The following is a 72089-nucleotide window of genomic DNA, read 5'->3' on the forward strand; positions in this document are numbered from 1 at the left end:
GCCAGATCTGTTGTGGCTCACGCCCCTGAAATAGATGACATTTTAAAGTCTGATAACCTAGACTTCCTAGCGGTCACAGAAACCTGGCTGCACGAGGCAGCAGGACAAGCCCTCACACTAGCCATACCGGAGGATTATCACCTACTCAGAATGGACAGACCTAATGCCAGAGGAGGTGGCTTAGCTATTATTGCTAAAGCCAATCTCAACCTAAGACTAACTACTCTACCCCTACTAAAATCTTGTGAACTACTTACGGCCAAATTGCCCATATCACCATATCGCACCTTAACTATCCACACAATATATAGGCCTCCAGGGCCCATCGGCTCATTTGAAGAGGACCTTTCCAGCCTTTTAGCAAATAATACCAAAAACTCCTCTCAAATACTTATTCTGGGTGACTTTAACCGAGGATTTAATAATCCAGAGGACAAACAAGCCCAAACAATAGCAACCATGCTTGCTGAACACAGCCTAAAACAAAAAGTTATCTCTCCAACCCATGAGAAAGGTAGGACCCTAGACTGGCTAGCCATCTTGAACTGTCCTACCGTCATTACTAAAATTAGACCTCAACCATTGACTGACCACTATTTAATTTCTGCCTGACTTTAGACAAAGAAATATCTAAAGATACATTTATGGCAGTTCCTCTCTTCACTAGATCAAAGAAAAATATTACTCCCCACAAACTTCTTCCTCTTCTCCTCCCTACTATTAATGCTCTCCCAAGCAAATCTGATCCTAACACTTAGGTGGATCTCTACAACAATACCATGATTGAGGCCCTTGACACCATTGCGCCTTTCAAGCCATGTAAGAGTAAACAGCAGGCTCACCTCAATGCCTGGTTTACCTCCCACCTTAAAGAACTAAGATCGCAAAAGAGAAAACTAGAAACTCTATGGCGACACACCCTGATGGACGAAAAAAAATTGCAGCTAAAACTCTTGGCCAATAACTACAAGAAAGAAATCATCCACACGAAAAAAGACCTATTCAACTAAAGAATCTCAAATGCTAGCTCCAACACCAAGGAACTGTTTGTGATCCTGCGTGAACTAGAATCACCTATACCTACTCCTGGCAACTTACCCAAAGACAAAAAATGGTGCACCAGCATCCAGAATGCCTTAGCTAACAAAATAACAACTCTGCAAACCAAAATTGCCTTTAAAAAAGCTTCCCTGCCCTCTACTGAGACGTTAACTACCTCCTCTACTACTAATGACAATCTCAGCCCAGCACCATTTAAATTTACTAAAGTATCCATACAGGAAACTGAAAAAATGATGGCATCCTGAAGCCGTCCAACTGCAAAGGTGATGATTGCCCTGCCTAAAAAATCAAGGATTCTGCAAGAGATATAGCCCCCTTCATCTTGAAACTAATAAATGCTTCCTTTTCATCCAACACCATCCCAAGTAAAATAAAAGAGTCATGGCTTTTACCACTTCTCAAGAAAAAAACGCTAGACCCCTCCATCCCGACTAATTATAGGCCCCTTTCCTTCTCAAGATAATAGAGTAGCCTATCTTCAAATTCAGAATTATCTTGAGACTAACCAGCACCTGGGCTCCCGTCAATCTGGATTTAGACCACAACATGGCACTGAGACAAACTTAATTGATCTCAAGGCACAAATTGATGATCTCAACTATAAAGGAAACACTGCCATGCTGCTCCTCCTTGATCTGTCGGCGGCCTTTGATCTGGTGGACCATACAGTTTTATGCAAGCACCTAGAATCGGCTGCCCACTTCTCAAGCGAAGCCATAGCTTGGGTCCAGTCATTCCTGGACAACAGAACTATGCAAGTCTTCTCCATCTCGGCATCAGCAGACCCTATTCAAACTACATGTGGCATCACAGAGGGCTCTTGCGTCTCGCCAACTATATAATATATTTTTACCAAGCCCCTATTTGACAAATTGGGCAGACTGAGTGTCACTTACACGAACTACGCAGACGACACCCAGATCCTCATTCCCCTTTCGGGCAATTTTGTCTCTGATACAGCCTTGGTAAATGAAATATACATCCTCATTCAGGCATGGATGGCAACTCATGGCCTCTGCCTGAATGATGATAAAACTGAAATCCTGATTCTTGGCTTAGCCTCCAATCTAAAATAACTTGACACGAAGTAATCCGCTTCAACATCAATGGCAACATAATTACAGTAGCCAAAGATGTGAAGACACTAGGCTTCTACCTTGACTCTACCCTTACCCTAAAAAAACAGGTAAATTCCCTGGCCTCATCGACCGACTACACCTGTAAACTTATTAGATCATGCAGGTCATTCCTCACACAAGCTAGCTGCATTATCTTATTATCTTAGCCAATGCCTTAATATTATACAAACTTGATTACTGTAATGCCCTATATTTGGGAACCAACAAATACATTGTATTGTATTGTATAGTATTTATTTGTATAGCGCTCCGAGCCCTGAGGCAGCTGGGCACATTTCTTAGTAAAGGAGTTACAGTATTTACAGTTAGAGGCATATATAAATTTAAATTTACAGGCATATTCATATACATCGTTTGTACACTTTGCAGGAAGTATGGTTATCAAATGTCATATAGTCACCATATATACATTATGAAATATTTACACAGTAGTGCAGAATGTTGTGAGAGAATTCACAAGAAGGAAGCTGAGTGGCAATGTTGGCGGGATTAGTTTTCATTCAGTATGAGCCATGATTTAACTTCCTTCCGGAAGTTGTTGAATGAGGGTTCTAGTCTAATGTTTAGTGTATTCCAGGTTTTGGCTGCGAGAACTGGGAAGCTTTCTGCAGTTTAAACTTTGGAATGATCAGGTGATTGGAAAAGGATGATCTGGTTAGTCTGGCTGAATTGTTCAGGTTGAATTTGTTGCAGAGGTAAGTCAGTGCTTGGTCGTGTATACATTTATGTGTGAGTGTGAGGGTTTTGAGCTTAATTCTTTGGTTTATTGAGAGCCAGTTAACATTACGTCTCAATTCCGAGATGTGTAGTTTTCTTGGGAAGTTTGTGGCTGCTCTGAGTGTGTCGTTTTGGTTGGTTTGAAGTTTGCGCAGGTTATATTGACTTGTGCCTTAGTATAGCGCATTGCTGTAATCAAGTTTGGCTAGTACCAGTGCTCCGGCCAAGGTGATACAATTGGCAGGTGTCAGGAAGGGTCTGCAAGCATTGATGAGTTTACATGTATAGGCAGTGGTGGATGCTGTGGCATTAATTTGTCTTCCTAGTGAGAAAGTGGAGTCGATGTACATACCTAATATTTTGATTTCTTTTGAGACTTTGATGTTATTGCCGTCGATGTTGAAGGTGTTAAATTTGTTGTCCAGTTTGTTGACTTTAGCTTGGATGCCTACTTGGAGAAGCTCGGTCTTGTCGTCATTGAGACAGAGGCCATGTTGTGCCATCTATCTATTTAACTAATACCATCATGGACCTGGTTTCTTTCTTCTGGCTCTATATATCCCGTCTGGATGTCTCTTTATTTGTTTCTGTATTTTGTCTTAAATAGCCTTAGGGTTAGTGGTTTTGCGCTATGCAAATCCTAAATAAATGAAAACAAATCAAATCCAAGCTTGGATGATGAGATAAATGTCATTAAGTCATTAAGTCATTGTGTGTCATTGTGTGTCTATATCGTGGTTTTCTGTGATGTGTATGAGGATGTGTGTGTCGTCCGCATAGTTGCTTTATGAAATACCTAGTTGGTGAAGTATGTCGAATAGTGGTTTTGTGAATATGTTGTTAAGTGTTGGGGAGACACAAGAGCCTTGTGGTACTCCGCAAGTGACTGTCGATGTAGAGGCAGTGGCTGTTGGTGCAAATACTCTAGTCGTTGTATTGCTCAGGAATGATTGAATCCAGGCAATGGCATTATTAGAAAAGTGTGCTGCTGAGGGAAGGTGTTTGCAGAGGGTGTTATGGTCAACGAGGTTGAATGCTGCTGATAAGACATCCTGGACATAATCAAAAAAATAAAAAAATCAAGAGCACCGGGCCCGGACGTCATCACCAATTTCGAATTTAAGACTCATCCAAATGAGTGGGCAGACTTTTTGAGTGTCATCTTTCGGTGCTGCGCTGAAACAAGATACATATCAACATCATGGACAAAAGCCACCATTATACCAATTTACAAAAAAGGCGACCTTACGGATCCCTCAAACTTACGTCCGATAGCCCTACTGGATGTCATGGGCAAGGTATACACCACACTAATCTTGAAAAAATTCCAATCATGGGCAGCAACTGCAAAATGTAATGACGAGCTTCAAGCAGGCTTCACAAAAAATGCAGGCACCACGTGTAACATCTTGGTCCATAGCATACTAAAGAGCAAAGCCCTACAACGCAATCAACACCTGTTTGCAGTGTTTATAGACTTCACACAGGCATCGACCGTATCGAAAGATCTCTCTTCTGGGAAAACTAAAAGCCTGGAACTGTCTGGAAGACATCCTATTTCCAATCCAAACCCTTCATCGTAACACTACGATGAGGGTGCACCTGAGTCGCGAAGGTGAAATGTCAGAAGAAATTCCCAGTACACGGTGAGTAAAGCAGGGGTGTCCGCTAGCTTCAGCCCTTTTTCTTGCTTATATCGAAGATCTCCAAGAAATCGAGAAGATGACAAGACCATTTCCCCCTAAAATCGGAAACACAGCAATCGGATGGCTCCTTTACGTGGACAACCTCACGTTGTTTGATCAGACACGAATAGGGCTGCAACACCAACTAAACGGCCTTCAACAGTATGCAAACAACAATCATCTTGAAATCAATAAAGACAAAACCAAAATCATGATTATACAAAAACACGAAAGAAAAATCAGCAACATCAACTGGCATCTGGGTCAAACAAAAATTGAGATCGTCAAAACATTCAAATATCTAGGTGTCTATCTAGACAGCTCGCGGCACGAAACTACCATGCAAGCAGAGCTGCACGCAAAAAACGACAAGTTAGTGGCCCAAGCAAAGGCCATAGACAGCAAATTTGAGAAATATTCCCTCATTCCAACCATTAACTTCTATAAAATGATGGTCGTGCCTGCTGTCACATATGGCACCGATGCAATGCCCACCATCCCTAAGTCATTTTGGTCCAAACTCAAAGCCTCGTTCTGGCGACAGGTAATGAAGTTACCCAACTCAACATCAGGAGTGGCTATAAGATGCAAATTGAGCCTCCAGTCCCTAGAATGTACGGTGACCTGCCATCATGCTGTTCAGGAAATGTAGAATGGACGACAGCAATTAAATATTTAGGACGATCAAACTGGAGATGGACACATGCAAATCCGACATGCTGATAAATTGGCAAAGAGAAAATTAAGCCTTACTCCACCAAATTGCATCCGATGAAGAAGAACTCGTCCATAACCCATGCAGAGTCTTACGTAAAATCAAAGATGCCGATTGGGCAAAGACACTAGACACTGCAGCCAAACTACAGCTCACCTCACATCTGCCAAGCAACACCCTGAAACGAAACGAACTGCAACACCTAATAAAGCAATTTCCCAACAGACAGACTCGATACCTAATTGTACGCGCTCGTCTAAACCTATTAAAAACAAATTAAATACTCCATATCAGAGGTTTTGCACAATCGGCTAGCTGTCGATTTTGTCATGAAATCGCACCACCGTCAAAGGAAACAGTACGACATCTACTGATGGTCTGTCCAGCAACCGAGGCAATCAGACATCGATATCTTCCACTTATGGCGGGCTTCGACATCTTACAAGAGGAAGAAACATGGTGGTGTAGGCTCATTGGCCGCGATAGAACAGCTTGGCAAATTGCCACAGCAAAAATCCAAGAATACACCGTAAACAATTTACTCAATGTAAAGGACTTGCTGATGACAAGATGCACAACATAAGAAGATTGAGAAAAAAAAAATCCGAACGATCAAACATTATTGTAAAAATATTATTCTTTGATTAAACAATAAAAAAAAAAAAAAAAAGTCAAGTAAGAGGAGGAGGGCAAGGTTGCCTGAGTCTTTGATCTGTTCAATCTGGGTTACTAGATCTTTCTGGGCAGTCTCAGTGCCATGCGTTGGGCGGAATACGGATTGTCGTAGTCCTAACAGGTTGTTGTTTTCTAGGTGGTGCTGGATTTGCAGGTAGGCTGCTCTGTCAGTGATCTTCAGGAGGAAGGGTACCATTGTGATTGGTCTGTAGTTTAACGGGTTATTGGGGCCCAATGTATGTTTCTTGAGGAGAGGTATGACCCATGTATCCTAATGATTAGCGGGAATGGTATTGGATTTGAAGGTAGCATTGATTATCAAAGTAATGAAGGGGGCGATCTCCTTTGCTGTTTCTTTTATGATAGGTGCAAGGCAAATGTCACCCATAAATCTGGAGGGTTTAAGGCTAAGGATGATATCTTCTACTTCTTTGACACTGAGTGGGGTGAATTTGAATAGTTTGCAGTGCTCAATCAGCGGTGTGGGTGCTATGAGTGAAGGAAGATTGTTCACCTTTTTGGACTCCATTTTTCTTTGTAGGAGTTCAATTTTATCTGATAATGCTTTCTGGATGTTATGACACCATGTGACGTCCTTAGTACAGATAAGAGGTGGTGTTGGTAATTCAAGCTCTCTAAGTATGGTAAACAGTTCTCTAGTGTTGGATTTTGCATTCTGAATATGGTCATTGTAGTATCCAGACTTGGCTAGGAAGATGGCAGATTTGTATGTCGCTGCTGCTGAAAGGAAGTTTTCTTTGTTAAGGGATGAGGGGAGGTTTTTCCAGATTGTTTCGGTTGCTCTTTTGATTTTTCTAAGTGATCTCAAATGTGGGGTGTACCAAGTATTTAGGTGGGCAATGGGTTTAGTTTTGCAAAGTTTTATAGGTGCTATTTTTTCAATAGAATTGAGGATGGTGCTGTTGTAGAGGTTAACCAATTGCGTGGGGACTTCAGTAAAATTGGTGTCTGTGACCACCTGTGACCACCTGTAGGATTGGTTTCAATAGTGGGAGTATCTTGGCGGTTGTAATATCTCTAGTATTTCTGGCTGATCTAGGTGGGGCTATAGATTTGTCTTGTGAGGAGGTGTTTCTGGGAATGGAGAAGAGGATGGTGTGATGGTCGTTCCATGCGAGCGATTGGTTGGCGGTAATGGTGGTGTTACAGTTGCAGTCAGCTTGCGTGGGTTGCATGAGTCTTTGGGTGAAGCTTAGATCTGAGAGGCTATTACTGATTACTTGTGCATTTTTGTCATTAGAGTCATGGAGGCCCAAGTTAAAGTCTCAGAGAAGGAGGGTTTGTGAGCTTGGTTTAGTGTTGTTTGTGAGCAATAGTGTGATGTCTTCTTCGAAGGAGGCGAGAGGGCCAGGGGGTCTATAGATCAGATGGGCTGTAATGGTTTGTGAGTGTGATAGGGGCCGTTTGAATGATAGGTGCTCTGTGGAAGAGAGTGTTGGGCTGGGGACTTGTCTGAGGCCTAAGGTGGCTTTGGCAATAATGGTGACTCCTACACCTTTGGAGGATGTTCTGTCTTGTCTGAGGATAATGTATTGGTCTGGTATGGCTAGCGAGAGGATCGACAAAATCCAGACATTGCAAAACAATGCCCTTAGGACAGCCTTGAACTTCCCAACTAGAAAACACATATCCAATACAGGGAGAGACCATCAGTGGCTTAAAATTAGCGATAGGATCCTCCTCAAAACAGTGCTGTTAACCTTCAAATGTCTAAACAACGCAGCCCCACCTTATCTCATGGAAAGAATAATCAGAATAACTTCCACCCTCCCTTCTAGAGCAGTTAACTCCAACTGTCTACAAATACCTAGATTCAGGCTAAAAAAAACTAGTGGATACAGCTTCCCAGTAAAAGCTGGCCAGTATTGGAATGCACTCCCACTCAAACTTAGAACAGATCAGTCCCACTACAGCTTCAGACGCAATACCCTTAGCTGGCTACGATCCAATGACCACTATGACTAACTGTCATGTACTAGCCTGGAATTACTCTGCTTTTTATATATGTATTGACTCTGTTTTAATGTATGTATGCCTTATCTGTCCTCACTTTATAACTAAGCTATAAGTATCCTTTGTATTCTGTTGCGCCCAGTTACCTAAGGGTTTGGTGCGCCCATCTAATTAATAAACAAACAAACAAACAAACAATATATTCCTATGCAATACTGTCTGATTTTACCATGTGGTCATTTTCGGTGCATTCCATAGGAATCCATTGCATTAAGACCAGCATGAAACTCCAAGTTGGCATTAATGCACCTGTATTTGCATGGTGGGGAGAGGGTAATAATGGTGAGCACATTATGTCTACCTCCCTCCAGAAAACCACCAAAATAAACGGGGCAAAATGGGGTGGATCACAAAAAAAAGGAGTAAATGCATTCACTGATACGTTTGTGATTCGTTTCACCTGGAAAATGACCTCCTCTGTTTTTAAGAATTGAGGGCAAAGCATATTCCTTTTTAAAGCACCTGTCCTGCGAAGACATCTAATGTGTATGTGCCCACCATTAGGAAGGGGACACGCTCTTCCCGCACCCCCAGACGCTTTAGGATAAGATAAAGACTGCCGCAGCCAATATATGAGACCAGGGGGTGCCCTTAATGTTTCATACGATTACATTGTTACATGCTTTATAGGCACAACACATATGCAAGAATAGCAGCAATCTTAGATATTAGTAGCCATATTGTGGCACAAACCTTAAACGTTGTGCGACATGCAGCACACTAGGCCTAGGCCGGGAACATGAGCAAGGGAATGGGTTGTATCCCACACACACTGATCAGAAAGGCCAGAACCACACAGCCCCATAAAACCCTCCATTGTCCTAAAATGTTGCCAACCATCGTGCCATGGGAAGAATGTGCCCTCCAAGGCCACGGGAGTAGGACTGAGTGTCTGTGAATAGTGCAATTCCATGAGAAGGAGGGTGCAGGCCTCCAACCACCACCAGTCCCAATCCTGAGTTATAGCACCCCAATGCTCTGGCTTTAGGATCCCTGAATTCCAACGTACCAGATAACCCCAGACCACTGACCATAAATCTGATGGAACCTCCAATCGATCAAAAAGATCAGAAATCAGAGCTTTCCTTTCTTCATTCTAGGTACGTGATTTGTATTGCGAGCTGCAGGGAGGGATGAATTTATAGCCCAAAACTAGTGTGGGAGACCTTGGAGAAATGCGCGCCGGCAAGGAGCAAGTGAATTGTGTGAGTTAGTGAGACCTCAGCTGTCCCCCTGGGCTGCTCAAACCGGGTGCTTAGTTACATAGGTCTGGGGAGGATAGCTTAGGGGCAACGTGCTCGCCTTGGAAGCTAGACGACACAGAGCAACACAGGTTCGATCCCCGCGTCCGCGCTTAGAAACATCTGGGTATTAAGTAGATTATAAATAACCAATCATATCATATCTTTGCCATAGATAAAGATGCATTGTTTAGTTTGCAAATATTTGCCAATTACTCATCCTTGCACCGATGATGGATGAACATCGCCCACGTAAAGGAAGATGGACGGATGGAGCTAGGGCCAATCACCTGGCATCCCCCATGAAGCAGGCTGCCCATGCATAAGGTCGCGGCAAACAGCCTCACAGGTTTTTACTGTATGTGATGATGTCACTGATGATGGTTTGTACCCTCACAAGGTTCTGCTTGTGCAGATTTTGGCAGAATGTTCAGCTGCAGCAGAATTCTTTGTTGAGGAAACCTGGTTTGGCACGCAGAGTAAAACACGAGAAAGACATTTTCAAAAAGAAATGGCGAATAAACCCAGCCCGAACTGTATAAAAACGTATATGGTCTAGCGGGTTTAAGTTCGAGGCTACCAAGATAGCCTAAAACAATACCAATGTTATTTAAGATAACCGCGGTAGGAAAAATAGGGTAGTTACCACTGCCACCAGCCAAGTCTTGATGAAATGGGACGAAACAAGGCTCCAAGAGAAACAGACAAAAAGGGATAAGTATTAACCCTTTTCAGTACTCTATGTAAGATAGGGTGTACTGGGTCTGTGGATTTTTAAAGACTAATAAAGTTAATGGCAACTTTACATGTTCTGGGAGACAGTAGTCAGTCCCAGAAAATGGAGTCTGAGTTGGGAAGTCTAAAAGACAAGCCTGTGTCACTGCACTGAAGGTGCTGTGTAACACACAATAAAAAGATGATGCCTATGGAGTAGGTGAGGCTCCACAGTCTATGAACACAAGAAAATGTTAAACACACACAGCAAAACACATGTAAGAGTGGGAAAAAAAGTCTCACACTCTTATCAGGTGAAAAAAATAAATCTTAGAAATCCAGCAAAGCTGCTGAGGGACTCAGTAGGTAAGGGAAACTAGCCATTCTTGAGAATTCTCCTAACACAGATCTACAGTCTATTATGCAGTTCACTATGGAGGATGATGAAGACCGCACGCATTACATTATTAAGGTTCAGGTGATGTGGTGGGCGGAGACGGGGGATCAGTGGGACAGATCTGTTCCTCTTTTTTATTTCATTATTAAAAGGGGTTTAACAAAGGTGCTCAACAAAATAGTGGGCATTGAAGCAAAGGGGTGGGCTGAGATTCAAATGATAATATTGCACCATTGTCAGAGAATAAAAGAGCATGAGAAGGAACTGGCCCAAAGGCTGCAGGCTGAGAAAGTGAAACTCGTACAGAGGAAGTTGGGAAAAATAGCTGTAGCGGGGGCAGCACCATCACATATGCACACAGTGGTGGCGGAGCAAACTCCAGCACCTCAGGAAGTGGGAATTTTGGCCAGGAGGAGAACAGGGACAGTGAGGAGGTGCACCTCTGTATCCCTACCCAGAGTGGCAGCAAGGAGGTTGCAGTGCAGAGGTGTGGCTCCAGAGGAGGAGCGGGGGGATTTGGCAGCATGGGACCTTGGGTAGCAGGCATGGGTCCTTCCCAATGTTGGAGTTGTGGAAAGTGGGGATATTTTGCAAGAGTGCAGAAGCAGACCGGGGCAGGATATGGCTCCTCTAGCAATTATCTTCCACCATCTCAGCCCCAACTACAGGTACCAACACTGAGGGCGACCTCCATTCCCTATGAAATACATCAGGATTATACCCAAGTGCCAACTCGACCACCAGGTGTACAAGGGCATAATCCACAGATGCTGCAGCCACCAATGCCCCAAGAGAATGCCATGTACGGGAGCAAATTGCCAACAGCCATCACAGTGCCGAATGGCACTGTCGCACCTTATGGAGGAGTGAGCGTGATGGGGGCCAACCCTTTCCTGTTGCCAGGCACTAACATGTACTCTGACTAGGATAGCCCACAGAGAACTCTCAAATGCCCAGACCTGTCCATGACATTTCACCCTGATGAGGAACCCTTTGCATGCGCTGAGATAGGTAGCAAGCAATTCATCTTCATAGTTGACACAGGTGCCACTAAATCATGCACCAGTGAGGACGGACTCCCACCATCAGGTGAAACTCTTGACACACAAGGCTTCCCTGGGGCTGTTTCCATGGTTGTTCCCTATACAAAAGAACTTGACATTAAAATCAGAGGAAAACTGGTGCATGAACCGTTGTTGTATTCTGTGAGTTCCCCCATAAATCGGCTTGGCCGGGACCTGCTAAGCAAGTTGAACATCACTATTTCCTTTACAGACAGTGGGGTAGTGTGTGCCACCCCAGGCATGTGTCTCATCAGAGCTATTATTATCATTCACGCATGGGGGGTGTAGTTTGTGTTATTCCCGTGGACAAGGACATGTTTGTATTTGGCATAAATGTACTTCTTGAGACTGTGCCATAAATTGGTAAGGCTTGCTGGCGAGTGCCATCAGACTTCATTTTCCGGCCTGTGGTAACCCCTGAATTAGTGGCAGGAACAACACTGTCACTGGATCTGCAGGGCCTTGTAGTGTTGGCAAAGAGAATTGTTGAGATAGGGACTGATTCAGAAGGGTGTGTGTGGTGCACAGTGTTATGCATTGATCCAACAGTGCCTCTTAGGAAGTTACTGATGCAGATTTGTCTGAGGACAGACCAAAAGATAGCGAGATTGTGCTAAAAATGTCCATGCCTTGTGAGATTATAGTGCAATATCGAAAGGTACAATGCCCTTGATTGCCCTTGTGGCACCATGCCCTTTCACTGACACAGATTTAGAGCAGGTCCCTGAAAGAATATGCACGACAAATGCACATGACGTATGTAATGACTGGAGGTGGGTATCTGTACTTCTGCACTCTATATGGCAGAGCAGAGTCACTGAGCACCCCAGCCAAGATTCCGTATTGTGGTAGCAATGGACGAGAAACCAAGGCTTAAGCTTTTAGGAGGTGATGCAGGCTGCTTCTTAAGTACAGTGTAGTCCCCAAGCTCCCACAAAGGAATGTCCATGCACTATGTTATGTGCTAACAATGTTCTTTATATAAAAATAGGGTTCCAGGTATATACAGCAATTCATAACACACTTTGTACTTTGGCATATCTAATATGACAAATATATACAATGTCTATGTGGTACAACACTTAGCTATTGATTCCTTTAGAATGCATCAACTGCTGACAGTCATAATGGCATACAAATCATACATCAATGTGTAACAGTATAGATCATAGGAAGGAAGGAAAGTTGGGTTAAACAATGGCAGAATGCTTCTTTTGCTACTAAGACCCAATTCTGAGTGATTACCTCCCCACCCCCACCTGAGCAACCTGTAATATAGTCTATTAACAATCCCAGTCCATTCATATTTAAATAGTCTTGTTTCCTGGTTAAAAATGTTCAACCACCCCAATGTACCTGAGAATGTTAATGTTAATGTTAAAGGACATTTGTACCGCGCACTATCACCACCAGAGTGGTCCCCGGCACTCTGGCGGCTCTGAAAGAGGAGGGGAGGTTGAGTTAGTGGGAGGAGGCAGGAAAAGTGCAAGAGAGCAGTGATGTGCTGTTGGCGGCCTCAGCCCGGTGGGTCCGTTGGCTGCTCCTGGGGTGTTTGCGGCCGGTAGTCGTCATGTAATGTTGTGCAAGACTATGCGTGTTTTTGTTTTGTTGTTGCAATGTAGTGAAGTTTGTGTGGTTTGTTGTGCTGTAGATTTTGGTTGTGTTTGGTTTGGAGTTTGAGAGGTGTATGCAGAAAGGGAAATTGTTAGTAGGGTTGGTTAGTTTGCGTCTCTATGCTGAATTCAGGCGCTCGGCTTGCGCAGTCTCCCCTGGTGCGGCTCTGTAATGATCTGGGTCCGACTGGCATACAAGATTCCTTACTCCTCTGGCCCCCACCTCTAACATGCTCTCTCATAGCTCCCCTTATCCTCCCTTCATACTCCTGCGGCCAGTGCATCTGCCAATGTCAACCTCTGAGGTAGAGTGGTGATTGCCAATATCTCGACAATTCCACACCACTGTGGTACCTGGCGGTAACTAAGGGACGGGCGAAAGTGTTGGTGTGATTGTCTGGGGGAGTTGGCTCAGTCTTCGTGCGTGCCGCCTGTGTTCCAGTCTATCCGGTGTCACCCGTCCAGGTGCCGTGGGAGCTACCCTCTCGGGTCGGGGATGTCCATGTCCTTTCCGGATTAGTCATCTTTTTTCCAGTTTCGGTTTCCAGATTTAGTCTGTGGTGTTGAAGAGCCAGATTTTTAGTGATTTCCTGAATTTTAGATGATCTTCGGTGTTTCTTATTTCTTTTGGGATGTTGTTTCAGGTTTTTGCGGCTAAGTGGTAGAAGGAGGTGCCTCCAAGTTTTTTCTTAAGGTATGGTTTGAGTTCCAGGTGGATTTCTTTGCTTGATCGGAGGGGTCTCGCTGGTTTGTAGACTGTTATTTTCTTTTGTAGGAATTCTGCTCCTTGTCCGCTGATTGCCCTGTGCGTTATGCACATTGTTTTGATGGTGATGCAAAGTTTTACTGGGAGCCAGTGTAGTGTTTTTAGGGCTGGAGTGATGTGGTCTCTTCTGGATAGTTTGAGAAGTAGAAGGAATGGAATGTTTAAAGGTAACACATAAATGCGTTTTAAAGGGTTGGGTTGAAAGGAAAGAAATTGATGATAGAGACACTTATTTTTCAAAGGAAACTCATTCAGTTTTATATTACAGGCGGGGAGAAAGAGAACCCTATATATACCCGGAGAATTGGCGGCACTCGAACCTATGAGCAGAGAGAAGGGTCAAGGGACCTAACCAGATGCCCATACACAAATGTGTCTGCTGTGCAGTTTTGACAGTGGACAAACTCCTGTGAAAACTCCCATATTGTTGAATGGACTAAGTGGCCTATACAGTGAAAGTCCCCGGAACTTTCTGCAAAGCATGCCTAAAAAGAGGACAAATACGACCGGACAGACAATCTATGGAGTCCAAACCAAGATGATTCGGTGGAAGAAATACACAATGAATAAAGGAGAGAGGGAAAATCAAAGTGTAAAAATACAAATGGGGAACCAGGAAATGTTATGGGATGGGAGCGATGGAACAAATGTGGAGTATAAGCCACACGTGAATAAAGTGTGACAAATGGGCTGGTGGGTTACCTCAAAGCGTGATCTTCTTTCAAATTCTCATAGTGGCTGTAAAATTATCTGAGGCATATAGTTAGTTTAAAGTTAACTGGGTAATAGTGGTGGGATTTAGATAAAAGTAAACAAAGGTATTCTTTAGGGACACATGCATGTTTAGACTAGGAGAATATAATGTGTTAGTACTGACATTGTAGAAATGTTGTAGGATACCTCCCATATTAAAATAAATTATATCACAGAAAAGGGTGATTTGGTGATTATATTTTTATAATATAAAAAAGATAAAAAAACAAAACATAACATTTGTACATTCAATTACAAATTACAAATGCATATGTCATCCATCATAAAAGTAAGAAAAATGACACCTAAAAACAAAATACAGTGATTCCAATGCATTTGTTTGATATCTGAACACCATGATTACAAGCTATTTCCTTAAACTGTATAAAGTATAAGACAGAGCACATCATTTCCCACCCGCAGCAGATCATGCCATTTTCCCAATTTCAAAATTTCTAACAAAACATACTGATAGTTGTTTGGATCAATGCCACTGGAAGCCCATGATTTCGACTTAGTGGATCTTGCACATGTAAAGGGAAAATGCAAATTATATCTACTTCAGTTCTAGTTCATTGGTGTTCTCCAAGGCCAGAGCCATCAAGAAGTTTGCAGTTGCAATTCTAATGCTGATGGAAGGTGAGGCACGCCTCAAGTGGAGGAAGCCTGAATGGTGTTGTCTTTTCCAAGACACAATTAAATTGGGTGTTGCATGAATCGAGAGTCTATGGGTCACTTTGTAGGAAAGATGGGCATTTCAGGAAATCACTTGATCTCCCAATATTTTTTCTTTGTATGATACAAAGCAAAGCAAGGCTGTAGGCAGAGGGCTGGCTTTGAAGGGCATTGGGGACAGTACACCCGAGTATCCCTCCTCCTTCCTTATTTTGTACACACCTTACATCTTCTGTATGGTTGTGTCTTCCTGGGGTGGCAGGCACATAATCAGCAAAGTGTCGTTCTTGCAATCTGGCTACATCCTCTACTTCTGCAAAGTTGGAAGTTGATACGTGCACAACGGTCAGCAAAGTTAAAACTGCTAATTCAAACTTCAAAAATGTCAGTTTGTTTTCTAGAGCATCTGCACGATATACAACATATGCATTGTATGTAGCTAGATACATAAGGTCAACTGCCAGCTTCTTGTACCACGTGCAAGTCTTACGCTCTACATGGTATAACTCAAGTAATTGGTCTATTTTGTCTACTCCTCCCATGTACCTGTTGTAGTCCAGAATACACTTGGGTTTTAGCACTTGCTGAGTCTGCCCGCGTACAGTGACAAGGGAAGTACTTTCATCATGAATAGTGCTCAGCATGTGCACATCCCTTCGGTGGCAGAATTTTAGTGCCAACGGTTCATCATGCCGCAATGCCATACATGCTCCCATGTCCAGCTTCTTACACACAAGTTGTCTGGGGAAGCCTTTGCCGTTACTGCGGATTCTACCGCATGCCAGTATGCCCACGTTGTACAATTCCTTGAACAGTGGTATTCCGGTGTAGAAATTGTCCACATACAATGGGTGACCCTTGTGGAACAATGATGTGGCAAGATCCCACACAATCCTCTCACTGGTCCCTAAATGGGCTGGGCAGCCGGGAGGGTTTATGCTCGAGTCTTTTCCAGTGTAGACTTTCATGTTGTAGGCATACCCAGTGGTACTTTCACACAACATATAAACCTTGATTCCATATTGTGCTGTCTTGCTTGACATATACTGCTTGAACAGTAGCTGGTTTTTGAACAATACCAAAGGTTTATCAATGAACATGTTCTGGCTAGGAACATACACCTCAGAAAATCGCTGTGCAAAGTGTTTCAGTAATGGCTGAATTTTGAATAACCTATCACAATTTGGGTCAGTTCTTGGCAATGCTGCAGAGTTGTCATTGAAATGCAGCATACGTTCTAGTGCTAGGAAGCAATCTTTACTCATTGTTGCTGGAAAAAAAGGGCTTGCAAATACAGGTTCAGTAGACCAGTACAGAGAAATAGACGGCATCCTTGTTTGTCCCAAGAGCAGAGTGAGACCCCAAAATGTTCTCATCTCAACACTCGTAGTTGGAACCCAAAGGTGTGCTCGGGAATGGGGTTTCAGATTGGCACCTCGTTCCCTCAAGAACTGTTCAGCATACAGATTGCTTTCCTTAACCATATCTGAAATGAACCTATCATCCACAAAAAGGTTGAAAAAATCAATAGGCTTAAAACCATCTGTATTTTCTGTGCATCCTGATACTCCAGTGAAAGGTGGCACAACAGGCTGAGCCATTGCTGGAGGCACCCAGTCAGACTCATCAGCCATGTGATGAACTGGTATATTCCTTGCATGTCCCCTCAACCTTGCATGTGAACTTTGTGTGGGAAGTGCCACACAAGGTGCATGTACCCCTCCGTTCCCTTCCTCATCAGATGAGGAGGTTGAACTAGCCTCAACAGAAAACTCACTTCCCGAATCTACTTCATGCTCACTCTCAGAAGAAGATTCTGTTTCAGATTCTGCTTCTGGTTCTGTGCCTTGTTCGGTGTCAGACTGCATCAGTAAGTCGAGAGCCTCCTCACCAGACGTCTGACGTGACGCCATGACAAAATGTTTACTGCCCAAAGAACAGATATAGACTGAAACACCAAACCAATGAACTTTGCTTTTCAAAGTAAGGGAACATGTGTAGTAATTGGTCTTGAGTTTCTTTAATGGTTTATTGACAGATCCCTCAAGAGTGCACTCCCTTTAAAGCAGGAGCCATTGGGCGTCGAGATTCCTTAAAGAAAGGTGAACACTTGCGTCGAGACTGCGGCTTCTGCCTTCCTAGTGCTCTTCGATGATTGATCGTGGAAGTCCTGTGAAGATGAGGCGTGCGGTCCACCTCGATGCAAAGAGTTTAGTGCCACAGAGAAGACTCAGTGATGGATGTAGGCCCAGCAGTGGGCGTCGGGTGTCGGGAGATGCTTTGGCGGTCCTCTGGCCTGTCAGTACTGCAGACACAGCACATACCTTGGGATAGCTTCAGCAATCAGGTCTCGACCACAGGCTGGACTTCGGATTTTCACTTCATCATGGTTCTCGGGACATCTGGTGGCGGGAAACCCACCAGCGGACTTTACTTGGTAGCCAGCGACCTTGACTTTCTCCGGCCAGACAAATCAGTTGATGGTTGGCAAGGGAGCCCTACGTTCAAAAGGTGGAGCATTGTGGCTCTGGTCGTAGCGCAGCATAGTGTCAAGCTGTCCCAGCTTCTGGGCAACACACTTGACAAGCTCCCGGTGGTTACGGAAATCCCCCGGTTGATGGCAATGGACTTAAATGACCTTGAGGTCCTGATGCTTTACCTCAAGCTACCCAGTGGACCCCTTCTCCGGTTGACAGCCTTTCGGGACTGGCTTCCAGGGTACCTCGATGAAGATTAGCTTTTGCACGTTGTTCCCTCATAGCTGGGGGAGAGGTCTCCTATCCAGGTCCTCTCTCAGATCAGTCCTCGACAGACTCAACAGCTTTTAGTCTGAAAGGAAAGCAACAGCAATTCTTCTTCTAGCTGGACTTCAAAGATAAGCAGCTTCAAGTTTCAACTTCAGCTACTGAACAAATTGGGAAGTGAGAAGTCCCCAGATATTCACATCTGTCACTCATTTACTCTGGCTGAGCCAGGCTCAGTCAGCCAATCACACAGAAGGGCATTCAGGAAGGCAGGCAGACAGGCAGCCAATCAGGCTCACAGGCATTCAGGCTAATCACTTCCACACAGACACCCAAAACAAGGAATATGGATTGGGGCATGCACCCAGCTTTTCAGCATACCACACTGCATTCATGTTCGTTTCAGGCAGAGCTGTCTCAATCATTGTGCCACACACACACTTTGGGAAAACAAGGTAACAGGCAATAGGAACCAAGATGCCACAGGGGCCATCTTGCCTTCTATCAGGAATCTACTGATTCCTATGGCAGGACCCGGGTATCCCAAAATGGAGCATACTCAGAGCACCTGTCACATTCAGCATGGAGCTGCCACCAGCCCATATCCTGCTCTGTGGGCAACACACAGGTGGCCAAAAACATACACTAGGTGTAAAGGGTTGTAGCCCAGCCATGGTTGCCATAACGGTATCCCAAAAGTCTCTGTTGATCATGACCAAATAGAGGAAGAGCTGCACTGCCAGGAGTCCCACTGGACTCCTGTGCAGAAAATAACACAGAACACACATAAGGACGTACAAGACAAGGACATGGAGGCCCTGTCCCTCCAATACATTTCTAGCATGACAACGTAGGACTCCTGCAAGGAGTGAACCCAGTACAAATAACACTGAAGCCAGGCACCACGCTGCCCGGAGTAAAACAATACCCTTTTTCAAGAGAGGCTGAGGAAGGCATACAAGACACTACTGTTGCCCTGTTAAACCATGGAATAACTGCACCCTCCACCTCCCCATGCGACACAGCAATCTATTCTATAAAGAAAGCCAAAGGGGGGAGTTGGAGGATGATCCAGGATTTGGGCCCCCTAAATGACATTGTAGAGGCAGAATTTCCAGTAGTTTCAAACCCTGTGACGATACTTTGCAACATCCCTAAAGAGGCGACCCATTTTACAGTAGAGGATCTCAAAAATGGCCTCTTTATTGTTTCCTTGCATCCTAACTCACAATATCTCACCGTGTTTACACATGGGGATGCACTTTGAACACACGAGACTGCTGCAAGGGTACTGCGAGATCCACAGTATTTTCAAAAGGATCCTACACAGTGACTTTGGGAACATTCAGGTTCCTATTACAATTATGCAGTACATCAATGATTTACTAGTGTGCAGCATCAGTGTCATGGGTACTAGCATGGGAACACAAACACGTGGGCTAACTCCTGAGACACGAGCAGGGGCTAGATGGGTGAAGGCCTGGCAGGCAAAGCATGCACTGAGAAACTGTTAATATGAACACCTTCTTATGGACTTGTTTTTCCGATCCACTTCCTGTGCTCTCAACATGGATGCCTGGGGACATCCATGAAATGTGAGAAACTGTAAACCACGCTCTAGTGTTAGGGTGTGGCTGCCTTTATAAGCCACACCCATGATTTGGTCCTTGCTTCGTGTGCCTTCTGTGCCTTCTGTTGCTTTGTGCACACGTTCACCGCCGCCTGGATTCCGGTCTGCTTCAGCCGCTCATCACTTTGGAGCGAACTTACCTGCTTTCTCGCTCCATTGCTCGGATATCCTGGAATCACCGTCAGCTGATTTTCTTCGCGAGCAGGTGACCCACCTCTTATCCACGCTTCTGTACCCGATCTGCAGTTCTCCTGCTCTCCGGACCCGGTCTCCAGTTCTCCACCGCTCCGGACCGGCTCTGCAGTTCTTCTGTGCTCCGAACGTGGTCTACGGAAGATAGAAGAGAACTAGTCAGAACAAGTAAGCGCGCTCATTCAAAATAAAACCCTGATCTCCCGCGTGAACACAGAACTTACCTTTCGAGGCGAGGCTAGTTGAACTCTTCTCTGTAACGCCCGCAACCGGCTGGCAGCCCGCTTTGAAACCTGTAAAGCCAATAAACATTATTACAGCGCTCAGTTTTGCCCAATCAACTGCCCGCCTTTGAAAAGCCACACACAATCCAGTGACGTAACTGGTTGGGCTTGCCACTCAAAGTTGGATTTACCTGCGGTCTCTTCATTTGCCTGAACTCACGGACATACACAGTGCAGTAACTGGGCAAACTCCAGAAAGGGCACCTTCACACGCATCACCGCCTGAACTATTAGCTCCAAATCCCAGACTTCAGTGCCCCTGCAGATGCAGGATGGAGAGCGTGCCATTCTAATTCAAAAGGTGAGCCACACCCCAATTAGGGAAGACACACCACATGGATACAGGGAGAGCGGAGGGAGGTTTAGAAAGCCAATTCACAAAATTCCTCTAAACACCAAATCCCTCTTGGCAGGTCTGCTTCCCAATCCCCGGGGTACGAGAGGAGGGATCCGGAGGACTCCATTGCTCCTGCAGAGACCAAGGTGAGCGTGACAGCACACGAAGCCTACCGTAAACCACTCTGCCTGAGCAATGGAAACCTCGGAAGTGGATCCGTTTTCCCAGTTCCTGGGGGAGTTGCGAGCTGAAGTGCATGCAGCCCGCGCTGAGACAAACGCCTTGAGGCGCGAGTTGATAATCGACAGAGACAAAACTAATGAGATAGCCCGGTAACTGCTCCAAACCCAGGCAGGGCGGTCGCCATTACCCGGTGGAGCTGCTGCTTCCTCAATCCCACAGACTCAATCCATAACCCCTGTACAGGTGGTACTCCCGGGTAATATTCCATTAGCACCACCAGAAAGATTTGTGGGAGACCCAAAGAAATTCGGAACCTTTATGAACCAGTGCCGTTTGCATTTCTTGTGCAAACCCGGGTTGTTCCCCAATGACCAGTTCAAGGTGGCCTTTGTGCTATCATATCTAGGGGGCCATGCAGCGGAGTGGTCTGTCCCGTTAGTAAGTAGGGACGATCCCTTATTACGAGATTACGCCGGTTTTCATCATGAGATGGAGAAGCTCTTTGCTCGTCGCACGCAAGGTCAGGCCCTAGACGATGAGCTGTTATCACTCCGACAGGGAAATCAAGATTTTCTGGTTTACGTGGCCATGTTCAACCGGCTAGTTGCCAAGACAAATTGGCCAGAAGAAAAATGAGTTACTCTGGGCTTACGTGGGGAATTGAAAGATGTACTTGCACAGGTGGTAAACCCCCCGGAGAGTTGCGCTGATTACATAGATCTAGCTCTCCAGCTTAATCATCGGCTACAAAGCCGGAAAACTGACCGTGCCCGTTCTGTGAGCAGAACATTCTATCTACGACCTAAGGAGTCATCCCGGCCCTCTGCAGAGGCGCAGCCTGGACCCAGGCAATTAGGCCTAGTACAGGGCCCACTCACTAAGTCAGAACGGGACAGGATGCGACAAGAACAGCTAAGCCTATACTGTGGTCAATCAGACCATTTCCTCCGCAATTGTCCATCAAAACCACCTCGAAAGACAGTAGGTGCCATGGAAGGAAACAAAGACACAGAGGAGGCAGAAAACTCCAACGCCCGACAAACATAGAGGTCGGTTTGTCGAGCATGTTAACGACCCCTCAGACCTCCCACTTTGCTATTCCAGTTATCCTAAAACCACCACACTCACCCAAGATGCATGCAATCGAGGCCTTCGTCGCCAGTGGGGCCGCAGGCAATTACATGGCCCTCGAGACGGCCGACAGGATGGGGTTATCAGTTAGCCCAAAGATCATTGCTGACAACGGAACCGTGGTAGATGGTTCCCAATTACTCTCTGGCCCAGTTACTCATCACACTCCTCTGCCAGTATGGTCACAGGGAAATAATCTCCTTTGATTTGATTAAGGCTCCACAATTCCAGGTGATTCTCGCAATGCCTTGGTTGGAGGCTCACAACCCCCGTATAGACTGGCGAGCAAGAACACTAGCCTTCTCAGAGAACTGTAGACGCTGTTATGGGACCTCCAAATCCTCAGTATACCCGCTCCTCGCATCCCCTAAATCAGTGCCGTTGCTAGGGATAATTGGAGTGCTACCACCCGAATACCAGGAATTCCAAGACGTGTTCGACAAAGAACACGCTAACACTCTTCCACCTCATTGTTCGTATGATTGCCAAATTGATTTACTACCTGAGGCCCAAGTACCATGCAGTCGAATCTACGCCCTGACCGAAGAAGATAACTCCCATCTAAGGAAGTATCTGGATCAATATCTAGCAAACTGATTCATCCGTCTTTCAAAGTCACCTGCAGCTTCACCACTATTCTTCGTCCCCAAGAAGGAAGGTGACCTCCGCACATGTATAGACTACCGCGCATTGAATCAACCTGCAGGCTCTTCATTTGCCTGAACTCACAGACATACCCAGTGCAGTAACTGGGCGAATTCCAGAAAGGGCACCTTCACACGCATCACCAACTGAACTCAATGAGCTATTAGCTCTGAATCCCAGACTTCAGCACCCCTGCGGATGCAGGATGGAGAGCGCGCCAGTTTAATTCAAAAGGTGAGCCACACCCCAATTCACAAAATCCCTCTAAACACCAAATCTCTCTTGGCAGGTCTGCTTCCCAATCCGGGGGTATGAGAGGAGGGATCCGGCGGACTTCATTTTTCCCGCAGAGACCCAGGTGAGAGTGACAATCAGCAAGCATCGGTGCAGACAAAATTCAATCACACTCTTACAGCTTCTAGCCAGCAAGGGATACAAAGTTGATCAAGCCAAATTACAGTACTGCCTGCAGGAGGTGCTCTACTTGGGTCAATTAATCTATGTGAATGGCAAGGAAGCACAGAAGGGGACAATAAAATAGTGTCGACAGAGGAAATGCTTTCGCATTTGAATGGCCTCAAGGAAGTTAAATCAATGGTCCCAGTACTCGCAACCCCAGATTACACACAGGAGTTTAACTTATTTTCTCACTCCAATGGACAACTAATGGCCGCGGTTCTGACGCAGAAGAGCACCATGGGCCACAATCCACTGGCCTACCACAGCGGTTTGCTACATTCTGTGATGCAGGGCCAGTTTACATGTGAGCAGGTGCTCGCTGCTGCTGCGTTTGCAATTGAAAAGAGCTCTACTATCGTCATGTGAAGCTCCGTAACTCTGTACATCGAGCATGCAGTTTTTGCAGTTATCGAGCAATCAAAATAGACCCTAACTGCACAGAGACCATCAGTTTATAAGGTCATTCTATTGAGTGCAAACATTCATATCATATGTTTGGTGCAAAACAGTAACCCTAGTGAATTTTCTGACAGAAATGTGCTCTGACGAGGACCAATCATCACTGTGTAACAATTGAGGGGGAAGCAGATCACATTCCAAAAGCACAGGAGAGACCGCCTGAGAGGGGAGTTCCTCTTTGTTGATGAGTCAGCTATAATTGATCATAGACACAGGATTGAGACACACTTGTGCAGCGGTGGTTTGCTTGGTCGATGGGGACTATGAAACACTACTGTATAAAAGACTGCCGATGCACTTTTCGGCACAAGCTGCATAGCTTACAGTGCATATTGAAGCATTACAAGCATCCCCCGGGTGTCATGTGACTATCTACTCTGATTCAGCGTACGTCATCACAACAGTACATGCAGGTTTTTCATGATAGAAGAGGAGGGGCTTCAGGAGGGCGGACGTTCTCCCACACAACATGCCGCTTTATTAGATAAACAAATTCATGCACAGACCCAATCAATGGTAGTGGCATTTGCAAAATGCACCACCCACACAAACAAGACAGATGAAGTGTCACTCAGAAATGCTTCTGTAGATGCAGAGCTGAAAACAGCAGCATATCTCCTGGTGCCCCAAATGTCCGAAAATCCTGTGTTAACACCCACCACTCAGCAGCTACCATTACCTTACAGTGCCATACCGCTTGTGCAAATAAATGAGTTACATGGTCTGCACCGCAAGAGGAGAAAGACCTTTGGATTAAAATAGGGTGTAAACAGTTCCCGACCAACTTCTTATGGAAACAGGACATTTCTGGGAAGGCAGTAATGCCACACAAGTTATTGCTGGTCGTATTCGACCAGCTGCACCATCCATCTCATATGTCCAAACAACACATTGCAGCAGAAATTCAGGAGGACTGGTCTGTCCCCAACCTGCAGGAAAGCTTAACCAACAGGGTCATCCACTGCACCAGGTGTCAAAGTAACAGTACAGGTCTAACATTAAGAATGATTAGAGGTACTCTGCCCTGCCCTACTGGGCTGTTCTGCGAGTTACAGATTGACTATGCGGATATGGGGGAAAGATGCAATGGTTGTGTGGTTGTGTGTCCTTTTTCTCAATGGGTGGAAGCGGTACTGTGTGCAACTGCAGATGCAAAGTGCGCCGCAACATTTTTGGTGCACAAGGTTTTTCCTTGATGGGCCATTTGTGCGATGTATTGAGGTCTGATAACGGCATGCACTTCTTTAACTAACCTAAGACATTTTGGCTTTTTTGGGCATTAAGCATTGGATGTGCACGATTTACCAACCCCAGGCCAATGGAGACGTGGATCACATAAGAGGCCTAATGAAAAGCAGATTGTCAAAACTTTGCACCACTTTAAAGAAAAATTGGGTGTATTGTCTGCCACTGCCGTTATTCAGCTTGTACACACAACGCTGCAAGGACCACCATTTATCATCCCATGAGGTGGTAACAGGGTGACGCATACATACACGGTTTTCCCCTATTATGAGAAACCTCATAGGGCAGCTTCTATTTTGGGGGAGGGATTTGAAAGCTATCTGTCCTCCCTAACAAAGGCCATCAAATGTGTCTCCCAACAGATTGTGCCACCTCGGACAGAGGACACAAACAGCGCTGCAATAGACACCCCAGCAACATCATCCCCTCTGCAATTGTGCCCTGGAGCCTGGATCTCTGTCAAAAATGTTGTCCGCTGCTGGTCAGAGCCCAGATATAATGGACCGTATCAGGTTGTCTGCCCCACTCCCCTTGCAGTGAAAGTAAAGGAATTACACCGCTGGGTGCACCTCTTGGATGTATGCAAAGCACCCTAGCCTAAGCTGGACATATAAGAATAACATGACTGTCTAAATCCCTAAAGATCACTCAGAAATACCCCCAAACCCAATGAAAGAACATTCACTCCAACTCCATGTAAAATGTGCCCAAATGCTGCTACACATTATATTTGCACAGGGAGTGCCTCTTGCACTTCAACATACTCTGTAATGTAAAGTAATGTAACTGATATTTATAAAGCATGGACGTTTGCCGAGGGCATCTTGGCTCTCCTGCAGGTCAGGAGAGGACTCATTTAGAATAAATAGATCATCTGAAGTTTACAGAAAGCAGAATGTGGCACCCTGGCCCTAAGTGGTGGCGGGAGAGTGTTCCAAAGAACGGTAGCCACCACGAGAATGCACGGCCCCCAATGCAGTAGTATTTCACCTCAGGGACTGAGATAAGGCAGACATTCGCCGAGCGCAAAGCCCGAGTTAGAATGTACGGCCTGAATTTAGCCTGGAGGTATCCCGCCCCATGGTTGTAAAAGGCATGATGAACTGAACAAAGGGCCTTTAACTGAATCGCCTTGGCAACAAGGAGCCACTGGAGATCCCTAAAAATGGAAGAGATGTGAGTATGACGAGGGTGGATGTAGCCAGGTGTGCTGCCGAGCTCTGAAGGACCTGAAAATGCTGGATAATGTAAGCAGGCTGAGCCAGAAACAATGAGTTACAATAGTCGATCGCCGAAGTCACCAAGGTGCAAACCACATGCACCTGGTGAGGAATGGGTATAAAAGGTAACATCTGACTCAGAAGTTTGAGTTGGAAGTAGCACCATTGACAAATAGAGCCCACCTGAGATTCCATGGAGAGAGAGGAGGTAAGCTTGAGCCCCATGTCCTTGAAGACCGAAACAGGAGACGGACACGGGCCAAGAGAAGGAGGCCAGAAGTCAGAAGTCTAAAGAGCCAAAGCAGAAGAAGGGTCCACCCCCCAGCACCTCGGTCTTGTCCCCATTCAGTTTGAGCCAGTTGTCCTGCATCCAGTCTCCCACAGCTTCCAAACAGGCCCAAAGCCTAGATGCTTTACTATCTTTCTCTCTACCTCTCCCTCTCGCTTTCCTTTTCTTCCTTTCTCTCTCTCTCTCTCTCTTCCCCCCCCTCTCTCTTTTGTTTAATAATAATATTTCCTTTACAGGGGATTTTTGCGATGGACCCCACTGGATCAAACAACTCTGTGTATGTTAGAAAGAATACTGTGTATGATACACTGTTAAGATTCTTTTATTCAGATATATGTGCATTGCATTATATTGCTGCAGTGTTTTGTATGTCCATGGTCATGCTAGGAATATTTTGGAGTTACATTTTTATATGGGGTGAACATATAAAAGGGGGGACAAGGTAACATCAGTATTGCTAATATTTCATTAATATACACCAATATTGCTAACAATGTTTATGTGATTAACGAAAAATCTAATGTTACCACATTCACAATATGAATACTACCAGATACAAAATGGAAACGTTTACAAACATAGCCATGTCAGTCTTTTTTCTTAATGTGTTTTCCAACATTATCATAAATTTGAGTTCCCCCACAGTTAAACGTTCCAAAAGGGAAGCAAGGAAGGCCAAATCTGATGCCTACAGAGGCTTAGGACTTGACATAATAGAACATGTGCACCAACCTGAACTTTCTAATATCTGGTATGCAGATATGAGCTCAGAAGGGAGGAAAATAGTGAATGGAAGCTGTTATGTTTGTTCATTGATACTGCATGCATCTGGAGCACCCAAGGCATTGTTAGCACAAGAATTACCAATTGCAACAAGAAATTGTGGAACCGGACCAGTCACCGTGCACTAAAAATCCTAAAAGAATCCAATGTCTGCGGAGGCCATACCTAGCAGTGCAAGGGGTAAAATATGCGGTGCGGAAGTGTCAGGAAACATCAACAAGCTTTGCAGCAAGCAGAGTGTCAGGGTTCGGAGACAATGTATTGGCCTGAGTGAATGACACATGTGCACCATTCTGAAATGAACATATTGCAAAATTGACATGGATCAAAGCAATGGAAAAGCCATTGAAAGTGCAAAAGGAAAAGACTTATGAACTATGTTTTTACAATGAAATTAATGATTTCGTAGGAGCCAACCAAAGATGTAATAAAACATTGTTCATCCCAGATCTCAAAAAATGCACAGCTACAATGATGCACTATTACGGAATGCCTTTGTGGAGAGCAGGCATTCTTGCACCTCCCGCCATCGTGGAGGGGCTTCTGTTCACTGGCCACGTTGCACTCAGCGCTTATCGTGTTCCCTGAAGATCACCTCACAGTGGGGTTGAAGGACTGGCTTGCCCCAACACCGGGTACAACAATAGGGGGCCCACCAGAAGCCTGGCACAGTCCCCTATTTTCAGTATCCTGTCTCAAAAAGAAACGAACCAAAATCTGCAGGCGGAGGTCAAATTACCTGTCTCAAGACTCCTCTGAACTGCTCAAACAAATGCTCGATGAATATAGATTGTTCAGTAAAGAAGAAACGTTCTGGGCATCTCTCCTACTGCCTGAGATTCAGACAGCGGCAAATGCCAAATGGCTCCAGATAGTGAGGTGGGAGGTCCTACAACTGGAAAATGACACAGAGCATAGCCTCAACGCAATAAAGGTCGAGATGCACACCATGAGATTGATGATCCTCCAGAACTGGTACGTGCTCGATCTGCTTATGCCCATGGAAGGAGGGGTGTGCTTAAAAATCGGGGATTCCTGCTGCACATTCGCGCCTCCAAATGGTGCTGACAATGGCTCCATGGCACAAATAATAGTAGCACTACACACTCTCAGTTCGTATAGGCAAAGTGAAGTGGCCATAAAAAATGGACTGGTTTGATGACTTTTTGCCTGGGCACCATACTGGATGAGAGCTATTGTGAAGATGCTGGTGCCCATCCTTGTGTTCATATTGGTCCTTTTTTACACCTGCCAACTGACACTCCGATGTGCCAAAGCATTACCTAACAGTGCCATGATGATGGTTTCCATTGGGGGTTCTAGTGCACCGTGCTGTACAAAAGACAGTGCTGTCCAAACAGATGACCCAAACAAGCCATGCATGGTACCGATAGAACAGCTCTTACACCCTCCCGGCACTATCACTACAGCCCACCTGACCCCAAGCACTATGTTGAACATTGGGTTCATTTAGCAGAGATCGGGACTGTATACATAGGACTTGCACACCTGAGGAGCATGCCCAATCTGGCCAGAATTCACTCTACATATGCAGAGCATGGGTACCCAGGGAGGAAACACCACCATACTTAGACACTGACAGAATGGAAAAGGAACAAAAAGCAAAAGAGGAAGTGGAACGGCTAGCTTGGGAATTCTATAATGTAGAATTAATGAAAGGGGGGAATGTTGGGAAGGGGAAACGCTCTTCCCGCACCCCCAGTTGCTTTTGGATAGGGAAAGACTGCTGCATGCACCATAAGAGAGCAGGGGGAGGGGAGTTCCCTTAAGGTTTCATAACATTACATTATTCCATGCCTTTCAGGCACAACACATATGCGCGCATAGCACCCATCTTAGATATTAGTAGCCATATTGTGGCAAAAAGCTTAAACATAGCGCAACAGTCACAATACCAGGCCTCGCTCATGGAAATGAGCAAGGGAATAAGGTGTATCCCACACACTGATGAGAAAGACCAAATCTGCATAGCCCCATACAACCCTCCATTGTTCAAAATTGTTGCCAACATTTTTACCCTGGGAAAAATGTGCCCTGCAAGGACACAGGAGGAGGACTGAGTGTCTGTGAACAGTGCGATTCCATGAGAAGGAGGATACGGGCCTCCAACCCCCACTAGTCCCAATCCTAAATTATAGCACCTCAATGTCCTGGCTTTAGGACCCCTGAATTCCAATGTACAGATAACCTCAGACCACATACCATAAACCTGTTAAACCCTGATCGATCAAAAAGATCAGAAAGCAAGTCTTTCCTGCCTTCACTTTTGGGTCACGTGATTTGTGCAGCGAGGTGCAGTGAGGGATGAAATTATAGCCCAAAACGAGGATGGGAGACCTTGGAGAAGTGCCAGCCTGCCTGGGAGCAAGTGAAGTGTGTGAGTTAGTGTGACCTCAGCTTTCCCAGTGGGCAAAGGGTCTGTTCATACCAGGTGCTTCATTACATAAAGATGTATTGGTTAATTTTCAAATATTTGCCAATTATTCAACCTTGCACTGATGATGGATGAACATTGCCCATGTGAAGGAAGATGGATGGACGGGGCTGGCACCAATGGCCTGGCATCCCCTATGGAGCAGGCGGGCCATGTATAGGGTCTCGCCAACCAGCCATGCAGTTTTTTACTGTATGTAATGATGTCACTGATGGCGGCTTTTACCCTCATACGGCTCTGTTCGTGCAGATTTTGGCAGCACGACCAGTGGCAGCAGAGTTTCTTTGTTGGCGCACCCATTTTTGTGGAAATAAACCTTGTTATCCTTGCAAAGGGTCTATTGAGCCATTTTTATCTAGAGTGTTGTATTTTTTCTGGCATGAGCATCTAGGGGGGGGGGATTCCTACACCACCACAAAACATGTGAAGACACCTCAATGCCCTATCCTCTTGAGTTCATCAAAACCCAATTTAGCATCATATAATTTCACTATCCTCTGAAAATACTATATTCATGATGGATGTGCTCAAGTAAAACCTCTCTATAATTGCACATGTGAAAAATGAGCACTGTTTGCAAATGTGCATCTCCAATTTGCACATTTGTCAAATGTACTTGCACACATTGTTCATTCTACTTGCCCAAAATGGATAAGTAAAGGGGGTGAAAAGTGAGAGCAAAATTAACTCACTAGCATGTGCACAATAGCAGGGTCAATTAAAATCTGTTAATATAACTGTTTTCTTGATTATGAAGCCAAAGCACATTAAACAAGAGCTTATTCACAAAAAGGACCAATGAATTTGCTATATATGTCCCCTTTTTATGAACTCCTTCACCATCTACACCACTGTCCACATCACAGTCCAAATGGTAACCTTTAAATTGCTACATCACCAACCATAAGTGTGGATGAGTGTGGAGGATGAATGCTGTTGGCGGATGAGTGTGGAGGGCAGTTGAGTGTGTAGGACGGTTGGTGATTGGACGAGTGGGGAGTACGAATGACTGTGATGAGTATAGATGAGTGTGGATGAGTGTGGAGGATGAATGCTGTTGGCTGATGAGTGTGGAGGGCAGTTGAGTGTGTAGGACGGTTGGGTGTAAAGAGCGGACGAATATGAAGAGCAAATGAATGTGGAAGACGGATGAATGTGGAGAGCTCATGAATGTACAGAGCGGTTGAGTGTAGAGAGCGGAGGAGCGTGGAGAGCGGTTGACTGTGGAGAGCGGATGAGTGTGGAGGACGTGAGCGGTTGAGTGGGGAGAGCGAATGAGTAAGGATGAGTGTGGATAAGTATAGATGAGTTGTGGATGAGTGTTAGAGGATGAATACTATTGGCGGATGAGCGTGGAGAGCGGATGAATTTGAAGAGCAAATGAATGTGGAGGACGGAAGAGTGTGCAGAGCCATCGAGTGTAGAGAGCAGTCGAGTGTGGAGAGCGGCTATGTGCAGAGAGCGGAGGCACATGGAGAACGGAAGAGCGTGCTGAGCGGATGAACGTGCAGAGTGAAGGAGCGTAGATAGCGGAGGCGCATGGAGAGCACAGAAGCATGAGAGCGACTGAATGGGGGGAACGACTGAGTGGGGGGAGCGACTGAGTGAGGAGAGCGACTGAGTGGGGAGAGCGACTGAGTGGGGAGAGCAGTTGAGTGTGCAGAGCGGTGGGGGGAGCGACTGAGTGGGGGGAACGGATGAGTGTGGAGAGCGGATGAGTGTCGAGGGCGGATGAGTGTCGAGGGCAGATGAGTGTCGAGGGCGGATGAGTGTCGAGAGCGGATGAGTGTCGAGAGCGGATGAGTGTCGAGAGCGGATGAGTGTCGAGAACAGATGAATGAGTAGGGCGGATGAGTGCGGAGGATGAGAGAGCTGAATAGGAGACCGAATGAATATAGATGAGTGTAGATGAGCGTGGAGGAGGAGCGCTGCTGGCGGACGAATGTGGAGCGTGGATGAGTGTGGAGGTTGGTTGAGAGTAAAGAGCAGACGAATATGAAGAGCAAATGAATGTGGAAGACAGATGAATGTGGAGAGCACATGAGTGTAGAGAGAGGTTGAGTGTAGAGAGAGGTTGAGTGCAGAGAGGGGAGGAGCGTGGAGAGCTGAAGAGCGTCCAGAACAGAGGACCGTGCAGAGCGGAGGAGCATGGAGAGCAAAGGAGCGTGGAGAGCGAAGGAGCGTGGGAGCGGCCGAGTGTGGAGAACGGCCGAGTGTGGAAAGCGGCTGAGAGTGGAGAGCGGCTGAGAGTGGAGAGCGGCTCAGAGTGGAGAGCGGCTCAGAGTGGAGAGCGGCTGAGTGTGCGGAGAGCGGCTGAGTGTGCGGAGAGCGGCCGAGTGTACGGAGAGCGGCCGAGCGTGCGGAGAGTGAACGAGGGTGTGGAGAGCGAACGAGGGTGTGGAGAGCGAACGAGGGTGTGGAGAACGAACGAGGGTGTGGAGAGCGAACGAGGGTGTGGAGAGCGAACGAGGGTGCGGAGAGCGAACGAAGGTGCAGAGAACGAACGAGGCTACGGAGAGCGGACGAGTGTGTGGAGAGCGGACGAGTGTGGAGACTGAACAAGTGTGTGGAGAGCGAACGAACTTGTGGAGAGCGAACAAACGTGTGGAGAGTGAACGAGTGTGTGGAGAGCGAACGAGTGTATGGAACGAACGAACGTTGTGGAGCGGACGAACGCATGGAACAAATTAGTGTATGGGTGAATAGTGCATAGAGCGGATGTGAACCAAAACACATAGAACGGACCTGACCGCTCAGAATTGCGCGACATGCATATTTTGTTTTGGAATGCAAGGAATCTTTGAAAGAGCATACTGCATATTACACCCCACGCTTACTCTCTCCTTACACCACCATTCAACTAGAACACAGAGATACTATGACACCATTCGGTATAACTGTTCTCATATCAACATCTGCTGCTCACCCCCCATCACTCTAAGTAAACATGGCTGGTCTCACACCCCCAGCCAGGCGTTTCTCCTCAGGCCTAACGCCGCCGCACTCGGTCTGGATAATTCCAGCCAGACCGAACACATATCCCTGATCTCTCAACCACCATACCTACCGCTAAGAAGCAGCTACCGCATGAATTCCGCATCAGCTGCACACATACCAGTGCGCACACGCACCTTTGGACTCTCTCTAATCTTTCCACTGACCCGAACTTCGGTTCCCAAAGGCGTTCAACCTACCAGCGCCTTCAGACCATACCAATGGTATATAAGGCGCTATACAAATGCAAAATAACAAGAACAATAACAATAACACAACATCCAAGTCACCTTACACAATGCCTCACCTATATCAATGCTCACATTCAGGCCACCATGTGAATGCGATATATAGGCTATATCAGGCTCACATTCTAGACCGCATTCCCATTAAGGTGTATCCAATTTGGCCATTTTCACAGAGTAAGAACATCAATTATTTTTACCGACTTTCTTTTCCGCAATTTTTGTACTGCAAATGGGTAGATGGTGGTTAGTGTTAGGTATATAGAAAGATGGTCTGGGGGTAGCTGAGGACGGTTGCTGGATGCCCCCCCCACATTATGTGGTTTAAATAAATTGGTAAAATAAGTGTGTTGATTTTATCCACAATCAAAGAAATGTTTTGTTATATAGAAACCCCTATATCGCTCCCCTTCCTAAACTCCTTCACATCCACATTCACATCTTCATCACCATATACATCCTCATCATTATCCACATTAACATTCACATTCAGGTGTTAAAGAAGGCTAATATATCTTGCCACCCCCAAAGGACAAACCATACTCACAAATCACTATCATGAGCACTCACACTCACATATCATAGAAAGTTTATCTATTTATTTATTGGATATTTGTAAGGCGCCTATACAACAAATGGTGTTTCAAGGTGCCACAAGACAAAAAAGGGTGAGAGAACAAGGGAGAAAGATAACAATAACAGACCTACTAGACCTTGTGACATTCAGATTGTGCAAGTGCAGTAAGAAGAAATGCGAAAGGAAAGGTGGAGAGGAGTGCCGGTCTGCGCAAAATGCGAAGTGCTAGGGTGGTAAGAGAAGTGCAGGGTAAAGATGAGAGATTGCGGGTGAGGGAAGAGGGCCACATGAGCTAGGCAAGTGCTAAGGGGAGGCTGGGAGGGCGAGTGCTAGGGATTGCATGGGGTGCAAGGTATGAGGGTCCACATGCTAAGTGCGAGGAGGGGAGTGGACTGGGCTGAGGGCCAGGTGCCCTGTATAACTCAGAGGGAATCAGGCAGTCAGTCACTGCAGCAGATGATGGAGTTAGCAGGGAAGGGGAGAGGGAAGGAAGAAGGGAAAAGGAGGTTCTTGAGGAGCTTCTGGAAACTTAAGGAGATCCGGCTCAAGCCTGAGAGAGGCAGGAAGACCATTACAGGGGGAGGCTCCTGTGGAGCAGAGAAATCTACACCCAGCCTCTACTTAGAGAAGCATCCAATTTGTAGAGAGTTGGAGCTAGAAGAACGGAGGGCTCAAGCAGGGAGGTATTTAGGGATAGAGAGAGTTGGATGTAGGGGTTCTAGGCCCCAGAAAGCCTTATGGATGATACAGAGGGTCTAGAACTTGTTTCTAGAAGCAACCGGGAGCCAGTGGAGAGATTTTAGGGCTGGAAAGATGCAGTCCCTGGGCTTGAGGCCAAGGATAAGTCTCACAGTCCTATTCTGGATTAGTTGAAGCGGGTGAAGGGAGGATAAAGGAAGACTGATGAAGATGCTGTTGCACTAGTCAAGCGTAGAGAGTACCAGAGCTCTGGAGACATTGGGCCTCATTACGAGTATGGTGGTATGGAAAAAAAGGTGCCGGTAGCAACATACCGGCACCCTTTCCAGACTGCCATACTTTGAGAATGCCGGTAGGGGCACGGATCCCCAGGCAGGCATGACTTGCCAGGAAATCAGGCCCCTACGGAATGTGTCTCACTGCCAGTGCTTCAGTGCCGGTGCTGTCGGTACTTCAGTGCCACCATTCCCATTGAGTCTTATGGGAATCCATGGGAATGGGGATTTATCATTCTGCTGTCACTTGTGATATCCCGGTGGTACCGGGATTTCAGGCGGTGGAATCAGTGTTACGGGGTTGGCAGCAACCCCCCTGTAGCACCGGTGGGTTACCACCAACCTTGTAATGAGGCCCATTGAGTTTCTGGGGGAAGGCGAGGAAAGGGAGAATGCCTTTGAGGAGGCGCAGCTGATAGTGTGCTTTCTTGGTAAGTTCCACGATGTGAGGAGAGAGAGGAGTCAAAGATGACACCAAGGTTTTTTGCCTCACAAGAGGGCAAAGCGAGGGGGCCCATAGAGGACGGCCAGAGGGTAGGAGGGAAAGAGGGAGCTGGGGTCCCAATGAGAAGGATCCCATTCTTAGTGGCATTAAGGGAGAGATCATTGGCAGCACACTGTGCCTGAAAAGCAGTTAGACTGTTAGGGATGAGAGAGGAGGAAGAAGAGGCAGTAGAGGGAAGCTTGAAGGAGAGCTGTATGTCATCTGCATAACACTGGAAGTGAGGAGAGAAGTAGGAGATCAGGTGGGTCAGAGAGGCAAGGTAGATGTTTAAGAGCCACAGTGAGAGGATAGAGCTTTGAGGGATGCTGCAGGTGGAGAGTTTGATAGTGGAGTGAAAAGGGCCCAGTTGAACCTGGGGAGGACAGTCAGAGAGGAATATGGTGCCAGGCCCATGATTGATTGTGTCGAAGGCAGAGGAAAGATCCAGAAGGATAAGAACAGATGGAGAGTTGGAATGGAAATTTCAGAGCAAGACTTCACGGGTGTTCATTAGAGAAGTTTCCATACCTAAAGCTGATCTGTTATGAGAGAGAAAGAGGAGAGTATGAGAGAAGGGGATCGGGGGGGGCAAGGGATGCCGGAGAGTTTGGGAGGTAGGAGTAAGCAGAGTAGAGCAGAGTGAGAACAGAATGTCCTGAGTTTTGGTTCAGAAGTGGGAGGCCAGTGAGGTACAGAGCATCAGCGATGGCAGGGGAGAATTGGAGACAGCAGTAGGATTGGCGAGTTCCTTGCAGATTTTAAAAAGTGTGCCTGTGTTATTACTGGCTCCAGCAATGCAGGCTTGGATGTTTGGCCCTCTTCTTCACGTGGATGGAGAGTCTGTATTGCCTTTGGGGCAGATGGCAGGCCAGTCTGTCAGAGGATGTGCCTGATGCCCGCCACTTCCGCTCAGCAACTCTGTACTTGCGTTTCAGAGAGGCTAAGTGAGAGTCATACCAGGTGTTGCGATTGGAGGCAGGCTTCATCCGGATCTTCATGACAGGGGCAAGGAAGTCCAGGGTGTTGGTGATATAGAGGTGAAGATTAGCAAGGGCAGAGTCAGTGTCTTAGTCTTAGGCAGGAGTTGGAGGGGGAATGAAAGTGGCAGCAAAATCAGCAACTGACTCTCACTTCATCGTTCGAATGCTGGAGAAGGAGACTGGCAGTGCAGGCAGAGGCTTTTCTGGGGGACCTAAGAGATCCAGGTGAGAGGACAGGAGCGTATGGTCAGATCAGAAGAAAGGTATAGTGAGAGGGTTGGAGATGGGGATGTCGGTTGAGATAAGAGCATCTAAGTTATGTCCGGCTGAGTGCGTCAGACCGGAGGGATTGAATGGTCAGGAAAGGAAGTCACAGAGACTGCCGTTGAGTCCAGTGGCTGAATCAGGAGAGTCAAGATGAATACTGAAGTCTCTGAAGAGGAGAACATTGGAGGTGGAGGCAAGAAGAGAAGAGTTGAGGTCAGACCAATCCGAGAGGAAGAGGGAGACTGGACCAGGGGTCCTGCGGTTGGTGGCGATAATCAACAAGAGGGTTGGAGAGACACCATGCCTGCAGACGAGGCATTGGAAGCAAGAGTAGGTCTGAGTGGGAATGAATGTAGGAGGGACCCATTCTGGGAAGATCAAGGCCACTCCACCTCCAGAAGGGTTTGGCCTGAGCTTAGAGAGGATTTGTAGCCCTCAGGGAGGAGTATGTCAAAAGCAGTGACAGAGCTGGCAGTGAACCAAGTCTCAGTGAGAGTGAGAACATCAAGGTCAATGCCTTCAAGAAGGAGATAGATATCAGAGGAGTGTTTAACAGCAGAGCAAACGTTGAGGGTAGCTAGGTGAAGCTGGTTGCCACCTTTGATGGTCTTCCAGGGAGGGGTACAGGGATGTGGTACACCCATCTGTGGTGGCAAAGGGGCACACAAGCTTGCAGATGGAGGAGTGACAAAGGGAAGGGCAGAAGTTTATGAGAGACAGAAGATACATATCAAGAAGGAGGAGGTTGGGCTGGGAGCCCGAGGTCATGGCAGTGCCATCCTGATAGACATTAATAATGCACCTAGAGGATGAGAAGCATGCCGAGAGTACTTCCCATTTGGTGCCACCATTAATAGGCAACAAAGAGAAAGGCGAGAGGATAGAGACCATGCGGGGAGTGCATAGGTCCAGAAAGGGTACGATAAAGAGGATGTCTGACAGTCTGCCTGGAAGAAGCGTTGATGTAGATGTCAGTGATGGACAGGCCTGGGTTGCAGAACAGGAGATCTTTCTTGAACCTTTTCCTTGCAGGTTTCGAAAGAGAGGTAGGATAGGTGATAGAGTAGCAGATAGAGTAAATAGGAGGGAAGGAGAGCACCATGGAGGGAGAGGGCAGAGAGATGGAAGGGGGTGCGCTAGAGATGGAGAAACTGCACAAAGCTTGATATTTTCACCAGGTGGCACGGCAGCAAGACAGGTGCAGACGAGTCGGATGCACGAGATATCCCAGGTCACCGGAAACAGGTGTTGTGCTGCTCCAGCAGTGAGAGGGGGGAAGCCCCAGGGCCAAGCACGAGGGTGGAGTGATCCGCGGTGACTCTTGATGGTGAGGGGGACATAAGATATCCAGAGTCAGAGGCTGCAGGGACTTCAGGCAGATCCAGGCGGCCAGGCAGCCTAGCAGCAAGACAGGGGCAGACGAGAAAGGAAGTCTAGACCAGTGAAAGAGAGACCTGCAGAATCTGACCACCTTTAGAGGACTAGCCACATTCACCAGACACTTTAATGCACAAACACACCCATTTTCCAAGTAACTGTAAATTGTACATGGGGGGCTTTTATGTTTGCACTTAGGTGCAAATCGTTCACCTGTGTAATTTCCAACATTTCCAGTGAATAGTGCAAAATGGAGATGCAAGGTGGAGACAAAATCATCTTCACACCTCCATTTTGCACTCTGCAGGGCAACATTTATTTCCTTTGAAATTGCCTTCTGCTTCCAGTTGGCAGTGGAGGCTGACAGGAAGCCTGCTTTTTTATGTGCACATATGCTTTGCTTGTTTGTTTATTTTTGCTCTTTTTCTGTGTTTATTTAATGTTATATTTCAGTTCCTTGTAGCCGTTACACTGCGTTATGCGTGCCTGGGCTTAAGGGAAGCTGGCATCTCGCACAAGCATTGTTTCCAATTCTATATTTTATTTCTGACCCTCAATCGATCGTCGTGGAGAGTCTATCTTCACTTTCCTCACAGAACATGTGCTCTGATTGGTCATTTCAGGGCTTTTAAGGTCCCTGGCTTCATGGGATTTCATGGATGCTGTGGGAAGGCTTGCACATGTACCTTGTGATTTTAAACTTCTATTTTGATTTTATTTGCTTCTAAGTTTATTTCCTTTTAAATTGCCTTCTGTTTCCAATTGGCACTGGCAGCTGACTGGACGCCTGCTTTTTCACATTCCATATGCTTTGCTTATTTGTTTATTTTTGCTCTTTTTCTGTGTTTGTTTAATTTTATATTTCAGTATCTTCTTACACAGCATTAAGTGTGCCTGGGCTTAAGGGAAGCTGGCTTCTTGCACCAGCATTGTTTCCCATTCTGTATTTTATTTCTGACCCTCACTTGATCGCAGTAGAGAGTCTTTCATCACTTTCCTCACTGAACTCGCGCTCCGATTGGTCTCTGCAATATCAATGACCACTTGTTAGGTCACCCTCCAGCCTGGCTACACATAACCAAAAGCTTTCTCATTGATTGCTTTTGTTTTGGTTGTTATGTATGGACTACATGCTAATCACTTGTCACTATAGGTGGTGGTTTCACGGTGTTTCTTTCAAACACTTTCTTGTTTTGCAATTTATCTTGCCATAAACAGTTGCTTGAGGAAAAGTTAAGACTAATAATTAACCTCCTTGAAAACTCTGTTCCTTTGAATGAACCTTTTGCATTTTCTGATTGTGTTTTTTTCAACAAATATTTTTTTCCAAAAAAACTACTGATGCATGATTATTAAATGCATCCAGCAGCGAAATAAATTTAAAAAGCTGACAGATGGATATCTATTTGTGTCTGAAACTCCTTTTGGTGCATTCTCACATTCAAAGTGTTTCTGTATCTATCTTGACATAATAGAAATAACCTAGGCCTACTCAAGTCAAATAGTAGTCCCGAGAAAACGTTATTCGTCAGAACAGCCCCCCATTGTTGATCTACCTCTGCAATATCATGGGCAGACCCCTCAAAAACTCTTATCGGGTGCATAGCAACCAAGCATGCACCGAAGTTGCGCCGAAGTCTAGCCCATCTGGGCCCGTCTGTGTAAGTACACATTATGGCCTGCGTCAGTATGCTCTTTTGCACTGACATGTAATGTCATAGTATCTTAAGCACATGACGACATCAGATGGCCTCTAGGATGGCCTGCTGTTAGTTTCTTATCAAACAAGACTTCTCAGATTAATACCCTCTGTGCTTGTCTGAGTAACACTTGATCTCTTCCTGTGCACAAATACAACATGTTTTCCTTTTCTTCAGGATCATGAACCCAACTTGGTTTATGTCACTGAGACTTGGTTCTCCCGAGCATCTGGCTCTGACATGGTTCATATTTATATCAGAAATAAAGGGGTTACCTGTATATAATGCCTGGTTCTTCAGGTATATAAAGCAGAACATATGTAACAATGTGAACCAGCAGATAGAGGATGACAGGGATATATCATTCAACTTTTTATCAAAACAATTTTATTTTCAAAGTACAAAAATATCTGTATAAAAATGTGTATAACATATCCACAATACAAAATACAAAAAAATGAGCTTATAATAAACTCAAATACACATACAAATTTCTGCTCGAACTATACATTTCTCTGTCACTCATTCATACCCATACTTTCAACAACAGCAATGGCTCTCTACATTTTTGTATAAACTTTGTTGTTACAACGTATTTCATACACTTATTTTTACAGAGTGTATAGGACCCTATCCTTAGTACAAGTGTCAGTAACTGTTCATTCAAATTTCGAGCAGTTATTTTCATCGACACGTGTTTCGGTCATAGAGTTGTGCACTAACAATGTGGCCCTTCTGTTTTTCAGACCTTCTTCAGGACGTGGGGCAAAGAGCTTGTTGAGTCTTGGCTCATATGGACTGGGGTGAGCCACACCACCTCCATATATAAACTCTGGAGATGCAAGAGAAAGTGAGGTGGAATCAATCCTTCACTGTGTCTTAGAAATGGTATCTTCACAATGGCCCTTTGTAATTGTGTCTGTTGATAGATCACTTTGTTTCTCGCAGTATTACTATGAGACAGCGTGCTCCAGATATTTAGCACAACAGGTATGTTTTTCTCTCCTGGTCCTCCCGCACAAGGCAGATAATTATTTCATTATAAACATCTGGGATTCTGCTTCTCCACATGTATCAACTTTTAATAGTTTTACAGACTAAATCTGCAGCCAATGTAATGTGACGTCTGGCGTCTAGGTGTGTCCTAGTGCTCAAGTATATGACCGAAACACTTGTCGACAAAAATAACTGCTCATAATTTGAATGAACAGTTATTGACACTTGTACTAAGGATAGGGTCCAATACACTCTGTAAAAATAGTGCATGGAATACGTTGTAACAACGAAGTTTAGTTACACAGAAATGTTGAGAGCCATTGCTGTTGTTGAAAGTATGGGTATGAATGAGTGACAGATAAATGTATAGTGTGAACAGAAATTTGTATGTGTTTTTGAGTTTATGATAAGCTCATTTTTATGTATAGTTTAGAGATTGGAAATGGTATACAGATTTGTATACATATATTTTTGTACTTTGAAAATAAAATTGTTTTGATAAAAAGTTGAATGATATATCCCTGTCATCCTCTATCCACTGGTTCACATTGTTACATATTTTTTTGTTCATATTTTGCCAGCAGGCAATTCAATTACTCACATGGACCGTGACTCCAAGTATCCCGGTGGCAGTGTAACTCTTATCTTTAAGGAGAGTCTTATTTGTACATCATTACCGCTGGCACTGAATAGCAAGTCTGAAGCTATGCTGGTGAGATTATCGATTTCCCCATCTTTTGTGCTTCATTTTCATTTTGTGTACTGTCCCCATCACATAGTTTACCTTCTTTTGAAAATTAACTTTTTCCATTGGTTTCCAATTTAGCCTTAACTTATAATAATATATGCATTCTTCAGAATTTTTATATATTTGTGTAGATTCCACTGAAAACCTCATGGCTATTTCCTTTTTGAACTGTGTAGAAACTCTTGCTTTACACCAATATGTCATTTTAAGGGACATACTTTGAATCTTATTTTTGCATCGGGTCATTTCTTTCATGTCTCTCCAGGTCAGACTGTGAATTGGTCTGATCATTATGTAATTCCATTTGAGATCATTCTTCCTTGTCCTATTGTCCAGTTCCCTCAGCCCAAAATGCTACAAAGAAAATTGAAGAGGAATTCATGCCTCTGTGCTATCACAGCAGGTGGCTTCTACTTACCATTTACTGGCCGCGGATCCTTTACCTTCCCCTTGTCCTCCAACACAATGTATTACAGCCTACTTTGAAGCTGTTGATCATTTAGTTCCCCTGAAGTAGGCTCCGGAGCCTGTTCATCCCTCAGCACGGTGGTTCACGGCAGGGCTTCGTGCAATTCATGCTTCAGTACGAAGGGCAGAACGTAAATGGAAAGTCAATTATGACTGCGCTTAAATGATTTTTTAGGAAAGAACAATTTCTATAGCATAATGCGATACAATTAGCTAAATGCAATTATTTTGCCACTGCCATTCACTCTGCACTAAACACCTTGAAGCATTTATATCAGGCTGTGAAAGATTTACTTCCACCCAGGTCGGCTTCATCTGTGCCAGTTTCTCAAAACTGTGTGATAACCTATCTCGACTTTTCCATCAGAGCCAATATTGGAGAATCAGTTGGGTTTGTCCCCATTTTCACATTGATACCTTCATTGGATAAATTCACTATTCCATCTTTTACCTCTTTTCACCGGACAAACTCTTCAGAAGTAATCACTGCTCTGACACGCCTCAAATCAGCTCCGCCGTTAGACTATATTCCTCTTTATCATTTTTAATCCATTGCTAATTCCTAGTTGAGGCACTTAATTCCTCTCTCACCTACGGTCACATTCCTGCATCTCTGAAACATGTTTTGGTGTTACCTTTTCTAAAGAAACCTACTCTGGATGCTTCTCTCCAATCAAATTACCACCCCATTTCTTTGTTTACAACATTTATGAAACTGCTTGAGGCAATAGTTACCCACCAACTCAGGTCTTTCTTGAAGGATCTCCCATATTTTGGAACCTTACCAATTAGGATTCCGTCCCCTTATGGGCATGGAGTCGGTATTGGTATCAGCGTTAGATGACCTCACTCTTATAAGGGATCAAGGCGGCATAGCAGGTCTCATTTTGTTAGACCTGCATACTGTCTTCGATACCATTCATCTTGCTAACTTCTTGCACAGGTTGCAAGACATTGGTATCTCTGGCTCAGTGTTAGGCAGAAACCTGTGCAGTTCCCTCTGGGACCACTGCAAAAAGTTTAAGTCTACAGGAGTTAGCAGTAAACCTGAATGGTAGCAGTCTGTATCACCCAAATTTACCTGGTAGCTGTGGCTGAGCAGTCAAACTTCTCTCAAGACGAGTTAGGCAGTATTTGGAGTATACAGAATAGGGCAATGTACACAGTAGAGCAAGCAGACACGGATCAGAGCTTGGGTGTAAAGATATATAATTATTTATTTATAAGATATATAATTATATATTTATAAACACATCTATGAAAAACACACTGGCACTAATATGGCAAACAACTTCAATCACAGTTACTATAAGTATATATCAATCCCATAACAATATTTCGACAAGTCTAGGTTCAACGGCACCACTTATTTGCAGACAGAGGTGAATGCTTTAACCTAGATGGCACTCTAGTATTCGTTAGAAAGGGAAAGAAAAAGGCATGGTATGAAACCAACTCAGTACCAACACTTTTACGAAGCAAATGCAAGGCAAGCAAGGCAGGGTCTACTGTAGATCACAAAGTTCAGAGGCCAGGCCCACTCGGAGAGAGGCAAGGCGGTATGTCCCAAAAATACCATAGTGGAAATGCACTTCAAGTCTTTGTAGTAAAATGTCACAGAAAGGTTGGACCAGTTTAGAACCAAAGTTTAAGAAGGTCTGGAGGCGACCCAGTGGAAAGGTAAGGATTTAAGACACCTCACGCTAACCGTCACAAGGGAAGCCAGGCGGACACAATACCTTGTAAGTGAAGAGGCAGCTCCGGCGGGGGCAGTTGTTCCTGGTGGTGGATGCAAGTAGGGGCTTTGCCAGAAGATGAGGTGATCTCGTCGTCGAGGAAAGTTGAAGATCGTTGCACCACCAGGGAAGAGACCAGCCGCGGAGTGCTCCATCACAAGGCACCACCTTTTGGTCGCGGTACAGTGGTTAGTGGCAATCCGGTTGCCGGGGTGCTCAGCACGGGCAATTCGACCCTAGACGTCCTGGAAGCGAAGAAAAAGCAAGGGACTGGTTGTTCCCACCAGTCAGGGGAAGAAGACTCTCCAGCAGGGAGATCTCCTCTTTCATTGGGAAGTGGTGAGTCGGTTCAGCAGGGCTCCACCGGAGGTGTCGTCATTGCAGGTCGGCTCAGCTTTACCCTCGTTGGATTCTTAGGTCCTGTGGCGACTTCTGAAGTTCCAGTCCCAAAAGCCCTGCTTTTATGCAGAAAACCCCCATTCATTCAGCCTAGCTGTCAATCAAACACGCTAAGTGGTGAGCGGGGCGGCTCACCACTTGGGCCAATCACACCAGAGTGCGACTTGAGTTGGCAAGGCAACTCAGTCCAGGGTGCCTAAACCCCCTCCCACACCCCCTGTGGTGCCCAGACAGAATGGCACCACTCTGTTGTGCAGAAGCCCGCCAAAAGTGGAACAAAGGGCTCAACCTTTGGTTCGGAGTTACAGAGGCGAACATATACGCCATTTTAAAAACCGAGTTCTGGCAGAAAATACCAACTGGTGGATTTATTTAAGACAAATAAACCGGCGGTATGTTAGAGACTAATGTGAAAAAGTATTAGCCTCGAACAATGGGAAGAATCCCATAGGAATATATTCGCGGTCGAATATAAAAAGTAGTATCCACTGCCACCAGCCAAAACTCGACGAGGGGGGACGGGACAGTGCCCCCTCGAACAACAGACCCAGGGGTAATCAAATTACCCCTACCAGTACGTCCACAATAGGATGGTTTGCACTGGTTCTGTTATTAAATTTTAGGTCTAGTAAAGCCAATGGTGACTTTACATTCCCTGGGAGACAGTAGTCAGTCCCAGGGTAGGGAGTCTCTGGTGGGGATCACCTAGGACACCCCAGTGTTACGGCACAGAGGGTGCGGTGTAACACACATAGCAAAACACATGAGACCCTATGGAGTAAAAGACCCCATAGCCCATAGAGCACATTAACATTCAAAGAAATACCACAAATCATGTCCAAGAGTGGGAGAAAAACGTCTCTTGGCAGGATGAAAAAAACAAACTCCAGAAATCCAGCAAAGCTGCTGGGGGACTCACTAGGTTAGGAAATACAGCCTAAACAGAGAATTCTCCCTAACACTCGCCCCCCCCAGACTAAGGGACAGGAGGATTTAATCCACTCCTGGATGAATCTCATACCACTAGTCGATGATATACATCCTAGAGAGACCATCAGCATTTTGGTGGTGACACCCTGACCTGTGCTCAATGGTGAAATTAAACCCTTGCAGGCAGATTGACCATCTCGGTAGTTTTGGGTTTTCCCCTTTCATTTGCATTAACCATCTCACGGGTTGGTGGTCAGTCTGAATGACAAAAGTAGAACCATACAAGTATGGCCTAAACTTCTTCAGAGCCCACACGATAGCAAAGCACTCTCTTTCGATTGTTGCCCACCTTGTTCCAGGATCCTTCAGCTTGCGGCTGATGAAGCAAACAGGGTGCTCCCTACCCTTCCCATACAGTTGACTGAGTACTCCACCTATTCCTACATTTGAAGCATCTGTCTGCACAATGAAAGTTTGGTGGTAATCAGGAGCTCTGAGTACTGGGGCTTGGCAAAGAGCCTTTTTCAGGTTTTCAAAGGCCTGATTGCACTCCTCATTCCATCTAACCTTTTTAGGGAATTTTGGAGAGGAGATGACATTCAGAGGAGAAGCTATGGTCCCATAGTTCTCAATGAAATTCCTGTAATACCCGGTGAGACCTAAGAAGGCTCTCACCTGGGTCTGAGTAGTAGGTGTTGTCCAATTTTGCACAGCTTCAATCTTACTGAGCAAAGGCCTTATTTCTCCACCTCCTACCTCATGTCCAAGATAGACTACCTTACTCTGTCCAATTTGGCATTTACCCGCCTTTATGGTCAGATTGGCTCATCCAAGAGACTGCAAAACATCTCTTAGGTGGTTTACATGTTCTTCCCAGGAATTGCTGAACACTGCTATGTCATCCAAGTATGCCATGCAGAAGTCCTCCATCCCATTCAGAATCTGGTTTACCATCCGTTGAAATGTAGCAGGTGCATTTTTCAATCCAAAAGGCATTACCTTAAACTGGTATAAGCCAGTTGGGGTAGAAAATGCAGTTTTCTCCTTGGCATGGTCTGTCAGGGCTATTTGCCAATAGCCTGATGTCAAGTCAAATGTGCTGAGGAACTTGGCTGAACCAAGTCTATCCACCAACTCATCTGTTCTTGGCAAAGGGTGGGCATCAGTCTTGGTGACTGCATTAAGAGCTCTATAGTCCACACAGAATCTAAGTTCTTTAGATCCTGCCTTTGGTACTAACACAACTGGGCTAGACCATGGACTAGTAGAGGGCTCTATTACCCCGAGATCAAGCATCTTGCTGACCTCACCTTTGATGTGGGTTCTTACACTTTCTGACATTCTGTATCCTCTGCTTTTGACTGGCAGACAGTCACCAGTGAGTATGTCATGCTGGCCCCAAGGGGTCAAGCCAGGTGAAAGTGAGAACAGAGAGGCAAACTGATTCAACATAAATTTGCACTCTTCTTGTTGCTCAGGTGTCAGATTTGAAGAGAGATTTACTCCTTCAATCTTTTCGTCTAAAGGTAAGCCTCTGAGGAGATCAGGAAGAGCTTCACTCTCTTCATCTTCCTCTGATGACGCTAGAAGCAACGCTCCTACATCAGGTCTTTAGACATACGCTTTGAGTCGGTTTGTGTGGAAGACTGTTGGAGCCTCTTTGGGATTGCCCAAGTCCACCAGATAGTTGACCTCTCCAAGTTTACCCACAACTCTGAAGGGTCCCATCCATTTGTCTTGCAAGGCCCTCTGCCTTGTTGGGATCATAACGAGAACTAGCTGGTCTTGAGTGAACTCAACCATGTTAGCCTTTTGATCATGCCAGTGCTTGACCAATGCTTGTCCAGCTTTCAAGTTATCACTTGCTTCCGCCATCATGTGTGACATTCTCCTCCGGAGACCTATCACTTAGTCAGTCACTCTGACTGGCTTGGGGGAAGGAGCACTCTCCAACCCCTCCTTAATCAGGGCCAATGGACCTCTGACGGGATGACCATAGAGAAGCTCAAAGGAAGAATAACCTACTCCCTCCTGAGGAACTTCTCTATAAGCAAATAGAAGGCATGGCAGTAGAAGATCCCACTTTCGTTTAAGGGGGTCCTCTAAAGCACCTATCATGCTCTTCATGGTTCGGTTGAACCTTTCTACCAACCCATTGGTTTGGGGGTGGTAAGCTGTTGAGAACTTGTAAGTAACTCCACAGGTTTTCCACATGGCTTTCATGTAGTGGGACATAAAGTTTGACCCCCTGTCAGAGATTACTTCCTTAGGAAACCCGACCCTGGTAAAAATACCAAGGAGGGCCTTAGCCACAGCCGGAGCTGTAACAGTCCTCCTAGGAATTGCCTCAGGATACCTAGTAGCATGGTCTACTACAACAAGTATAAACCTGTTGCCTGAGGAGGTTGGAGGATCAAGGGGACCAACAATGTCAATCCCTACTCTCTCAAATGGGACTCCCACAACTGGGAGAGGCACTAAAGGTGCCACATTCTTAGAGCCAACCTTACCAGCGGTCTGGCAGGTGTGGCAGCTCCTGCAGTGTTTTTCTACTTCGGCCCCCATCTTTGGCCAATAAAAGTAGAGAGAGAGCCTTTCCTTAGTCTTCTTGAAACTCAAGTGACCAGCCAAAGGAATCTTGTGGGCTAACTGCAAGAACTGTTGTCTGTTCTCTTGGGGTACTACAAGTCGTTTGTAGTCTCCAGGTTCAGACTCGGTCGGTTCACTGTAGAAGAGGCCATCTTCCCAGTGCAACCTGTATTTCCCAGGCTCTTGCCCTTCAGCCGGAGCTTCTGCCTGGTGGCGAAGACCTTCCAGAGTTGGACATTCTATCTGTCCCTTACTGAAGTCTGCCCGGTTGGGTCCACCTTCTGCCAGTAACGACTGCAGCTCAGGATGGTCAACAGGATCCAGATCTCCAATGAGTTCCTGGCCTTCCATTAGCTCTTCCTCAGAGTCTAATTCTACCACGCAGGGTTGTACCACCCTCTCAGCCTCAGCTGGAGGGGGAGTTACGGGTGTAACTTTGGACAACCGAGGGGAAGTCCTTGTTGGCTGCACTGAAATGCTGGCTGCTGGTTTCGGTATAGAAGTTTTAGGTTTCCCTTTCGCTTCTGATTTCTTTGAGACAGCAGCTCATAATTCCAGTGGAGCAGGAGTGATATCCTTCTTCATCATCTCCTGGGGAGTACCTCTCATGGTTCTCTCCCTTGCAGGTCTGGTTAGCTCCTGTAACCGTTTACTAGGAGGTCTGGGGGTATGATACACAACTCCAAGAGTTTTTAAATTGTTACCCAATAGAACTCGTCCTGGTACCTCACTTTGTATGCTGACAGGTACCTTTACAGTCATGTCATTATACTGGATGAGAACTGGTAATTGGGGAAGCATCTGCACAGGCCCTCCAGCTAACTTGGTGAGGCGTTTGGGTGCCTTAGCAACATCCTCAGCCTGAAAAAAAGATGTATCCACCACAGTTATGCTGGCCCCAGTGTCCCTAATGGCAGGAGTCTCCTGACCATTCACCTGGACACTGTCCTTATAATACTCTTTAGTATTATCTGGGATAGAATTATAGACATCTAAATTCTGTTGTTCCCACAAACCCAGAGACACTAAAGAAACACTGGCTGAGACTCCAATGGGTTCATCAGCCAGCAGTAGAAAGTTTCCACTTGCCATTTGGACTTCCTCCTCTGGAGCGAAGGCTAAGGAGACAAGCTGGACCCCTGAAGGTTTACCCTTGCATCTGGGATCTCCTTTCACATGGTCAGTAGAGCCACAAACAAAGCATTTACCAAATGCTTTCTGGAATGGTGGCTTGTTCTGGCCTCCCCCTGGTTTGGCACCAGAAGGTACACTATTCTGCTGTGGTTTTCCTTGTGGCGAACCCTTACGGTTTTGTTTGGGGCCCTCTTTGGAATTTGAGTTATTAGAATTCTCTTTTGAGTCTTTTTTAGGCTGTTTTCCCTCATCCTTTTTCTGAGTTGCCCCAGAATCCTTATGGTTAGCCCTGTTGGCAACCCACAAGTCAGCAGCCTTAGCTAGCTTCCTGGAATCCAATTCCTTGAATCAGCCAAGTGCTGTCTGAGCTCAGGAGAACAGGCATCATAAATAGACTCCAACATAAAAAGATTCTTCATACCCTCATAAGTGTTCACCTTGTAACCCTTAATCCATCCCTCTAAGTTTTTCATCCCTTCACTCACCCAGGTAGCCCAAGGGGTACCATCATGATTTCTGAGGGATCTAAACCTCTTAAGATACTGGGAAGGGGTCTTCCCAAATCTAGCTATCAAAGCTAGTTTCACACTTTCATACTCTTTCCTATCCTCCTCCCCCAACTCCATTACCACATCAGTTGCAACAGGGGGGAGCCTAGAGAACAACCAGGTAAGTAGCGCATTACCTGTGATGTTCTGGAGCCCATGATTGTACTCAAACAAACTCAGCCAATCCAACACATCCAACTTTGGTTCATACATACCAATTCATTCCTTAGGCATCCGGGGTCTTTTGGGACTGGAACTTCTAGAGGAGCCAGAGACAGAAGCAGTTTCAACAGACAACTTTTTCATTTCTATCTCATGCTTGAGTTCCATTTCTCTGAGCCTAAGAATTTGTTGCATTTCTTGGTGTGGATGTTAGTGTTAGCAGTGCACGGTGGCGCGAGTTACGGTTGCTTATGTTACCATAACTGCCGAATTTCAGGGGTTTTTCGGTTTTACTTTGAACCATAACGTCCCTTTAACAAAGTTTTTTCACTGAATTTCATAGGTATTTGGTAGCGCAACTTAACCATAACGTCCCTTTAACAAAGTTTTTTCACTGAATTTCATAGGTTTTTAGTAGCACAACGTAACCATAATATCCCTGACTTCATATACATGTAACATAGAACATACTAACCCCCTCGTAGTGATTTTCATGTCTGCGGACTACTGCCATGTCCGCGGACATATTGAAAATCTGAGCGTGGTGAATGTAAATTGAAATAGTGTACCCCATTTCCCCTTTGAAGTTGGCTCTGAAAAGAGCCGTTTTTTTTTTACAGATGCTTGACAGACACCTGTTATTTTGTATTTTTTTTCTTGTTTTTTTTTCTTACTTTACTCCTAAAATCTACACATAACCTTCTCCACAGCAACCCTTACATTCCAAAATAGAAAGGCATTTCCCGTAAAAGATAAAGAAATGCCATCTTCTTTAAAATTAACAGCATTACTGGCATCAATATTCTCATTATTAGAGAAGAACATACCAGCTCTAAGCATGAAGGCACACATGCCTCGGTTGATGACACACCTAGCAATGTTTTGTTGAGGACAAAAAACTGAACTATTGTCCCATATTGCCCTAGGTAGTAATCCAGAAAAAATTACTTTCGCATTTGGAAGGATCTTCATTACGGCTTGAACCAAGCGTTCCAAATCAGCCAACAAAGTAGGGGCACTGACGTTGCCCAAATGGAAAGCACCATAGTGCAAAACTACCACATGCGGACTGTTCATCGTGGCCATATCCTCACAAACTTGTACAATTCCCTGTACATTGCAATCAGGCACAGTGCTCCACACCACCTCCACTCCTTTCACATCAAAGTTCTTTGCAACATGCCTGCATTGAGCGAACTGTTGTAAACCATACACAAACATATCTCCAAGCACCAACACCCTGACTTTCTCTACTTCTGCCATCTTCACCACACACAGTCTCTTTCAACACAAATCCACAACCTCGACATCTGATTGGCTGATCCGTACAGTCTTCTTTCCATGTTGGATTTCCTGGAAAAACCCGGATGTAGCACGCCCTGTCCACGAACAGGCGCGGTGTCCGCGGATGGCGTCCACTTTACTCTCTGTGCCATTCCCTCATTGCATACAGCTAAGCAATCACACAATACGAAAAACGTCCTCAGAACACCCCCATTTTGTGAATTTTCGAACATTTCAGGACAATTATCATTTCATTATTCAACATATTAACATTACAAATATTATACTTTCATCTTGTACTCTGCACACAATGATATGTTTCTCCATTAGTAGCTCAGTATACTAGATAGAATCTCATAATACAATGCTATTTATATCAATGCTCGTTCAAAGCACTAATAACGGTATGATATTTATTGCAATATCCTTGACACTTTTTTCGGCAACATTATAATAAAAATCCCTAGTACACAAATTCCATGAAAAGTACATACACATGTGATGTCATCAGTGATTTCATCAATGACATTTGCGATGTCATCTTTGATGTCCTGGGTGTTAGTCTTAGCAGTGCACGGTGGTGGCGCGAGTTATTTTTCATAGCTTACCATAACTTGCAATTTTCAGGGGTCTTTCGGCTGTACTTAGAACCATAATGTCCCTTAAAGAAACTTTTTTTAATATCACGCAAACAATATACAAACATGGCGTGCAAAAACCAACTTCTCACATATGGCTTTACACAGAATGTTGCAAAGTAAGAATTTATGCTCGTTCACAGTGAAGGTCAGCTGCTTCCATTTTTTTCTCAGGCCCCGGAGAGGCTCACGAAGCGGACTATAAGGTGATATTGTGTTTTGACCTTGACAGACAGAGATTTTGATGAAAGACTTCTCTTGAAGGAGTGTTGCTAAAACGTAAGAGAAGATAAGGATGACATTTCTGAAACGAAACCCCTTTTATATATTATATCACTATGCGAAAGATCGTTCGCACACGCGGAGTCGTATTTTGGGACTGCACTACTCGTAGACAATGGAAATTGCAATTGTACTGTAAGTAACCCTTCAGATTATTTTATACCAAATATAATTACAATAGCGTAGCATTAAAGACTGCTCAAGTTGAACTTGTTCGTTGAAAGTGGCATAATGTTTTCTACTGCGCACTATCACGGCCGAATTGATCCCCTGTCGTTTAGAGGCCTCTGAAAAAGGCAGACGACACAGGGTGGGTTAATAGAAATAATTTAACCAGTCTATAGGCGGTCAAGCGCACTACTCGCTGTGCCACTTCACTGTAGCCTGTCAAGTGGCACAGCGAGTACAACGCTCGCTTTGACATCCGTGTACAGCTTGCTAACGCAAGTTCAAATCCCGGCAAGGCCAAACTCAGCCTTTCATCCTTCCGTGGTCGATAAATGAGCACCACACACTGTGGTTAATAATAAGCACCGCTTAGATACCTCACGGTTCTTAGCGCTATATGAATGGGAAAATATTATTTTATTATTAACATACTCCGTTGCACTATCTTCGATAGCAAATAGTTTCATGCCCTAATAAATAAAATGATGATTTTTAATGAAGATCGGCTGGTGAGACTAATTTATGTTTTTTAAAACAGGTATGTGGCCCCATTTTGCCTATGTCACAATTTACAGACTCCAGCGGATGGGGTCTTCAACTGCCAGGTGCAGGTCCAAATATGCAACTTCATGACCCTCACCATTTTATGGGACAATCGCCAAGGACCAATATGCCCTTACGCAGTACTAGCGGCTACAAAGAACATACCAACCAATAGGGTGGTCTAATGGCTCGTTGTTGGAGCAACCTTCCTATTATCAGAGCGACCATTTACTGCTTTTATCATAAACCAAAAGCCTATCTACTGCAAAGGAACAAAGCGTGGCTCAAAATAAACTTTTGCTGATCGACAGCAGAGACAACAGCAAATCGCTGAATATTCACTAAACATTTCATGTGAAATAAATGTACTTTACCAAATGTACAATCCTGCTGTTTACTTTTAAACCACAGTTTCATATTCCGAATTGTGGCGCACTGAGTTGTAAGGTGATCTAACACCCTCTGTACCGCAAAGGAACATTGCGTGCCTCAACATGAACTTTTGCGGATCGACAACAAAGACAAATGCAAATTGCTGAATATTCTCTAAACATTTGATGTCAAATAAATGTACTTTACAAAATTTACAATCTTGCTGTTTGCTTTTAAATCACTGTTTCATATTCCGAATTGTGGCGCGCTGTGTTGTGACATAATATGTGTTGTCTTCCGGGTTCTGTGTAAAGTCACTTAGGACTGCAGAGGACTGGGCGCGTCTGATGATGCACCCTGTAACGTCACAGAGAGAAGCGGGGAATATGAATGCTTTGATAATATCAGGTTTAGGGGCGGGAGATATGATTTAGTGTCACAAAAGCAAGTCAGCCAGGTCAATAGCGCCAGTCATAGGATTATCACATAATGTCGGCGCACACCAGCCGGATTTATCGTTTCTTTAGTGGACAAAAGGTTGGTTGACGCTCAAAGGAAATTGTACTATTAGAGGACAAAAGGAGTGGTCTTAAAACACTTTCACCCTGACAACAAACAATACAAACAACGTTCTCAGAACACCCCCATTTTGTGTAATTGCAACCATTTCGGGACACCGCGAGTGTTCTTAGAACACATTCAACTAGACAGATTACAATACGGACAGCGTCCTGAGGACACCCCCAGTTTGTGTATTTACGAACAATTAAGTACACTGCGAGTGTTTATAGCTCATTTTTACCTTCCTTGCGAACAAAAATGACACATACTCCGTCCTCTAAACACCCCACCATTTAGTTTATTTAAAAAATGTCAGAACAGCCGTGTTCTCCGCGGACAAATCGAACGCAACAAAAACGTCTAGCACATAAAAAAACAAAACATTGAACCTATCTCATACTCCCCACCCTCCCCAAACACTCTTACACACCAACACACGGCACTAAATACAATTTTTTATCCACGTTTCACTGCGCTGTACGCGGTCGACGGCGAATACAAGATGGCAGGCGCCATAGAAAATCTGATGCGCTCCACGCCCCTCGCCGTCCAATCAGCGAACACGTTGCATGTCCGCAGACATGACGCAAGGCCATGGGCCAATCGGGGTGCTGTCCGCGGAGCGAACAGGGAAGTCTGTCCGCGAAGCGAACACAGATATCACTAATTTTTTTGCCTTACGTTTTGGTCATTTTATAAAAAACTACTGGACGGATTTACACCAAATTTGCAAAAGCACGCTTTCGGGAACAAGCCCCCGCTCCTGCCACAAATTTGGTGTAAATCCGTCCAGCGGTTTGACCTGTGGCCATGGGCAAAGTTTTTTCCCATTATATCTATAGGAAAAAACACAAGTTTTAGGACCGCCCCTATTACTTTTCCCCCCCTGGATGAATCCTCACCAAACTTTGCAAGAAAATTCAGAGTGAGCCATATACTTTTTTTGCAAAGTTTGGTGAGGATTCGTTCAGAGGGAGTGAAGTTATAAGCCACCCAAAAAATGCTCTTCCTATGGAAACACCAACTTAACCATAACTACATGGACGCTACCACGTCCATGTAATATCTATATATATATATCAGTGAAAAAACTTTGTTAAAGGGACGTTATGGTTAAGTTGCGCTACTAAAAACCTATGAAATTCAGTGAAAAAACTTTGTCAAAGGGACGTTATGGTTCCAAGTAAAACCGAAAAACCCTTGAAATTCGCCAGTTGTGGTAAGCTAAGCAACCATAACTCGCACCACCACCGTGCACTGCTAAGACTAACACCCAGGACATCAAAGATAACATCACAAATGTCATTGATGACATCACTGATGACATCACATGTGTATGTACTTTTCATGAAATATGTGTACAAGGGATCCTATTATAATGTTGCGAAACAAGTGTCAAGGATCATTGCAATAAATATCTTACCCTAATTAGTGCATTGAACGATGCATTGATATAAATAGCATTCTATTATGGGGTTCTATCTAGTATACTAAGCTACTCATACAGAAACATAACATTGTGTGCAGTGTACAAGATGAAGGTATAATATTCGTAATGTTAATATGTTGAATAAGGAAATGATAATTGTTTTCTTAATAGATTTTTGTGTACTGTGAAATATGTAATAAGTAGCTAATAAAACACATGTATTACATAATTGCATGACTATAGACAAAACACAAAGACACAAGAACACATACCAATATGGGTATATACAGGGAAAGTGAAGTTAGCAAAAAATCACAAGTAGTAGCAGAAACAATTCATAATTTAACTGATTATTTTCATGCAAATAAATGATTGCTCTGTTTCAAAGCTGCTATTTACCCTAGGTATATGTATCACTTGATGTGATTGGACCCTAAGGAAAGTAGCGTGAGTACAATGTATACAAATATGACCATATACAGGGAAAGTACAGCCATAAAAAAAAAAAACAACAGAACTATCAGAAAGTGCTCATAAGTCCATTGGTTATCTTTATGCACAAAAAGGATTGCTGTCTTTCAAGCTTGTGTCTTCCCGTATGTATATGTTTCATATGATGTGACTGGACTCTAAGGGAATTACTGTAAGAACCTACTTGAAGGATACGTCTACAAATAAAATAACATTTTTAGTTTCTAACTGTTACTGAAGAAAACCATGTGGCCTAGATATGTCAGCAAAAGAAAAAAGAGTGAGCCAGACATGTGATGTCATCAGTGATGTCATCAATGACATTTGTGATGTCATCTTTGATGTCCTGGGTGTTAGTCTTAGCAGTGAACGGTGTTGGCGCGAGTTATGGTTGCTTAGCTTACCATAACTGGTGAATTTCAAGGGTTTTCGGTTTTACTTGGAACCATAACTTCCCTTTGACAAAGTTTTTTCACTGAATTTCATAGGTTTTTAGTAGTGCAACTTAACCATAATGTCCCTGTAACAAAGTTTTTTCACTGAATTTCATAGGTTTTTAGTAGTGCAACTTAACCATAATGTCCCTGTAACATTTTTCTTTTACTAAATTTTAAAGGTTTTTATTAGTGCAACGTCACCATAACATCCTTTTCAATAGATGAAGACCACTAACATCTTATGTCCTCAAAGTGGGAACGCCGGGTGGTAAAAAAAACAAAAAGATTTTCCTTCCTACACCGGGACGCCTGTGGCGTCCCGGTGTAGGAAGGAAAATCTATTACCAAGATGGCCACCATGGAAAGGGAAGGCGGGGTGTATAAAGAACAGAACAGGGCATGAGCGGGGGGTGGTGAGGAACAGGGGAGACACATGGGCATGAGCGGGGGGTAAGAGGGAACAGGGTACAAACGGGGCATGAGGAGGGGGTGGGTGGAACACGAGAGAGACACGGGGCATGAGCAGCGGGTGGGGAAGAACATGAGGGAGACACGGGGTATGAGCGGGGGGTGGGGAGGAACACGAGGGAGACACAGGGCATGAGCGGGGGGGTACAGGGCACACCCGGGACATGAGCGGGGGTGGGGGGGAAAGGAGAGAGACAAGGGGCATGAGCGGGGGGTGGGGGGAACACGAGGGAAACACGGGGCATGAGCGGGGGGTGGGGGGTAACACGAGGGACACACAGGGCATGAGCGGGGGGGTACAGGGCACACCCGGGACATGAGCGGGGGTGGGGGGGAAAGGAGAGAGACAAGGGGCATGAGCGGGGGGTGGGGGGAACACGAGGGAAACACGGGGCATGAGCGGGGGGGTGGGGGGTAACACGAGGGAAACACGGGGCATGAGCGGGGGGTGGGGGGAACACGAGGGAGACACAGGGCATGAGCGGGGGGTGGGGGGCAACAGGAGACAGACACGGGGCATGAGCGGGCGGTGGGGCCAACAGGAGAGAGACACGGGGCATGAGCGGGGGGGTGGGGAGAACAGGAGACAGACACAGGGCATGAGCGGGGGGTGGGGGGAACACGAGAGAGACACAGGGCATGAGCGGGGGTGGGGGGCAACAGGAGACAGACACGGGGCATGAGCGGGGGGTGGGGCCAACAGGAGAGAGACACGGGGCATGAGCAGGGGTTGGGGAGAACAGGAGACAGACACGGGGCATGAGCGGGGGGGTGGGGGGAACAGGAGACAAATACGGGGCATGAGCGGGGGTGGGGAGAACAGGAGACAGACACGCGGCATGAGCGGGGGGTGGGGGGCAACAGGAGACAGACATGGGGCATGAGCGGGGAGTGGGGGGAACAGGAGACAGACACGGGGCGTGAGCGGGGGTGGGGGAACAGAAGACAGACACGGGGCATGTGCGGAGGGGTGGGGGCAACAGGAGAGCGACACGGGGCATGAGCGGGGGGTGGGGGGTACAGGAGACAGACACGGGGCATGAGCAGGGGGTGGGGGGCAACAAGAGAGAGACACGGGGCATGAGCGGGTGGGGGAACAGGAGACAGACATGGGGCATGAGAGGGTGGGGGGAACAGGAGACAGACACGGGGCATGAGCAGGGGGGTGTGGGGGGCAACAAGAGATAGCCAGGGGGCATGAGCGGGGGGTGGGGGAACAGGACACAGACACGGGGCATGAGCGGGGGGTGGGGAGAACAGGAGACAGGCACGGGGCATGAGCAGGGGGCGTGGGGGGCAACAGGAGACAGACACGGCACATGAGGGGAACAGGAGACAGATACGGGGCATGAGCGGGGGGTGAGGAGAACAGGAGACAGACACGGGGCATGAGCGGGGGGAACAGAAGACAGACACAGGGCATGAGCGGGGGCGGGAGGAGGGAGAGAGACAGACGCGGCATGAACGGGGGGTGGGGGGAGGGAGAGAGACACACGGGGCATGAGCAGGGGGTGGGGGGAAGGGGAGAGAGACACACGGAGCATGAGCAGTGGGTGGGGGGAGTGAGAGAGACACACGGGGCATGAGCAGGGGGTAGGCGGGAGGGGGAGAGACACACGGGGCATGAGCGGGGGGTGGGCGGGAGGGGGAGAGACACACGGGGCATGAGCGGGGGGTGGGCGGGAGGGGGAGAGACACGGGGCATGAGCAGGGGGTGGGCAGGAGGGGGAGAGACACACGGGGCATGAGCGGGGGGTGGGCGGGAGGGGGAGAGACACACGGGGCAGGAGCGGGGGTGGGGGGGAGGGAGAGAGACACACGGGGCATGAGCGGGGGTGGGGGGGAGGGAGAGAGACACACGAGGCATGAGCGGGGGGTGGGGGGAAGGGGAGATACACAGGGCATGAGCGGGGGTGGGGGAAGGGGAGAGACACATGGGGCGTGAGCGGGGTGGGCGGGAGGGCGAAAGACACATGGGGCATGAGCAGTGGTGGGCGGGAGGGGGAAAGACACACGGGGCATGAGCGGGGGGTGGGGGAAGGGAGAGAGACACACGGGATATGAGCGGGGGGTGGGCGGAGGGGGAGAGACACACTGGGCATGAGCGGGGGTGGGGGGGAGGGAGAGAGACACACGGGGCGTGAGCGGGGGGTAGGGGGAGGGACAGAGACACGGCATGAGCGGGGGGTAGGGGGAGGGAGAGAGACAAACGGGGCATGAGCGGGGGGTAGGGGGAGGGACAGAGACACACGGGGCATGAGCAGGGGGTAGGGGGAGGCACAGAGACACACGGGGCATGAGCGGGGGGTGGGGGGAGGGACAGAGACACACGGGGCATGAGCGGGGATGGGGAGAGGGAGAGAGACACACGGGGCATGAGCAGGGGGTGGGGGGAAGGGGAGAGAGACGCAAAGGGGCATGAGCGGGGGGTGGGGGGAAGGGAGAGAGACACACGGGGCATGAGCGGGGGGTGGGCAGGAGGGGGAGAGACACACGGGGCATGAGCGGGGGGTGGGCGGGAGGGAGAGAGACACATGGGGCATGAGCGGGGGTGGGGGGGGAGAGAGACACTTGGGGCATGAGCGGGGGGTGGGGGGAAGGGGAGAGAGACACACGGGGCATGAGCGGGAGGTGGGGGGAGGGAGAGAGACACGCGGGGCATGAGCAGGGTGGGGGGGAGGGACAGAGACACACGGGGCATTAGCGGGGGGTGGGGGGTAGGGAGAGAGACACACGGGGCATGAGCGGGGGGTGGGGGGGAGGGAGAGAGACAAACAGGGCATGAGCGGGGGTGGGGGGAAGGGGAGAGAGACACGGGGCATGAGTGGGGGGTGGGCGGGAGGGGGAGAGACACACGGGGCATGAGTGGGGGTGTGGGGGAGGGAGAGAGACACGGGGCATGAGCGGGGGAGGGGGGAGGGAGAGAGACACACGGGGCATGAGCGGGGGTGTGGGGGAGGGAGAGAGACACACGGGGCATGAGCGGGGGGAGGGAGAGAGACACACGGGGCGTGAGCGGGGGTGGGGGGGAGAGAGAGACACACGGGGCATGAGCGGGGGGCGTGGTGGCAACAGGAGACAGACACGGCACATGAGGGGAACAGGAGACAGATACGAGGCATGAGTGGGGGGAGAGGAGAACAGGAAACAGACACGGGGCGTGAGCGGGGGGAACAGAAGACAGACACGGGGCATGAGCGGGGGTGGGGGGAAGGGGAGAGACAGACACACGGGGCATGAGTGGGGGTGAGGGGAGGGAGAGAGACACACGGGGCGTGAGCAGGGGTGGGCGGGAGGGGGAAAGACACACGGGGCATGAGCGGGGGTGGGTGGGAGGGGGAAAGACACACGGGGCATGAGCGGGGGTGGGCGGGAGGGGGAAAGACACACGGGGCAAGAGCGGGGGTGGGCGGGAGGGGGAGAGACACACGGGGCAAGAGCGTGGGGTGGGCAGGAGGGAGAGAGACACACAGCATGAGCGGGGGTGGGGGGGAGGGAGAGAGACACACAGGGCAGGAGCGGGGGGTGGGGGGAAGGGGAGAGAGACACACGGGGCATGAGCGGGGGTGGGGGGAGGGAGAGAGACACACGGGGCATGAGCGGGGGTGGGGGGAGGTCGAGAGACCCACGGGGCATGAGCGGGGGTGGGGGGAGGGAGAGAGACACACGAGGCATGAGCGGGGGGTGGGGGGAAGGGGAGAGACACGGGGCATGAGCAGGGGTGGGGGGAAGGGGAGAGACACACAAGGCATGAGCGGGGGTGGGCGGGAGGGGGAAAGACACATGGGGCATGAGCGGGGGTTGGCAGGAGGGGGAAAGACACACGGGGCATGAGCGGGGGTGGGCGGGAGGGGGAAAGACACACGGGGCATGAGCGGGGGAGGAGCGGGGGTGGGCGGGAGGGGGAAAGACACCAGGGGCATGAGCGAGGGTGGGCGGGAGGGGAAAGACACACGGGGCAAGAGCGGGGGTGGCTGGGAGGGGGAGAGACACACGGGCAAGAGCGGGGGTGGGCGGGATGGGGAGAGACACACGGGGCAAGAGCGGGGGTGGGCGGGAGGGGGAGAGACACACGGGGCATGAGCGGGGGTGGGCGGGAGGGGGAAAGACACACGGGTCATGAGCGGGGGTGGGCGGGAGGGGGAGAGACACGGGGCATGAGCCGGGGGTGGGCGAGTGGGGGAGAGACACATGGGGCATGAGCGGGGGTGGGCGGGAGGGGGAGAGACACACAGGGCATGAGCGGGGGTGGGGGGAGGGAGAGAGACACACGGGGCCTGAGCGGGGGTGGGGGGGAGGGAGAGAGACACACGGGGCGTGAGCGGGGGGTGGGCGGGAGGGGGAGAGACACACAGGGCCAGAGCGGGGGTGGGCGGGAGGGGGAGAGACACACGGGGCATGAGCGGGGGTGGGGGGGAGGGAGAGCGACACATGGGGCATGAGCGGGGGTGGGGGGGAGGGAGAGAGACACACGGGGCATGGGTGGGGGTGGGGGGGAGGGAGAGAGACACACGGGGCATGAGCAGGGGGTAGGGGGAAGGGGAGAGACACACGGGGCATGAGCGGGGGGTGGGGGGAGGGAGAGAGACACACGGGGCATGAGCGGGGGGTGGGGGGAGGGAGAGAGACACACGGGGCATGAGCGGGGGGTGGGGGGAAGGGGAGAGAGACACACGGGGCATAAGCGGGGGGTGGGGGGAAGGGGGAGAGACACACGGGGCATGAGCGGGGGGTGGGCAGGAGGGAGAGAGACACACAGGGCATGAGCAGGGGGTGGGCGGGAGGGGGAGAGACACACGGGGCATGAGCGGGGGGTGGGCGGGAGGGGGAGAGACACGCGGGAGGGGGAGAGACACATGGGGCAGGAGTGGGGGTGGGGGGGAGGGGGAGAGACACATGGGGCATGAGCGGGGGGTGGGCGGGAGGGGGAGAGACACACGGGGCAGGAGCGGGGGTGGGGGGGAGGGAGAGAGACACGCGGGGCATGAGCAGGGGTGGGGGGAGGGAGAGAGACACACGGGGCATTAGCGGGGGGTAGGGGGTAGGGAGAGAGACACACGGGGCATGAGCGGGGGGTGGGGGGGAGGAAGAAAGACACACAGGGCATGAGCGGGGGTGGGGGGAAGGGGAAAGAGACATGGGGCATGAGCGGGGGGTAGGCGGGAGGGGGAGAGACACACGGGGCATGAGCAGGGGTGTGGGGGAGGTAGAGAGACACGGGGCATGAGCGGGGGTGGGGGGATTTAGAGAGACACACGGGGCATGAGCGGGGGTGTGGGGGAGGGAGAGAACACACAGGGCATGAGCGGGGGGAGGGAGAGAGACACGGGGCGTGAGCGGGGGTGGGGGGAGAGAGAGACACACGGGGCATGAGCGGGGGGCGTGGTGGCAACAGGAGACAGACACGGCACATGAGGGGAACAGGAGACAGATACGAGGCATGAGCGGGGGGAACAGAAGACAGACACGGGGCATGAGCGGGGGTGGGGGGAAGGGGAGAGAGAGACACACGGGGCATGAGCGGGGGTGGGGTGGAGGGAGAGAGACACATGGGGCATGAGCGGGGGGTGGGCGGGAGGGGGAGAGACACACGGGGCATGAGCGGGGGGTGGGGGGAAGGGGAGAGAGACACGGGGCATGAGCGGGGGGTGGGTGGGCGGGGGAGAGACACACGGGGCATGAGCGGGGGGTGGGGGGAAGCAGAGAGAGACACGGGGCATGAGCGGGGGTGGAGGGTAGGGAGAGAGACACGCAGGGCATGAGCAGGGGTGGGGGGAGGGAGAGAGACACACGGGGCATTAGCGGGGGGTAGGGGGTAGGGAGAGAGACACACGGGGCATGAGCGGGGGGTGGGGGGAGGGAGAGAGACACACAGGGCATGAACGGGGGTGGGGGGAAGGGGAGAGAGACACGGGGCATGAGCGGGGGGTGGGCGGGAGGGGGAGAGACACCCGGGGCATGAGCGGGGGTGTGGGGGAGGGAGAGAGACACGGGGCATGAGTGGGGGTGGGGGGAGGGAGAGAGACACACGGGGCATGAGCGGGGGTGTGGGGGAGGGAGAGAGACACACGGGGCATGAGCGGGGGGGAGGGAGAGAGACACACGGGGCGTGAGCGGGGGTGGGGGGGAGAGAGAAACACGGGGCATGAGCGGGGGGCGTGGTGGCAACAGGAGACAGACACGGCACATGAGGGGAACAGGAGACAGATACGAGGCATGAGTGGGGGTAGAAGAGAACAGGAAACAGACACGGGGCGTGAGCGGGGGAAACAGAAGACAGACACGGGGCATGAGCGGGGGTGGGGGGAAGGGGAGAGAGAGAGACACACGGGGCATGAGCGGGGGTGGGGGGAGGGAGAGAGACACACGAGGCATGAGCGGGGGGTGGGGGGAAGGGGAGAGACACGGGGCATGAGCAGGGGTGGGGGAGGGAGAGAGACACACAGGGCATGAGCAGGGGTGGGGGGAAGGGGAGAGACACACAGGGCATGAGCAGGGGTGGGCGGGAGGGGGAAAGACACACGGGGCATGAGTGGGGGTGGGCGGGAGTTGGAAAGACACACGGGGCATGAGCGGGGGTGGGCGGGAGGGGGACAGACACACAGGGCAAGAGCGGGGGTGTGCGGGAGGGGAGAGACACACGGGGCAAGAGCGGGGGCGGGCAGGAGGGGGAGAGACACACAGGGCGTGAGCGGGGGAGGGCGGGAGGGGGAGAGACACACGGAGCATGAGAGGGGTTGGGCGGGAGGGGGAGAGACACACGGGGCATGAGCGGGGGTGGGCGGGAGGGGGAGAAACACACAGGGCATGAGCGGCGTGGGCGGGAGGGGGAGAGACACACGGGGCATGAGCGGGGGTGGGCGGGAGGGGGAGAGACACACAGGGCATGAGCGGGGGTGGGGGGAGGGAGAGAGACACACGGGGCATGAGCAGGGGTGGGGGGAGGGAGAGAGACACATGGGGCATGAGCGGGGGGTGGGCAGGAGGGGGAGAGACACACGGGGCATGAGCGGGGGTGGGGGGGAGGGGAGAGAGACACATGGGGCATGAGCGGGGGTGGAGGGGAGGGAGAGAGACACGCGGGGGGTGGAGGTAGGGAGAGAGACACACAGGGCATGAGCGGGGGTTGGGGGAGGGATAGAGACACACGGGGCATGAGCGGGGGGTGGGGGGAAGGGGAGAGAGACACACGGGCCATGAGCAGGAGGTGGGGGGAAGGGAGAGAGACACACAGGGCATGAGCGAGGGGTGGGCAGGAGGGGGAGAGACACACGGGGCATGAGCGTGGGGTGGGCGGGTGGGAGAGAGACACACGGGGCATGAGCGGGGGGTGGGGGGAAGGGGACAGAGACACACGGGGCATGAGCGGGGGTGGGGGGAGGGAGAGAGACACACTAGGGGCATGAGCCGGGGTGGGGGGGATATTGAGAGACCCACTGGGCATGAGCCGGGGTGGGGGGAGGGAGAGAGACACACGAGGCATGAGCGGGGGGTGGGGGGAAGGGGAGAGACACGGGGCATGAGCAGGGGTGGGGGGAAGGGGAGAGACACACAAGGCATGAGCGGGGGTGGGCGGGTGGGGAAAGACACATGGGGCATGAGCGGGGGTGGGCAGGAGGGCGAAAGACACACGGGGCATGAGCGGGGGTGGGCGGGAGGGGGAAAGACACACGGGGCATGAGCAGGGGTGGGCGGGAGGGGGAAAGACACACGGGGCATGGGCGGGGGTGGCGGGAGGTGGAAAGACACACGGGGCATGAGCGAGGGTGGGCGGGAGGGGGAAAGACAAACGGGGCATGAGCTAGGGTGGGCGGGAGGGGGAAAGACACACGGGGCAAGAGCGGGGGTGGCCGGGAGGGGGAGAGACACACGGGGCAAGAGCGGGGGTGGGCGGGATGGGGAGAGACACACGGGGCAAGAGCGGGGGTGGGCAGGAGGGGGAGAGACACACGGGGCATGAGCGGGGGTGGGCGGGAGGGGGAAAGACACACGGGTCATGAGCGGGGGTGGGCGGGAGGGGGAGAGACACGGGGCATGAGCCGGGGGTGGGCGAGAGGGGGAGAGACACATGGGGCATGAGCGGGGGTGGGCGGGAGGGGGAGAGACACACAGGGCATGAGCGGGGGTAGGGGGAGGGAGAGAGACACATGGGGCATGAGCGGGTGTGGGGGTGCGGGAGAGAGACACAAGGGGCATGAGCGGGGGGTGGGCGGGAGGGGGAGAGACACACGGGGCATGAGCGGGGGTGGGGGGGAGGGAGAGCGACACATGGGGCATGAGCGGGGGTGGGGGGGAGGGAGAGAGACACGGGGCATGAGCGGGGGAGGGGGGAGGGAGAGAGACACACGGGGCATGAGTGGGGGTGTGGGGGAGGGAGAGAGACACACGGGGCATGAGCGGGGGGAGGGAGAGAGACACACGGGGCGTGAGCAGGGGTGGGGGGGAGAGAGACACACACAGGGCATGAGCGGGGGGCCTGGTGGCAACAGGAGACAGACACGGCTAATGAGGGGAACAGGAGACAGATACGAGGCATGAGTGGGGGGAGAGGAGAACAGGAAACAGACACGGGGCGTGAGCGGGGGGAACAGAAGACAGACACGGGGCATGAGCGGGGGTGGGGGGAAGGGGAGAGAGAGACACACGGGGCATGAGTGGGGGTGAGGGGAGGGAGAGAGACACACGGGGCGTGAGCAGGGGTGGGCGGGAGGGGGAAAGACACACGGGGCATGAGCGGGGGTGGGTGGGAGGGGGAAAGACACACGGGGCATGAGCGGGGGTGGGCGGGAGGGGGAAAGACACACGGGGCAAGAGCGGGGGTGGGCGGGAGGGGGAGAGACACACGGGGCAAGAGCGTGGGGTGGGCAGGAGGGAGAGAGACACACAGAGCATGAGCGGTGGTGAGGGGGAGGGTGAGAGACACATGGGGCATGAGCGGGGGGTGGGGGGAAGGGGAGAGAGACACACGGGGCATGAGCGGGGGTGGGGGGAGGGAGAGAGACACACGGGGCATGAGCGGGGGTGGGGGGAGGTCGAGAGACCCACGGGGCATGAGCGGGGGTGGGGGGAGGGAGAGAGACACACGAGGCATGAGCGGGGGGTGGGGGGAAGGGGAGAGACACGGGGCATGAGCAGGGGTGGGGGAAGGGGAGAGACACACAAGGCATGAGCGGGGGTGGGCGGGAGGGGGAAAGACACATGGGGCATGAGCGGGGGTGGGCAGGAGGGGGAAAGACACACGGGCCATGAGCGGGGGTGGGCGGGAGGGGGAAAGACACACGGGGCATGAGCGGGGAGGAGCGGGGGTGGGCGGGAGGGGGAAAGACACATGGGGCAAGAGCGGGGGTGGCTGGGAGGGGGAGAGACACACGGGGCAAGAGCGGGGGTGGGCGGGATGGGGAGAGACACACGGGGCAAGAGCGGGGGTGGGCGGGAGGGGGAGAGACACACGGGGCATGAGCGGGGGTGGGCGGGAGGGGGAAAGACACACGGGTCATGAGCGGGGGTGGGCGGGAGGGGGAGAGACACGGGGCATGAGCCGGGGGTGGGCGAGAGGGGGAGAGACACATGGGGCATGAGCGGGGGTGGGCGGGAGGGGGAGAGACACACAGGGCATGAGCGGGGGTGGGGGGAGGGAGAGAGACACACGGGGCATGAGCGGGGGTAGGGGGGAGGGAGAGAGACACACGGGGTGTGAGCGGGGGGTGGGCGGGAGGGGGAGAGACACTCAGGGCCTGAGCGGGGGTGGGCGGGAGGGGGAGAGACACACGGGGCATGAGCGGGGGTGGGGGGGAGGGAGAGCGACACATGGGGCATGAGCGGGGGTGGGGGGGAGGGAGAGAGACACACGGGGCATGGGTGGGGGTGGGGGGGAGGGAGAGAGACACACGGGGCATGAGCAGGGGGTAGGGGGAAGGGGAGAGACACACGGGGCATGAGCGGGGGGTGGGGGGAGGGAGAGAGACACACGGGGCATGAGCAGGGGGTGGGGGGAGGGAGAGAGACACACGGGGCATGAGCGGGGGGAGGGGGGAAGGGGAGAGAGACACACGGGGCATGAGCGGGGGGTGGGGGGAAGGGGGAGAGACACACGGGGCATGAGCGGGGGGTGGGCTGGAGGGAGAGAGACACAGGGCATGAGCGGGGGGTGGGGGGGAGGGGGAGAGACACATTGGCATGAGCGGGGGGTGGGCGGGAGGGGGAGAGACACACGGGGCAGGAGCGGGGGTGGGGGGAGGGAGAGAGACACGCGGGGCATGAGCAGGGGTGGGGGGAGGGAGAGAGACACACGGGGCATTAGCGGGGGGTAGGGGGTAGGGAGAGAGACACACGGGGCATGAGTGGGGGGTGGGGGGGTGGAAGAGAGACACACAGGGCATGAGCGGGGGCGGGGGGAAGGGGAAAGAGACATGGGGCATGAGCGGGGGGTAGGTGGGAGGGGGAGAGACACACGGGGCATGAGCAGGGGTGTGGGGGAGGTAGAGAGACACGGGGCATGAGCGGGGGTGGGGGGATTTAGAGAGACACACGGGGCATGAGCGGGGGTGTGGGGGAGGGAGAGAACACACAGGGCATGAGCGGGGGGAGGGAGAGAGACACGGGGCGTGAGCGGGGGTGGGGGGAGAGAAAGACACACGGGGCATGAGCGGGGGGCGTGGTGGCAACAGGAGACAGACACGGCACATGAGGGGAACAGGAGACAGATACGAGGCATGAGCGGGAGGAACAGAAGACAGACACGGGGCATGAGCGGGGGTGGGGGGAAGGGGAGAGAGAGACACACGGGGCATGAGCGGGGGTGGGGTGGAGGGAGAGAGACACATGGGGCATGAGCGGGGGTGGGCGGGAGGGGGAGAGACACACGGGGCATGAGCGGGGGGTGGGGGGAAGGGGAGAGAGACACGGGGCATGAGCGGGCGGTGGGTTGGCGGGGGAGAGACACACGGGGCATGAGCGAGGGGTGGGGGGAAGGGGAGAGAGACACGGGGCATGAGCGGGGGTGGAGGGTAGGGAGAGAGACACGCGGGGCATGAGCAGGGGTGAGGGGAGGGAGAGAGACACACGGGGCATTAGCGGGGGGTGGGGGGTAGGGAGAGAGACACACGGGGCATGAGCGGGGGGTGGGGGGAGGGAGAGAGACACACAGGGCATGAACGGGGGTGGGGGGAAGGGGAGAGAGACACAGGGCATGAGCGGGGGGTGGGCGGGAGGGGGAGAGACACACGGGACATGAGCGGGGGTGTGGGGGAGGGAGAGAGACACGGGGCATGAGCGGGGGTGGGGGGAGGGAGAGAGACACACGGGGCATGAGCGGGGGTTGTGGGGGAGGGAGAGAGACACACGGGGCATGAGCGGGGGGAGGGAGAGAGACACACGGGGCGTGAGCGGGGGTGGGGGGAGAGAGAGAAACACGGGGCATGAGCGGGGGGCGTGGTGGCAACAGGAGACAGACACGGCACATGAGGGGAACAGGAGACAGATACGAGGCATGAGTGGGGGTAGAAGAGAACAGGAAACAGACACGGGGCGTGAGCGGGGGGAACAGAAGATAGACACGGGGCATGAGCGGGGGTGGTGGGAAGGGGAGAGAGAGACACACGGGGCATGAGCGGGGGTGGGGGGAGGGAGAGAGACACACGAGGCATGAGCGGGGGGTGGGGGGAAGGGGAGAGACACGGGGCATGAGCAGAGGTGTGGGGGAGGTAGAGAGACACGGGGCATGAGCGGGGGTGGGGGGATTTAGAGAGACACACGGGGCATGAGCGGGGGTGTGGGGGAGGGAGAGAACACACAGGGCATGAGCGGGGGGAGGGAGAGAGACACGGGGCGTGAGCGGGGGTGGGGGGAGAGAAAGACACACGGGGCATGAGCGGGGGGCGTGGTGGCAACAGGAGACAGACACGGCACATGAGGGGAACAGGAGACAGATACGAGGCATGAGCGGGGGGAACAGAAGACAGACACGGGGCATGAGCGGGGGTGGGGGGAAGGGGAGAGAGAGACACACGGGGCATGAGTGGGGGTGGGGTGGAGGGAGAGAGACACATGGGGCATGAGCGGGGGTGGGCGGGAGGGGGAGAGACACACGGGGCATGAGCGGGGGGTGGGGGGAAGGGGAGAGAGACACGGGGCATGAGCGGGGGGTGGGTGGGCGGGGGAGAGACACACGGGGCATGAGCGGGGGGTGGGGGGAAGGGGAGAGAGACACGGGGCATGAGCGGGTGTGGAGGGTAGGGAGAGAGACACGCGGGGCATGAGCAGGGGTGGGGGGAGGGAGAGAGACACACGGGGCATTAGCGGGGGGTGGGGGGTAGGGAGAGAGACACACGGGGCATGAGCGGGGGGTGGGGGGAGGGAGAGAGACACACAGGGCATGAACGGGGGTGTGGGGAAGGGGAGAGAGACACAGGGCATGAGCGGGGGTTGGGCGGGAGGGGGAGAGACACACGGGGCATGAGCGGGGGTGTGGGGGAGGGAGAGAGACACGGGGCATGAGCGGGGGTGGGGGGAGGGAGAGAGACACACGGGGCATGAGCGGGGGTGTGGGGGAGGGAGAGAGACACACGGGGCATGAGCGGGGGGAGGGAGAGAGACACACGGGGCGTGAGCGGGGGTGGGGGGAGAGAGAGAAACACGGGGCATGAGCGGGGGGCGTGGTGGCAACAGGAGACAGACACGGCACATGAGGGGAACAGGAGACAGATACGAGGCATGAGTGGGGGTAGAAGAGAACAGGAAACAGACACGGGGCGTGAGCGGGGGGAACAGAAGATAGACACGGGGCATGAGCGGGGGTGGTGGGAAGGGGAGAGAGAGACACACGGGGCATGAGCGGGGGTGGGGGGAGGGAGAGAGACACACGAGGCATGAGCGGGGGGTGGGGGGAAGGGGAGAGACACGGGGCATGAGCAGGGGTGGGGGAGGGAGAGAGACACACAGGGCGTGAGCAGGGGTGGGGGGAAGGGGAGAGACACACAGGGCATGAGTAGGGGTGGGCGGGAGGGGGAAAGACACACGGGGCATGAGTGGGGGTGGGCGGGAGTTGGAAAGACACACGGGGCATGAGCGGGGGTGGGCGGGAGGGGGAAAGACACACGGGGCAAGAGCGGGGGTGTGCGGGAGGGGGAGAGACACACGGGGCAAGAGCGGGGGCGGGCAGGAGGGGGAGAGATACACAGGGCGTGAGCGGGGGAGGGCGGGAGGGGGAGAGACACACGGAGCATGAGAGGGGGTGGGCGGGATGGGGAGAGACACACGGGGCATGAGCGGGGGTGGGCGGGAGGGGGAGAGACACACGGGGCATGAGCGGGGGTGTGCGGGAGGGGGAGAAACACACGGGGCATGAGCGGCATGGGCGGGAGGGGGAGAGACACACGGGGCATGAGCGGGGGTGGGCGGGAGGGGGAGAGACACACAGGGCATGAGCGGGGGTGGGGGGAGGGAGAGAGACACACGGGGCATGAGCAGGGGTGGGGGGAGGGAGAGAGACACATGGGGCATGAGCGGGGGGTGGGCGGGAGGGGGAGAGACACACGGGGCATGAGCGGGGGGTGGGGGGAAGGGGAGAGAGACACGGGGCATGAGCGGGCGGTGGGTTGGCGGGGGAGAGACACACGGGGCATGAGCGAGGGGTGGGGGGAAGGGGAGAGAGACACGGGGCATGAGCGGGGGTGGAGGGTAGGGAGAGAGACACGCGGGGCATGAGCAGGGGTGAGGGGAGGGAGAGAGACACACGGGGCATTAGCGGGGGGTGGGGGGTAGGGAGAGAGACACACGGGGCATGAGCGGGGGGTGGGGGGAGGGGGAGAGACACACAGGGCATGAACGGGGGTGGGGGGAAGGGGAGAGAGACACAGGGCATGAGCGGGGGGTGGGCGGGAGGGGGAGAGACACACGGGACATGAGCGGGGGTGTGGGGGAGGGAGAGAGACACGGGGCATGAGCGGGGGTGGGGGGAGGGAGAGAGACACACGGGCCATGAGCGGGGGTTGTGGGGGAGGGAGAGAGACACACGGGGCATGAGCGGGGGGAGGGAGAGAGACACACGGGGCGTGAGCGGGGGTGGGGGGAGAGAGAGAAACACGGGGCATGAGCGGGGGGCGTGGTGGCAACAGGAGACAGACACGGCACATGAGGGGAACAGGAGACAGATACGAGGCATGAGTGGGGGTAGAAGAGAACAGGAAACAGACACGGGGCGTGAGCGGGGGGAACAGAAGATAGACACGGGGCATGAGCGGGGGTGGTGGGAAGGGGAGAGAGAGACACACGGGGCATGAGCGGGGGTGGGGGGAGGGAGAGAGACACACGAGGCATGAGCGGGGGGTGGGGGGAAGGGGAGAGACACGGGGCATGAGCAGAGGTGTGGGGGAGGTAGAGAGACACGGGGCATGAGCGGGGGTGGGGGGATTTAGAGAGACACACGGGGCATGAGCGGGGGTGTGGGGGAGGGAGAGAACACACAGGGCATGAGCGGGGGGAGGGAGAGAGACACGGGGCGTGAGCGGGGGTGGGGGGAGAGAAAGACACACGGGGCATGAGCGGGGGGCGTGGTGGCAACAGGAGACAGACACGGCACATGAGGGGAACAGGAGACAGATACGAGGCATGAGCGGGGGGAACAGAAGACAGACACGGGGCATGAGCGGGGGTGGGGGGAAGGGGAGAGAGAGCCACACGGGGCATGAGTGGGGGTGGGGTGGAGGGAGAGAGACACATGGGGCATGAGCGGGGGTGGGCGGGAGGGGGAGAGACACACGGGGCATGAGCGGGGGGTGGGGGGAAGGGGAGAGAGACACGGGGCATGAGCGGGGGGTGGGTGGGCGGGGGAGAGACACACGGGGCATGAGCGGGGGGTGGGGGGAAGGGGAGAGAGACACGGGGCATGAGCGGGTGTGGAGGGTAGGGAGAGAGACACGCGGGGCATGAGCAGGGGTGGGGGGAGGGAGAGAGACACACGGGGCATTAGCGGGGGGTGGGGGGTAGGGAGAGAGACACACGGGGCATGAGCGGGGGGTGGGGGGAGGGAGAGAGACACACAGGGCATGAACGGGGGTGGGGGGAAGGGGAGAGAGACACAGGGCATGAGCGGGGGTTGGGCGGGAGGGGGAGAGACACACGGGGCATGAGCGGGGGTGTGGGGGAGGGAGAGAGACACGGGGCATGAGCGGGGGTGGGGGGAGGGAGAGAGACACACGGGGCATGAGCGGGGGTGTGGGGGAGGGAGAGAGACACACGGGGCATGAGCGGGGGGAGGGAGAGAGACACACGGGGCGTGAGCGGGGGTGGGGGGAGAGAGAGAAACACGGGGCATGAGCGGGGGGCGTGGTGGCAACAGGAGACAGACACGGCACATGAGGGGAACAGGAGACAGATACGAGGCATGAGTGGGGGTAGAAGAGAACAGGAAACAGACACGGGGCGTGAGCGGGGGGAACAGAAGATAGACACGGGGCATGAGCGGGGGTGGTGGGAAGGGGAGAGAGAGACACACGGGGCATGAGCGGGGGTGGGGGGAGGGAGAGAGACACACGAGGCATGAGCGGGGGGTGGGGGGAAGGGGAGAGACACGGGGCATGAGCAGGGGTGGGGGAGGGAGAGAGACACACAGGGCGTGAGCAGGGGTGGGGGGAAGGGGAGAGACACACAGGGCATGAGTAGGGGTGGGCGGGAGGGGGAAAGACACACGGGGCATGAGTGGGGGTGGGCGGGAGTTGGAAAGACACACGGGGCATGAGCGGGGGTGGGCGGGAGGGGGAAAGACACACGGGGCAAGAGCGGGGGTGTGCGGGAGGGGGAGAGACACACGGGGCAAGAGCGGGGGCGGGCAGGAGGGGGAGAGATACACAGGGCGTGAGCGGGGGAGGGCGGGAGGGGGAGAGACACACGGAGCATGAGAGGGGGTGGGCGGGATGGGGAGAGACACACGGGGCATGAGCGGGGGTGGGCGGGAGGGGGAGAGACACACGGGGCATGAGCGGGGGTGTGCGGGAGGGGGAGAAACACACGGGGCATGAGCGGCATGGGCGGGAGGGGGAGAGACACACGGGGCATGAGCGGGGGTGGGCGGGAGGGGGAGAGACACACAGGGCATGAGCGGGGGTGGGGGGAGGGAGAGAGACACACGGGGCATGAGCAGGGGTGGGGGGAGGGAGAGAGACACATGGGGCATGAGCGGGGGGTGGGCAGGAGGGGGAGAGACACACGGGGCATGAGCGGGGGTTGGGGGGGAGGGACGAGAGACACATGGGGCATGAGCGGGGGTAGAGGGGAGGGAGAGAGACACACGGGGCATGAGCAGAGGGTGGAGGTAGGGAGAGAGACACACAGGGCATGAGCGGGGGTTGGGGGAGGGATAGAGACACACGGGGCATGAGCGGGGGGTGGGGGGAAGGGGAGAGAGACACACGGGCCATGAGCAGGAGGTGGGGGGAAGGGAGAGAGACACACGGGGCATGAGCGAGGGGTGGGCAGGAGGGGGAGAGACACACGGGGCATGAGCGTGGGGTGGGCGGGTGGGAGAGAGACACACAGGGCATGAGCGGGGGTGGGGGAGAGGGAGAGAGACACACGGGGCATGAGCGGGGGGTGGGGGGAAGGGGAGAGAGACACACGGGGCATGAGCGGGGGTGGGGGGAGGGAGAGAGACACACTAGGGGCATGAGCCGGGGTGGGGGGGATATCGAGAGACCCACTGGGCATGAGCCGGGGTGGGGGGAGGGAGAGAGACACACGAGGCATGAGCGGGGGGTGGGGGGAAGGGGAGAGACACGGGGCATGAGCAGGGGTGGGGGGAAGGGGAGAGACACACAAGGCATGAGCG

At 50.7% G+C, this 72089-nt stretch overlaps 1 protein-coding gene across 1 annotated transcript; it reads right to left on the minus strand.

Moving 5' to 3' along the window:
• Positions 1-15300: 15300 nt before the first annotated feature.
• LOC138473395 (piggyBac transposable element-derived protein 4-like) lies at positions 15301-17163 on the minus strand. Its single transcript, XM_069612076.1, has one exon. It carries the CDS (start codon positions 17161-17163, stop codon positions 15301-15303), a length of 1863 nt encoding a protein of 620 aa, XP_069468177.1.
• Positions 17164-72089: the final 54926 nt, after the last annotated feature.

Source organism: Ambystoma mexicanum, chromosome 8, assembly GCF_040938575.1.
Source record: "Ambystoma mexicanum isolate Mex_15411 chromosome 8, UKY_AmexF1_1, whole genome shotgun sequence".
Taxonomy (NCBI): domain Eukaryota; kingdom Metazoa; phylum Chordata; class Amphibia; order Caudata; family Ambystomatidae; genus Ambystoma; species Ambystoma mexicanum.

Coding starts and splice junctions, on each gene's coding strand:
- LOC138473395 (XM_069612076.1), bottom strand. CDS start 17,163: ATGGCGTCACGTCAGACGTCTGGTGAGGAGGCTCTCGACTTACTGATG.